The 72089-nt window shown below is 42.3% G+C and overlaps 1 protein-coding gene across 1 annotated transcript; it reads left to right on the forward strand.

Annotated features, from left to right (window-relative positions):
* The first annotated feature begins 11661 nt into the window (after positions 1–11661).
* Positions 11662–44105, forward strand: LOC121855362 (serine/threonine-protein kinase OSR1-like). The gene is given in 9 exon segments (XM_042350257.1): positions 11662–11688; positions 12155–12193; positions 12195–12245; positions 12247–12269; positions 22340–22505; positions 25927–26088; positions 42219–42282; positions 42285–42400; positions 42559–44105. Coding segments are annotated over 9 exon segments (708 nt in total). The 3' UTR covers positions 42619–44105.
* The last annotated feature ends 27984 nt before the right edge of the window (positions 44106–72089 follow it).

Raw genomic sequence — 72089 nt, forward strand, 5'->3', positions numbered from 1 at the left:
TAATAATAGTTAAAGAATATAATAATAATAATAATAATGATAATAATAATAATAATAATAATACAGTGGTCCTCGGTTAGTCAGGAACACAATTTGTTCTACAGAGTCGTTTGTTAACCTAATCCATTGTTTCAATGGGATTTTGGGTAATTGGTTCCAGTTTACAGAAAAGTACATACAAAGTAAAAACAGAAAGTACACTTACTTTGAGGTGTGGTAGAAGGTTCCTGATTGATGATGATGATGGGAACTAGAAGTGGGCAGGAGAGGAGAGAAGAGGATAGTGGGGATGGAGGAGAAGGAGAAGGAAGTGGGGTGGAGGAGAAATCACCTTCAGGGGACCCATGCTTGATGCAGTAATTTCACCAATAAAATTTTAAATTCCAAGTTGTAATTCAAGATTATTTTATTTAAATCAACACTGTACTGTGCTATATATTATCAATAATCAAATTTTTCTGAATGACCAATAATTTATTGTAAAAATGCAAAAATATTCAAGACACCAACAAAATCTGAATGTTCACTCCACTGTAAACAAAGCCAAACTGACGCCTGGTGTTGCTGCTGATGTTAATAAAAACCAGTTTCCTGTACTGCATATATTATTAATATGTTAACTCAATTAAAAATATATTTAATTTTATATAATTATAAGGAAAAGAGCACAACTTTCTGAGATAATTTCACTGAAACGAATGCATAATGACATTACTGAATTGGCAGATCTGGCCCATCAGCTGATCAGTTGATGTCACAAATAAACGGTTTGTTGTGAGATTTGTTAATCAAGTTTTGTTCAGTTTAATTTGAAGATCCTGCGAGGTGAATTATGTAAATTTTGTTAATTGAATCTGTTTCAAGTAATTGAGGGACCACCGTAGTAATAATAATAATAATAATAATAATAATAATAATAATAATAATAATAATAATATATCTAATAATGATAATAATATTATTGTCAATAATAATAATAATAATAATAATAATAATAATAATAATAATAATAATTAATAATAGTAATGATGATAATAATAATAATAATATAATATTAATAATAATAATAAATATATAATAATAATAATAATAATCTAATAATAATAACAAAAGTAATAATACTAGTATAATAATAATAATAATAATAATAATAATAATTGTAATAATAATAATAATAATAATTAATAATAATAATAATAATAGTGAATATTAATAATAATAATAATGTGACAATAATAATAATAATCAATAATAATAATAATAATAAATTAATAATAACAATAACAATTGTAATATTGTAAGTCCTGCTACGTCGGTTATGTTCCTGAAAACCCCACGCTATGCTAAAACAACGTTAAGTGGATCAATTCTTTCTCCATAAGAAATAGATAAAATAATGGAGTTACGCTCCTGAGCTTCCCTTGTCCCTGTGGAAATACTTTTTTACATATACAGAAAATAGTGTATGCATATACAGCTGCCAAGTACTGTGCAAAGCTTTATACTGAAGAACGCTCAACTATAAAACTTTCAGAGATACAAACATCATCACTGAGGGGGGGTTACCTGCCAGAACAGGTGTTTAATGTGGATGAGACTGGATTATTAGAAAAATTCCAGATTAAACAAACATTACCTAAGAGGAGACGAGTAGGTTTGGGTTTTATATATAGCGTAAAGCTATAATAATCTTATAATTTAATTTTTAACAATATGGTTGGTATTCACAAGAGTAAAGTTGACTTTAACAATTGGACTTACAAACAGTTTCTAGGGACATAACTCGTTCTTAGGCAGAGGAGCAGCTGTGTTAAGTTTGTATGCGGTGTACTCACCGATGGGGTGGAGGTGTCTGGTGGGTAGTGAAGTGAAGGAGGCGGATGGCAGAGCGGAGGAGGCGGGAGTAGATGGGAGAGAGGGTGGTGAGTCACTGAGACTTCTGTGGCTACCCTCCTCCTCCTGTCTGTCTGGCCTCCTGTGTTTGTTGCTCCTCCGTTGGTGCTGCCTCGCCGCCAGCTAAGATGCTGTGCTGCTTCTGCCGTCCGCAACTAAAAATGAATCCAGTGTTGACTGCTTGCGTTTCACCATCTTCTTAGATCTCAGTGTAACAAACCAAGACTGTCATCACTGCTAAGGAGTCTTTGAGCTAGCATTCTCTGTTTGGGTCATTCAGGAAGCATTTAGTAGTTTGTTGATCATGTCTAACGATTCTGCCATCCTCTTGGTAGTTAGCGTTCATGAGGCTCGCCGCTCGCCTTCAACAGGACTGAGTAGCGTTAACAGTTGCAGATCTTCGCAGAGCTCTTCTGTAAGGGATGCCAGGACGCCTCATTATCCTCTGATTCCAGCTCATCAAAGACTGCCTGTCCATTAAGCTGAGAATGTCCCTTATTTACAGCTGGGACTAAGTCCGTGAATCTCTGGTGAAACTGTTGACGACTCGGCCTACAGTTTACCCCACACACCATTCAGGCAACTTTCTAAACCTCTTCCTATGCCTGCTATTAATGTTGTCAATTGTCATGAAGGATGTGAAAGCCCACGCCAATATTCTTGGAATGTTGGTTTATTATTTCTGTTCGAATGAGCAGTTGGGTTATGGTACGTGAAATAATACGCTTTTGAATGCTGACGCTGGTCCATAGGTTAATCAGTGCTGTCATGTTGGCAGGCAGGAATACAACTTCTTACACTGTCATTATTTCAGATTGGGAGGATGAGCTTGCAGACATTGACGATTCAAAAAATTTTTGAAGTCAAGATTTTTTTGGCACAGTATTTCTTCATTGCAGGGACGACTTGAATAACGCTTAACCACTGGCAAAATATGTTGCCGTTATCCATGCCTTCTTGTTTGCCTTTGTAAACATACAGGTGATTTTAGAGTAACCTTTCAGGGCCCGGTTGGCAGCGAAGAAATCAGCATGGGCTTAGCTTGAAGTCGCTGCAGCGTCACGCCTGCTAATCGTCGTTGTTTGCCTTTAAAACCTTGCGCTTTTCCTCCTTGGAGATATAGGTCCTCTGGAGGCATCTTCAAAGATCAGTCTCATCCACATTGAAGACTTGCTGTGAATAGCCTTGCTGATGTTCCGCTTAATTCTGGAATTGTTTCGCAGCAACTTATCTGAACTGGCAGCTTCACCAGTCATTTTAAGGTTAGAAGTTATACGACGCTTAAATCGCTGAAACCAGCCTCTTCCTTCGATCTTCACCTTGCCTTTTATGTCATCAAACAAGGATCTGGCCTTATGCTGATAATCATAAGGCTCACAGGCTACTGCATTGATTCTGATCATCCATCCACATTGTCAGCATCTTTTTCCACTTTCTGTCACAGTGCTTAGTACATTTAGCTGCCTTAGTAGCACTCCAGAGAAGAACCACTTCCAGCACTAACCTTGATCTTGTCATGTTGGTTCTAGATAGTAATATTGTCAAGCACAGCTGCCAATGTCCACAGCACGCCTCTTTTCAACTCGGGTTAATATATCCAGTTTTGTAGCCAGTAATGGTCTTACATTTCGCTTTCTTCTGCTACATCTACATCAGTAGCACTTGATGGGGCGCCAGCTACTTTTGAATGGTTAGAATACAGTTTTAGAGCAAAAACACTTGGAGTACAACAATAATTTAATGATATTGAAAACAGAGACTGGCTTGTGTTGTTTGGGACACGGCAGACGTTTCAAGAGGGCAGCCCAGTTGAGAGAGAGAGCGCTGGCAGACAAGAGCGGGTGATGCCGAGATAGTAGTCCATGATGACGAAGCGCGAGTATTGGATCACCGGACGCTAAACAAATTTTTTGTCTCTAAAGTTCAGCTGATATAGTACTGAAATAACGTTGTTTATATACGTTATGAGGACTTACTGTAATAGTATAATAATAATAATAATAATAATAATAATAATAATAATAATAATACTGGCACCATCTTGAAGACCTATTCATCTAAGCTTCCATTTTGCAGAAAGAACGAAGTTATGCACATTGTCACCAATGAGAATGTTGAGACATACTACACCTCCTTGTGGTGAAAGAGAGCTGTGGCTGGTCCTTAAGCTGCTGGGTGGAGGCTCACTGCTGGACATCATCAAACACAGGTCAGTACTACACTCACAGGTCGTCACCACAGGGTACAGTACCACACAAGCACAGTACAGTACATACACACACAGGTCAGTACTACACCACACAGCACAGTACTACACCACACAGTGCAGTACTACACCACACAGGGTCACACACACCACAGGTCACCACACAGGTTAGTACCACACCACACAGGTCAGTACTACACCACACAGGTCAGTACTACACCACACAGGCCACACCACACAGGTCGCGCTACACACACAGGTCAGCATCATACCACACAGTACAGTACTACACCACACAGTACAGTACACACCACACAGGTCAGCACCACACCACAGAGTACTGCACCACACAGGTCACAGTTAGTACTCACACCACACAGGTCACACACAGTACCACACCACACACACAGGTCAGTACCACACCACACAGCACAGTACTACACCACACAGGTCACCACACACAGGTTAGTACCACACCACACAGGTCACCACCAGTCAGTACACACCACACAGTTCACCACACAGGTCAGTACTACACCACACAGGTTACAGGCCTTCACACACCACAGCACAGCACACACCACACAGGTCACCACACAGTACAGTACTACACCACACAAGTCAGCACACCACACAGGTCACCACACAGTACAAAATACACCACACAGGTCTGTGCAGTACTCACACCACACAGTACAGCACTCACACCACAGGTCACCACACAGTAGCATTTACACCACACAGGTTACCACACACGTCAGCACTACACCACACAGGTCACCACACAGTACAGTACTATACACACAGTCACAGTACTACACCACCTGCACAGTAATTACACCACACAGTACAGCACCACACCACAGTACTCACACCACACAGTACAGTACTCACACCAGCAGCATGTACTACACCACACACACACACAGTGTACACACCACACAGGTACAGTACTACACCACACAGGTCAGTACTACACCACACAGTCAGCACCACACCCAAGGTTCACAGCACTACACCACACAGTTCAGTCTCACACCACACAGGTCAACACAACAGGTTACAGCACCACACCACACAGCTCAGCACTACAACCAATAGGTTAGCCACAGGTCAGTACCACACCACACAGCTGCACCACACAGAGTACAGCACTACACCACACAGGTCAGCACCACACCACACAGTACAGCACCACACCACACAGTTCAGTACTACACCACACAGTACAGTACTACACCACACAGTACAGTATTACACACACAGCACAGTACTACACCACAGTGCAGCATTCACACCACAGTAAGCAGCACACAGGTCAGTACTACACCACACAGTACAGTCTGCACCACACAGGTCAGTACTACACCACACAGGTCGCCATACACAGGTCAGTACTACACCACACAGTACAGTCTCACACCACAGGTCAGTACCACACACACAGTACAGTACCACACCACACAGCAGTACCACAATCATCAGTGAGGTATACGCAAGCCATATTGTGCAGTAAGTACTGTTGCACACAGCTAAGTACTACACCACACAGGTCAGCATTCACACCACAGTACAGTACTACACCACACAGTGTTGCCACACAGGTCAGTACTACACCACACAAAGGCTACAGCACATAACCACACAGGTCAGTACTACACCACACAGCACAGTACTACACCACACAGTACAGTACTACACCACACAGGTCAGTACCACATTCATTCACAGCAGCAGTACCACACCACACAGCAGGCCAGTACTACACCACACAGTGCAGTACTACACACACAGTACAGTACTACACCACAGTCGTACCACACCACACAGTACAGTACCACACCACAGCACAGCACCACACCACACAGTACAGTACTACACCACACAGCATAGATTATCACCACTAAAGTACAGTACTACAATCACAGTACAGTACTACACCACACAGTACAGTCACCACACAGCAGTACACCACACAGTGCAGTACACACCTATCCAGCACAGTATCAGTTAATTGCCACAGTGTGTACACACACACAGTGCAGTACTACCACACAGTACAGTACACCACACAGTACAGTACTACACCACAGGTCAGTACTACACCACACAGTGCAGCACTACACCACAGTACAGTACTACACTACACACAGGTCAGTACTACACCACACAGTACAGTACTATACCACACAGTACAGTACTACACCACAACCCACACAGGTCAGTACTACACCACACAGGTCAGTACTACACCACACAGTACAGTACTACACCACACAGTACAGTACTCACACCACACAGGTCAGTACTACACCACACAGTACAGTACTACACCACACAGCATAGTACTCACACCACACAGTGCAGTACTACACCACACAGTACAGTACTACACCACACAGTACAGTACTACACCACACAGGTCAGTACTACACCACACAGTACAGTACTACACCACACAGTACAGTACCACACCACAGTGCAGTACTACACCACACAGTGCAGTACCACACCACACAGCACAGTACTCACACCACACAGTACAGTACTACAACCACACAGGTCAGTACTCACACCACACAGGTCAGTACTACACCACACAGGTCAGTACTACACCACACAGTACAGTACTCACACCACACAGTACAGTACTACACCACACAGTCACAGTACTACACCACACAGGTCAGTACTACACCACACAGTACAGTACCACACCACACAGTACAGTACTACACTACACAGGTCAGCACTACACCACACAGGTCAGTACTACACCACACAGTGCCAGTACTACACCACACAGTGCAGTACTACACCACACAGGTCAGTACTACACCACACAGGTCAGTACTCACACCACACAGCACAGTACCACACCACACAGGTCAGCACCACACCACACAGCACAGCACTGACCACACAGTGCAGTACTCACACCACACAGCACAGTACTCACACCACACAGCACAGCACCACACCACACAGGTCGCACTACACCACACAGCACAGTACTACACCACACAGTACAGCATCACACCACACAGCACAGTACCACACCACACAGTACAGTACTACACCACACAGGTCAGTACTACACCACACAGTACAGTACTACACTACACAGGTCAGTACTACACCACACAGTACAGCACTACACCACACAGGTCAGTACTACACCACACAGTACAGTACTACACTACACAGGTCACACACCACACAGTACAGCACTACACCACACAGTACAGTACCACACCACACAGCACAGTACTACACCACAGGTTGCCACACAGGTCAGTACTACACCACAGTACAGTACTACACCACACAGTACAGTACTACACCACAGGTCGCCACACAGGTCAGTACTACACCACACAGGTCAGTACTACACCACACAGTACAGTACTACACCACACAGGTCGCCACACAGGTCAGTACTACACCTCACAGTACAGTACTACACCACACAGTACAGTACTACACCACAGGTCGCCACACAGGTCAGTACTACACTCACAGTACAGTACTACACCACACAGTACAGTATCACCACACAGTGCAGTACTACACCACACAGTGCAGTACTACACCACACAGTACAGTACTACGCCACACAGGTCGCCACACAGTACAGTACTACACCACAGGTCGCCACACAGTACAGTACTACACCACACAGTACAGTACTACACCACACAGGTCAGTACTACATCCTCACAGGTCAGTACTACACCTCACAGTACAGTACTACACCACACAGTGCAGTACTACACCACACAGTGCAGTACTACACCACACGCAAGCCAGTACCACACCACACAGGTCAGTCCCACACCTCACCGTGCAGTACTACACACCACACAGTACAGCACTACACCACACAGTACAGTACTACACCCACAGGTCAGTACTACACCTCACAGCACAGTACTACACCACACAGGTCGCCACACAGGTCAGTACTACACCACACAGTACAGTACTACACCACACAGTACAGTACTACACCACACAGGTCGCCACAGGTCAGTACTACAGCCTCACAGTACAGTACACACCACACAGTGCAGTACTAACCACACAGTGCAGTACTACACCACACAGTACAGTACTACACCACACAGAACAGTACTACACCACACAGTACAGTACTGCACCAACACAGTGCAGTACTACACTCACCGCACAGTACTACACCACACAGTGCAGTACTACACCACACAGTACAGTACTACACCACACAGGTCAGTACTACACCTCACCGCACAGTACTACACCACACAGTACAGTACTACACCACACAGTACAGTACTCACACCACACAGTACAGTACTACACCACACAGGTCGCCACACAGGTCAGTACTACACCACAGTACAGTACTACACCACACAGTGCAGTACTGACACCACACAGTGCAGTACCACACCACACAGTACAGTACTATATCATTACAGTACAGTATCAGACCACACAGTGCAGTACGACCACACAGTGCAGTACTACACCTCACCGTACAGTACTACACCACACAGTACAGTACTACACCACACAGGTCAGTACTACACCCACCGCATGTGCAATTACACCACTCAGTACAGTACTACACCACACAGTACAGTACTACACCACACAGTACAGTACTACACCACACAGGTCGCCACACAGTGCAGTTTACACCACACACAGTACAGTACTACACCACACAGTACAGTACTACACCACACAGGTGCCGCACAGTGCAGTAATACACCACACAGTGCAGTACTACACCACACAGTACAGTACTACACCACACAGTACAGTACTACACCACACAGTACAGTACTACACCACACAGTACAGCACTACACCATCACAGTAATTACACCACACAGTACAGTACTACACCACACAGTGCAGTACTACACCTCACGTGATAGTACTACACCACACAGTACAGTACTACACCACACAGTGCAGTACTATTGACCACACAGTGCAGTACTACACCTCACTGCATAGTACTACACCACACAGTACAGTACTACACCACACAGGTCAGTACTACACCACACAGTACAGTACTACACCACACAGGTCATACTACACCACACAGTGCAGTACTACACCACACAGTGCAGTACCACACCACACAGTGCAGTACTACACACCACACAGGTCAGTACTACACCTCACAGTACAGTACTACACCTCACAGTACAGTACTACACCACACAATACAGTACTACACCACACAGTACCACACAGTGCAGTACTACACCACACAGTACAGTACTACACCACACAGGTCAGTACTATACCTCACTCGCATAGTACTACACCTCACAGTGGAGTACTACACCACACAGTACAGTACTACACCACACAGGTCAGTATTACACCACACAGCATAGTACACTACACCACAGTACAGTACTACACCACACAGTACAGTACTACACCACACATACAGTACTACACCACACAGGTCACCACACAGTGCAGTACTACACCACACAGTACAGTACTACACCACACAGGTCAGTACTACACCTCACCGCATACAGTACTACACCTCACAGTACAGTACTACACCACACAGTACAGTACTACACCACACAGGTCACCACACAGGTCAGTACTATACCACACAGTACAGTACTACACCACACAGGTTGCCACACAGGTCAGTACTACACCACACAGTACAGTACTACACCACACAGTACAGCACTACACCACACAGGTCAGTACTACACACCACACAGTACAGTACTACACCACAGTACAGTACTCACCACACAGTGCAGTACTACACCACAGTACACAGTACCTGCACCACACAGCAGAGCCTACACCACACAGTGCAGTACTACACCACACAGGTTGCCACACAGGTCAGTACTACACCACACAGTACCAGTACTACACCACACAGGTCAGTACTACACCACAAGGTCGCCACACAGGTCAGTACTACACCACACAGTACAGTACTACACCACACAGGTCAGTAATTACACCACAGTACAGTACTACACCACACAGTACAGTACTACACCACACAGGTCGCCACACACAGGTCAGTACTACACCACACAGTATAGTACTACACCACACAGTACAGTACTACACCACACAGTACAGTACTACACCACACAGGTTGCCACACAGGTCAGTACCTACACCACACAACAGCACTACACCACACAGGTCAGTACTACACCACACAGTACAGTACTACACCACACAGTACAGTACTACACCACACAGGTCAGTACTACACCACACGGTGCAGTACTACACCACACAGTACAGTACTACACCACACGCAGTACTACACCACACAGTACAGCACTACACCACACAGGTCAGTACTACACCACACAGTACAGTACTACACCACACAGTACAGTACTACACCACACAGTACAGTACTACACCACACAGTGCAGTACTACACCACACAGTACAGTACCTACACCACACAGTACAGCACTACACCACACAGTACAGCACTACACCACACAGGTCAGTACTACACCACACAGTACAGTACTACACCACACAGTGCACAGTACTACACCACACAGTGCAGTCATACACCACACAGTGCAGTACTACACCACACAGTACAGTACTACACCACACAGGTCAGTACTACACCTTACCTGCACAGTACTACACCACACAGTACAGTACTACACCACACAGGTCGCCACACAGGTCAGTACTACACCACACAGTACAGTACTACACCACACAGGTCGTACTACACCACACAGGTCGCCACACAGGTCAGTCTACACCACACAGTACAGTACTACACCACACAGTACAGTACTACACCACACAGTGCAGTACTACACCACACAGTGCAGCACTACCACACAGGTCAGTACTACACCACACAGGTCGCCACACAGGTCAGTACTCCACACCACACAGTACAGTACTACACCACACAGTACAGTACTACACCACACGGTCAGTACTACACCACACAGTACAGTACTACACCACACAGGTCAGTACCACACCACACAGGTCGCCACACAGGTCAGTACTACACCACACAGTACAGTACTACACCACACAGTACAGTACTACACCACACAGGTCACCACACAGGTCAGTACTACACCACACAGTACAGGGTCACTATAACACACTGTATAGTATTTGATATGAAGATACCTTCCTAAAAACGTTATTTACTACCTTTGAGTGTTATATGTTGACTCAGTTTGGCTACTTGTACACTTAGACAAATGATTAATGAATAAACCAGATATATACAGAAGCATAATACTTTACACTACAATATTACTTATTATGTGATGATAAATACACTACAATAGTTTTTATTATGATGATAAATCCACTACAGTAGTATTTATTAAGTGGTGATCAAATACAACTGTACTGTACTAATTACTAAGTGGGGAAGACAGACATTGTGGTAAGGTATCAGCTGTGTGCTCTTTTGTAAACAAATGACTCATGGTGTTCAGTTTGGGATTCTTTTTCAGGAAAGTTGATTCTTTTAGTATAATATTATATCAACCTGGCACCAAATGATCCTAAATTATATGAGAACTGTGGTGAAATTACTTAAAGAAGTGTTAAAGGAATTATGGAGAGGGGGAGGAGCCATGCTACCCTCCCTCCTCCCAGTAAACATACAATATGCTCCTACACTTATTTGTTCTTAGTTTTATCTTTATTCATAAGACAAATTGTGGTTACTTACATATAACACTTACAGTAAATAACAATCACCTCGGGACAACCAGACTTACATGTCTGATTTTCAACCCAGAGAGTTCTGTTTCATAATATTTTTTGTTGATGTAATATTCTTTTAATAACCTTGTTATACACTTAATGACCTTAGTTGTTGAAGTACAGTAATAACATAACTGATTGTCTGTAAGCAGTGTTATCTCCAACCTCATGTACAATATTTGTTTTTTAACTGGGTCTGCCCCAATTAGACTGATTTATCAAGTTTATACTGTATATATATCCAGTACTGTACAGGGTATAGTTGAATTTTGATGTTTTCAGAATGAAACATCAGACTGTAAGCACGGTGTGTTTGATTTAAGCAGTGATCGCTACAGCACTACGCGAGGTACTGAAGGGCCTTGAATACTTCCCACAATAATGGTCAGATACACAGGTAACTTAACCACTTATTAAGTACACTGTTGTACAGTTAAACCTCTGGACAGTATGTGACAGACATTCCATCACACCCTGTATATGAAAACTTCTGTTACTGCATATGATACAGGTTGTACTTCTCTAGTCCGCAACCTCGACCTGACCGTGCTGACCATGGAATTCACCTTTCTCCTGGATAGATAGTGACTTGTGCTTATGCCTGGAAGCACTAGCACCACTTTCTGGGCCATGGTCTCTTTGAAGACATATTGAAGGGTTAAATGTCGTATAGTAGCTTCTCAACTCGCAAGTTTTAATTTAACGTTTTTTATTGGAACACAAAAAAATAAATAAATAAAATTTTGACGGCGAAACTTGAATTTCGACGGGTTTGAACGCCCGCCAATGTGCAGACGACGGTATAATAGTGTAAATAGCGCCATTTCTCTTATGTACAAAAGATTCATTATTGTTTATTACTGAATGCTCTTTTTATTGAATTAATGTTTATGTGTGCAAAATGAGCAAAAATTCATTAATAATACGAATATTAAAACACACGAGGAAATGACAAAGCATTGTTGATTACAAAACCAGTGACTGACTGGTTCTACATATAAACTGAAGAAAATAAGACCTTGGTTGTTGCTGTAGTAAAATTAATATGGTTGTTTTAAGTAATGTTATTTAATATTAATAAATGGAACAATAGAAGTAGCTAATCGATAATGGTAAAGGAAAAAGAGATCGATATGTAAATGTGCATGCGCACACGTGAAAACATATCGCCATTATTTTACATAAGAATATGAAAGCAACACTTTATTTACTGTTCATATATATTTTAATTAATGTTTCTGAATTTGTTTTATTGAATTAATGTACGTGTGCAAAATTAATACAATTTATTAATAATATATGGAATATTAGAGGACGAGACGGGCTGCCGGCATTTTGTTTATGTTAAAGCTTTAAACCAGCGACTGATTGGTTCTACATATACAGTAAAACTGAAGAAAATAAGACCCTGAGTTTAGCTGTAGTAAAATTAATGTAAAAATGAATATGGTTGCTTGAAGTACCTGTAAGTTATTTCATGTTAATAAATGGAACAATATAAGTGGCTAACCATTAATGGTAAAAAAAAAGTGAGACTGCTCAGATATGTAAGTGCGACATGTGAAAATATATCGCTATTTTCTATATAAGAATATGAAAGCAACACTTATTTACTGCTCATATATATTGAAGGGTTAAATGTTGTATTCTGTATAGACAAGCAGAGAGAGAGAGAGTGCAGCCAACTGCCGGATGTAAACAAACCCACTTCGCGCTTTTTTTTTTAAGGGATTATCCCACCGGCATAGGTCAATGACCCACATTGGGGCCTGAGGGGTAAAATTTACTCCTGTAATAATAATAATAATTCAGATAAGTAAAAAAAAATAAATAAAAAAAAAATAAAATAAAATAAAATTAAATAAAATGCTGCCTATCTACCTATTGACAAACCAAAATCATTCCGACCACGGAGTTTCTCGGACCACAGAATGCCGGACTAGAGAGTACAACCTGTATCTCCATTAGTCGAACAGTTGGTGCTGAGCACTTCTGGGAATGAGAGATTTCCGGTAACAAGACGACTCTCTTGAACCTGGAAAACGTCCCCATCACCAGAATTTCTGAATTTTTCGTACCGGAAAATTTTTCAGAATTTCCGAAAATGCGCCTGATTTTCATCTTTCAAACCCGTAAAAAATCTTCCCATCCCCTAATTTTCTGCATATGAGAAAATTTTCTGGATTTTCCAGAAAATGAGCTGCTCGAAAATCATTCCCAAAACCTAACCTAACCTAACTTAACTCCAACTGACCACATAATATGTATGTGGTTTGTATGGGGTAGTAGGCAGCTAACAAACAGGGAGGTACTACCACCTGGGAAGATATTGGAAGCATAATGTGTTGTCTAGTGGTACACCCTGCTGCCATATGTGACCAAGTCCCAAGTTGCTGTATATGACTTTCTTCTTACCATTTACACGCAATTGCAGGGTCTAAATTGTTTCCTTGACAACACAACATATATAACCTTTCACTCTTTGGATCTGTTTTATTCTTTTCTATTCTTTTATTCTCTTATGATATCAGTTGACAAACATGTTGAAGCGGGCCTTCTAGGATGGGTCCCACTGGTCGGGAAGGTTGTGGACCCCAGGGCCACCTGATCATCAAGTTACTGGGGCCTCAACTGACGCTACCATGTTGCTGGAGGATCGGCTTTTCACACTTTAATTTTTTTCCAACATTCGCGCTTGAGATCCAATTTTTCTTCTGTGGAGCACCATCTATTAACCCCTTCCCGACCTCTTACTGCTATCTGAACTTCAACTGACCAAAGCAGCTTCACCCAAACCTTTTAAAGTCTCCAACTACAACCTTTATACATCTTCTCCCATCCTAAGGGAGGTGTATACGCCTACTGCAACACACTTATAGCTCGACTCACGGATCTTGAATCGTCCTTATGATGTCATCTGGCTCAAAATATCTCTACCAACTATGACTATTTTTCTTTTGTTTCCTTTTACTATTCTCCCAACTCTACAATTGTTTGGAATTCTTTGACTATCTCACTTCTTGCCACGAGTCACTGTAATCCACACACCCCCAACACCGAGATCCTCTACCTACATGTGTTCCTGATCAACACAATCAACTTACTAACATTCTTGATCTCTGTTTTACCTCTAACCCTCTCACACTGTTCATACTCTAATTCCTGCCCTCTAGGTCTTCTGATCACAACTTTACTTATTAAACAAACTAGGCACAACCACCTCCCCACCCACCTCTAAATGCCAACTATCGGAAGGCAGCTGGTAATCCTTAGAGAATCTTCTCCAACTTTCCCTTGGTTTGAATGTTGATTTTGCACTGGATGCCTCAGTATGTGCTGACAGCATTGCTGGGGTTATAGGGTGGTATAGAGTGCATTTATCCCATCTTCTATCAAACTTTCACAATACAATCATGGTTTAATCGCTTCCTGCTTTCTTGCATGCAGGAGAGAGATAAGACATATCAAGCTATGAAACTATCCTTCCTATTACCCACTCATCTTTCATTACTACTAGGAATCATTGTAAGGCTATTCTTCAAGGGCAAAGCATAATGTTATAAAATGAAAGACCGCTGTCCTGACTAACTCTTCCTCTAGTAAATCCTTCTGGTCCTTAACCAAAATCATCTGTAATAACTTCTGCACTCCCACTTTTCCTCCTCTTCCGACCTTATAACTCTATAGCCAACTCTCCCCTGATAAAGCCAATCTCTTTTGGCACCTTTATTCTCATCTAACTCCACCTTAGACAATTCCAACCTCTATCCCTCCTACTCCTCCTACTGAACCTATGCACTTTCCTTAATCTCCACTCCAGGTTGCTGGTGTGTTATCCAGGTTGTATGTGAGTAAGGCGATGGACTGGATGGAATACCCCTCGTGTTCTGAGGGGAGTGTGCTGAAGTTCTGGCCCTGTGCTGCTCTCTTAAGCCTTTGCCTGAAAATCCAAACCTTTTCCTTCTTCTTGAAGCATGCCTTGGTTCAGCCCATCCTGAAGAAGGGTGACCATTCCAATCCTCTAACTATCGCCTCCATTGCCCTAACTTCATTCCTCTAAGATTTTCGAAACTATTAAACTCATTTTCCCACCTGAATGCTATTCTTTTGTCGGATCACCAGTATGGCTTTCGCCAGGCGAGATCGTGACTGGTGATCTGCTCTCCACTGCACCCATCTTGGTAATCCTCTTTAGGGTTATTATAGTAGTGTGGATATATCGCAGATAGGGTCCAACGACGCTTGTATACCAGATCTCAATATATAATTACATGTAATCAATGGGGAAATAGTTAGGTTCTGGAGGCAAAACTTGACTTAATGAAGTTCATTTTCTACTAAGTAAAGCACCAATGAGACACTAGACTTGGGAACAACAGACTATTTCAATATCATCAAGGAACACCAGATCTCGCAGCAGACGCACACTGCCACCCCTACTTGACAATCCCACACCTACATAAACTAACACCAAAAAATATTAGTTAATTATTAAATCTTTCCATTGCTTTCCATTTTTCACTTCACTAAGTCACTAGAAACCCATTTACACTCACCTTAGAAGTCGAATCTGCAGCAGAGTCGGCTGCTGCCACCACTCAGCGGGCGAAGGCACGCGGAGTGAGCAGTCACGGTGTTCTCCGTGAGCAACAATGATTTGTTTTTCATGGCGTACATTTGAAATATTTTTCTGCCCGATTTCCTCGCGGAAATCATTTTTTTTTCGCTTATACGATATAGAAATTTTTGATAATTTTGTAGCTACGATATAATTTTTATATATACTGTATAAAGTCACTATATATCTCCACCTACTGTATGGGAAAATCCTTCGTCGGGCTCCTCGATATTCCAAAGCATTTGGCAGGTTGTGGCACAAGTCTTTGCTTTCTAATCTTCCTTCTTATGGTTTCTTTTCTCCAGTTTCTAATTTCTAGCTTCCTTGAGAACCGATCCATGGCAGTTGTTGCTGAGGATTGATCTCTTGCCTTCAACCAATAGTGGTGTCCTATTAGGTTCTGTTCTTTTCACTTACTCTTCCTTCTTTTATCAATGATTTACTTCACACAACAACTAATTCTATCCATTCTACGTCTTGATGATTCTACTCTCTTCACTTTTCTTTCACATTTTTCCTGTCCTCCCAATTCTCAAACTAGATCTGTTTTTTTAGAGCTGATATCAATTTCATCAATGAGGATCTGCGCAGCATCTCTGAATGGGGAGGTAGAAACTTGGTTAAATTCAATAGTTATAAAATTCAGTATTTATCAATTACACTTTCTAAATTAAGATGATTTCCACCAAATTTCTAATATGTCATGGAAGCCACACTCCTAAAACATTGCTAAGTTGCCTCCTAAAGCTGAATGCTACAGATATCAGAGTTATTTCTTACTCCTGAGCAGTTGCTTCAAGTTTAAGGGATTCATTTGTCTTAATCTTGGGAAATGTTTCATATCTGGGTGACTTTCTTCTGTTCTCCAAATGTATAGGGTAGAATCGTGAGGCATTCTGTCTGTATTAACTCTCTTTTGAGTTGATAATTTTTCTTTTAACGGGCAATGTTCGTGATTTGGCATCTTAGTGACTGTTTTATTGGGGTCATGGGCTTGTAGCACACGCCTTGTTCGTTAAAATTTACACCGCTGTGGATACATCTAGAATAACCCGCTATAGTATTCCCTTCTTCTCGTATACAACCAAACTGTGGAATGTTCTTGCCTTCTTTCAGTTTCGTATACATATACAATCTGTCTCACTTTAAAGTTGGTTTTCCGCATCTTTGTGGTGTAGATTAACATAGTTATATTTTTTTTCTATTTTACCTTTTTGTTCTTTTTTTCGCCCAGGTCCTGCCAGGTTGTTGACCTGCCTGTGGGCAATTCCATAAAAAAGAGATGTTGCAGTAATACTAGTGTTGACAGTAATAAGGCTGTGTTTAGAGTACAGGCTTGCTTACAGTACAAAGGTTGTGTTACAGACATGGCTGTGTTGGCACAAAGGACAAGGATAGTACTAAGGCTGTGTTGCAGTAAAAAGGCTGTGTGACAGTACTAAGGTTGTGTCGATAGTAATAAAGGTTGTTTTGACAGTGCAAAGGCTGTGGTTACAGTACTAAGGTTGTGTTGGTACAAAGGCTGTGTTGGACAGTACTAAGGCTGTGTTGACAGTACAGAGGCCAAAGGACAGGCATTAAGGCCAGTTACAGCACAAAGGCTAAAGTTGGCAGTACTATATTAAAGCACAAATCACATAGTAGTGTTGACAGCATTAAGGCTGTGTTGTTAAAGTACTATTAGCCAAAGGCAGTACTATTGTGTTATTGTATCAAGCCGTGCTGACAGTACCAAGGCTGTCGACAGCACTAAGACTGTGTTGACAGTGTTTGTGCTGGGGTTTGATATCAGATGATCTCAATGGTTAACACTGCCCGAATGAGTGAATGCCATACTGATGAAGTTAAAGAGAGATATTGCCAATTTACCATGGTCAAATTTGATACAGTCGAGTTTGATAGTTGAACTGTCCCAGTCAGTCTCTGGGGTCGGCACTTTGTGATTATCTAGCGCAGGTTGCCATGCTGCCAGGTTATTATGTTCAGTTATCTTTCATTTGCAGGGTTTCGTTTAATGGAAATAACATGCAGATTTTCAGTTATATTGATGTCTAGGGTAGTTACAGAATTGTTTGAAGGGACAGACTATTTTAGACATTGTTAATAGCTTGTAAATTAGCTGGATATAATTAGAGAGATATTCAGCCTGGGAGCGGAGTTCTCACAACACGCCCTTCTTTGGTACGTGTGTCTGGCTGTGAACTAGTGAACTGTTGAAATCAGAACCAGCTACCTCTGTCTTCGGGCTAGGGGAAGCACTTCATCACGCTGGCAACACTACACTGCTGCGTCTACTCTCGCCACGGAGGTCTTGGGGACATATTTGTGGGTTGTAAATCCTGAGTTCAGAAACCACAAATGTCAGTCCACCCAGAGTGTACAGAACAAAATGCCATGTTAAGCTGCATAGTCCCAAGAGAATGTATATAATGAATATATGTCCTTGCCCATATTTATATAATACTAATTGATAAGGGCCAGAAACAACAGTACTAAGCAGCATACAGTACTAATGCTGTGTTGACAGTACTAATGCTGTGTTGGTATACTAAGGCTAAAGGACAGTACTAAGGCTGTGTTGATAGTACTAATGTGCTGTGTTGGCAGTACTAAGGCTGTGTTGACAGTACTATATTGTGTTAGACAGTACTTCCAGATAAAGATGTACAGCACTATGATGTTGTCATTTAGGATTTGTTGGCAGAAGAGTAGTGCCCTGACTTATTTAGCGGGGTTAGGGAATCAAACCAGGTCGTAGTCCGACAATGAAGTCCGATTATTTGGGAAACCGATTGGTCAAGTCCGATTGGTCGAAGTCCAAATAGACAAAAAGAATTAAAAAAAAAATTCCACGAAATACAGTATTAGGTGGGGGTATAAAGTAGTAACGTAATCTAATTGGTTCGTAGAACCTTGTTCTTATATAGTATCGTTATAGTGATTAACTGCCCCAAATACAAACTAATTAACACTGGAAAAATATAATTATAAATTGTAAAAGTATAGAGATGCATCTAACCTCATGAAATAAAGAATATTAATACTTGTAAGAAGAAAAAACAATAATTAGCAAAAAAAAAAAATTAAATAATGTTCGTTGTAGGAGTTGTTCGTTATAGCATTCTTCAATTTTAGGTAAAAACCGCTCGTTATAGGAATATTCGTAGGGATCTGTGCTGGAAGCATACCCCACTGTACAGTAAAGTTGTTAAAGTAATAACTAATGGGGAATGGATACAGTACAGTAAAGTAATAATAATATGAATGGATACAGTGACTGACACTTACCTTAATGTAGTCAGTTGAATGCACAGGCCCCCATAATTTTCATTACAGGATACATGGAGACTTATATTAATGATAGCTGGTTGAGGAGGAGAAAGGTGGGTCATTAATGTCGCCAGATAGGTTTATGTATCAGAAACTGCTGGTTGAAGGTATGATCATCTTGAGAGTGAAGAGGCACTAGCGGAGGAGACAGCACTGGGGGGATCTTCTTAAGAGTTGATGTCCAATTTAGACTGTAATAGTTTGCTTTTTTTTCTTTTCATTATAAATGCAGTGTCGTATATCTTTTGGGATCATTCTGTCTATTTCAGTATAATGCTGGTAATTTTGGATCCACATCAAACATTTGCATTCTTTTATATTGTAGCAAATGTCTCTGCCATTTGTTTCTACTGAAAATTTTTGTGGCAGGTTCTTCATTTTGTCTCTTCTTCCTTGCAATTTTCAGCATTAGTTCAATAAGATCCTCACATGAGTTCTTTCTGGATTTCTTCAATCCAACTGTCCAACATCTTCATTATCAATCTAACCCAGCGTTACCTAACCCACTATCTTGTTACTAATATCCAAAATATTTTATTTTCATTAAACTTTGGAACTGTTTACATATCTTTTTCAGGATTTTTCTTCCAGTATTCCATTCATGCAATTGTTTAACCTGATCCCATGCTGTTCAATGTTCTTTATATATGAGCAAAACGTTGTAATTTCTTCCAAAACTCTGAGTGCTTCTACCAGAGTAAAATGTTTGATGCGGGTCGATTTGAACAATGATTAAAGGCGCAATACCACCTTGATCCATGGGTTGGATGACAGGAGGTAGTGTTAGGGGAATGTACACTACTTAAACATCAGGTGCATGCTGTCCAGGTGGTGTGTTCCGAGCATTTCCAAAATCAGAAAATTTTGAATGGAATCCGTATGGCAGACAATACTTCTTGTGCTCGTGAATGAAACAAGTCGAACTAATCCTCAAACAGTGTTTAAGGTCATCCAGCTTATTACTGTGTAGAAAACACTGGCAGTGTGTGCTTGAGGATATGTTTAAAAGCCCTGTGTTTCTGGAATGATGGATTATGAAAGGCTTTAGTTTGGAAACCAAATATCTTCCCGCAATGTATGTGTAATTTGTCCTGGAATGCCTTGAATCCTGCATTGTTTTTCATTTTGTGGATGTATGTCCGCTTTCAGCATGCGCCCACAATAATCCAGTCTCATCCACATTGAATATTTGCTCAGGCAAATATTCCCTTCCACAATCATCATATCTAACCTCCTTAAAAGCTTTGGCAGCAATTCAACATCGGCACTGCCTTTTCCACTCACCTTAACATTGTGTAGACTGGTAGCATTTAAATCTATCAAACCACCCATGACTTCCTAAAGGTTTGATCACATTCATCTCCTGCCTGCTCTTTTTCTGTGCTTTTGGGAACAGGCTTTGTTTTAGCCTGTATGGTTAGAAGGCTTAAGGCCACACGCTTGTATCTGGTCTTCATCCATATCACTAATAATTTTTCCATATCGTGGAAGAGGACCTTGTCTTCTCTTTTGATATTATATGGTTCTTTATAGGCAAGTTTTCTTTTACTACTTCACTTAACACGCTTCCTTGTCCTTCAGAATAGTAGAGTTATATTTGTGTATGAGAAACTTAGGTCGGGTGAGATTGTTGCTAGTTTTCATTCTGCTGTATTGGTATTTTCATTTTCATCTGAGAAGTATTGCTCTTTCTTTTCTTGAGCACCACCAGCACTTGTTCTTGCTTTTCCAGTTATTATAAAGTCAATTAACACGAGATTAAAAGTTCACAGTGATCAGTATAGGATGTTATAGCCAAACACTATGAGTGTACCACATGGCGATGCATTCAAGGCTTATCGCCTGTTCGACGGAAACGTTTTCGGTATAGAAATGCGCGCCATGAAGTTTTTGGTCACGTATGATGAAAGTGATGTCCTGGTCGAAGGTCAGAGCAGGTCGGGGCACTGGCGTTGACATAAGTGAAATAAGTCGTAGGGGACACCTGTACTAGGATGTGCTGTAGGATATGTTGGTACTCAGGATGTGTTGTTCAGTACTGTGATGTGTTGGAGACTCAGGATGTGCTGTCAGTAATTAGGGGATGTGCTGCTTATGATGTTGGCAGTACTTAGATGCGTGGTGGCGCATATAAGAGGTGTGTTGGGGCACTTATGATATGTGTTGTAATTATGATTGTGTGATGTTGCATTTTAGGATTGCTGTGCACTAGGATATGTTGTCAGTACTCAGGATGTGTTGGCAGTACTTAGGATGTGTTGGCAGTACTTAGGATGTGTTGGCAGTACTTCAAATGTGTTGGCAGTACTTAGGATGTGTTGGTAGCACATAAGATGTGTTGGCAGTACTTAGGATATGTTGTCAGTACTCAGGATATGTTGTCAGTACTGAGGATGTGTTGGCTGTACTTAGGATGTGTTGGCAGTACTTAGGATGTGTTGGCAGTACTTAGGATTGCTATATGCTGTACTCTAGTTTGAGTACAGTGGATAAGATTTAAATATTTGGTCATGTTTCAGAGACATCAAGGCTGGCAACATACTGCTAGGTGAGGACGGTGTGGTCCAGATCGCTGACTTTGGTGTAAGTGCCTGGCTTTCTACTGGAGGTGATCTTTCCCGTCAGAAGTCCCGACACACTTTTGTTGGCACACCATGTTGGATGGCACCAGAAGTTATGGAGCAGGTGAGTGATGCTGCCTCTATAACAGTGTATAATGCCTCTATAACAGTGTATAATGCCTCTATAATAGTGTATAATGCCTCTATAACACAGTGTATAATGCCTCTATAACACAGTGTATAATGCCTCTATAACACAGTACAGGGTGTCCATAATGGTGGGAAATGTTGGTCAAAGTTATGTCCTGTGCCGTTGAACCACCAAAGGTGACTGGTGTAACCTTGGAGGTAGTCTACATAGGTGCCAGATCACACCTGCGTTGCCAAATGTGTGTCTTGTATATTTAGTGTTCATACGCAAGCTTAAATTATTTTATTGTAATTTTTTAGTTTATATGCAAATTTGCGTATGAACACCGTAAAGTGATAATTTAGATCATATGCAAATTTTCATATGAAAACCCCAAGAGTTTTAAGTATTGAACTGTACTCCAGTTGTGATTGGTTACTCACCTTATTTATGTTAGTTGGCTTCTTTAGGCTCCAGTTATCATTGGATAGACGGAACAATGGCAGTCATAACCATACAGTGCTGCTTAATCTAACATAAGCACTGCTATGTACAAACTTATCCTCCACCAAGACTGAATAGAAAAGAATAGGACAGGGATAATGTACAGTAAAGGGTAAGAGATGTAAGCAGTAAGAGATATGGTTTTGGTAAGCGATGTGCTAACCTAATTTTTACGATCGTTAGATTTTAGTTATGCAGTACAGAAGGGTCAGGATATATCGCGAGATAGGGTCGATGGATGTTAACTATACAGTGGTCCCTCGGTTAACGAATACAATTCGTTCCAGTTCCAGAAGGTCGTTCGTTAACCGAAAATTGTGTTAACCGAAACCATTGTTTCAATGGGATTTTGGGTAATTGGTTCCAGCTCACCGAAAATTACATACAAACTAAAAATAAATGCAGTAAAGTACACTTACTTTGAGGTGTGCATGTAGAAAGCTCCTGGTTGATGATGATGATGATGGGAATTGGAATGGGGGTGGAGGAGAAGGGAGAAGAGAAGGCATTGGGGTGGAAGAGAAGTCACCCCATGCTTCATGTCGCCATTTCACCATAAAATTTTAGTTCACTTGGTGTTATTCAAGATTATTTTCTTTAAATCAACACTGCACTGCATTATATATTGTCAATATGTAAAATAAACTTAAGAATGACCAATAATTGTACTGTAAAAACGTAAAAATAGTTTATGTTCAAGAGAATCTCAAGCAAGATGCTTCCTCCACTGAGCAGGGACACACACTGACGCCATTTCGGGTTAGTCAAGTGGCTGTTTGGCACGCTAAAAACTAGTTCCCTGTACTTCAATTATGTTAAATAATTGTTAAAATGACTAAAAACTTTATTATAAGACTTGGAAAATTATTGAATAGTACAACCTTCTTGGTATTTACTCAAATGGTAAAGAATTTAAGCCCTAAAACCGATTACTGTATTGGCGGACTAATACTACAGCTGGTGAACAGGCGAAAACATGTTCGGGAAATTCGTAAGGAATTCGTTAACCAAAATTTTTTCGTTAACCGAAGTGAAGAATCTTATGGAAGGTAATTCGTTAACCGAGGCGTTCGTTAACTGAGGGATCACTGTTCAATTTAAATTATGTATATACTGTTAAGAGTTACAACTCTGTTTTGACAACTTTAATTGGTCTCTAATACCTATTTATGAAGAAGTGGAACTATTTGTAAACGGAACCTGTTTGTTGTAAGTTTATTTTTTGCCATTACCTCCAATTTGTGGTATTAATCTGTGAATATGGAAAAGAAGAATATCTCTCCAAGCTCTGGTGATCACATTCGTGATGATCGTAAAAAAGCTATGAAGTTAGTTCTATGTTATCAACCTCAAAATCATCTTCCCATCAAGTTATATTCATATTTTTCATGGAGTGTTACATTTACTGTATGATTTCATTATTAGATATGAATGTAACATTTATTTGGTTTGGGTGCTATCTCTTTTGTTAGGCTAATCACAAATTTTTTTCGATTTTGAGTAATTGCACTCAACCCATTTTCTCCATAAAGCCCTGTTATTTCTATTACGGTAATTTCTTTGTACATAATGTTTTACAAGAACACAACTATATAGCAGAACTGATTAGAAAATGGGTTAGGTTCTGATACAACTGTGACATTACTATGATAACTGTGACCTTACTATGAAAAACTGTGACCTTACTATGATAATCAGACCTACTATGATAACTGTGACATTACTATGTAACCGTGGACTTACTATGTCAATTTCTGTGACTACTTAACTGTGACTTCATTATAACTGTGACCTTATTTATGATAACTGTGACTTATTTATGATAACTGTGACATTACTAGGTAACTGTGACCCACTATGAGACTGGTGAGACAACATACAATTGCAACTCTTACTATAAGACCTTCATTTATGATAATCTGTGACATTGCTATGATACCTGTGACCTACTATGATAACTGTGACCTTTATGATAATCTGAATATGATAACTGTGACATTACTAAAGAATTGCAACTAATGTTATAACTGTGACCTTTACGATAATTATTACTATGACACGAGCCATATGATAACTGTGACTCATTATGATAATCAGTGACATTGCTATGATACCTGTGACCTTTATGATATCTGACTTAATATGATAACTGTGACCTTACTATGATGGAGACACATTGTTTATGTAATCTGTAACTTACAATACATGAAACTCAGACTCTTACTATTTAATTTGACAATGCATTACCTGTGACTACTATGACAACTGTGACCTATGATGTCAGTTCCTTAATGATAATAATGTGAGCATTGGATTGATTCTTGATTACTATGAATCCTTACACAACTGTGACCTACCATACTGACCTTATATGATAACTGTGACCTTACTATAGATACTCAATATTATAACCTTTTCAGATATCAAATAATAATTTTCTGTAATAATTTTAATAAGATTTTGGTTCTTCAGTATTACTGAAGCAGGTTAGTGACAATTAAATAGAGGTATTAAATCAAAGTTATAGCATTTCTTCCTTACATTTGTCAGGTTATGAATACAGTTATTTTTCCTTAAGAAAATAAAATTTCTTCTCTTACAGGTGGAGTGTTATGGTTAAAAGTTATAGCATTTCTTTCTTACAGGTCAAGTAATTAAACAGTACATTTCCTCCTTGTTATCAGGTTATAGGTTAGAAATTAAAACGGCATCTCTTCACAGGTAAGAAGAATTAAAGAATCTCACAGGTGTCAGGTTATGAATTAAAGCAGGCATCTCTTCCTTACAGGTGTCAGGTTATGAATTAAAGCAGGCATCTCTTCCTTACAGGTGTCAGGTTATGAATTATAGCAGGCATTTCTTCCTTACAGGTGTCAGGTTATGAATTAAAGCAGGCATTTCTTCCTTACAGGTGTCAGGTTATGATTTTAAGGCAGACATCTGGTCATTCGGCATCACAGCGATAGAGATGGTGACAGGAACTGCTCCATACCACAAATACCCTCCAATGAAGGTCCTGATGTTGACCCTACAGAATGATCCACCCACCCTGGAGACGGGGGCAGAAGAGAAGGTACTATATGTCTCTGATGCAACAACAGTAAATTGATTCTTCTTCTCTATAAACTCACTAAATATATTTGAAACAATGAGAACATAAATGGGGTCAACTGTAGAGTAACCATCTAAATGTTAACCTAACCTAACCACACACACACACCACTTTGCTGTCACTCGGAATCGAGTATGACGATCATCCAGGTATGATAAATGATATGAGTTATTAAGAATGTTACCTAGGTTGGTGAGTTTGAGGTGACTAAAGAGGCCGATACGGGACCTGCAGCGTCATTCATGTGGAGGGGGCTACATCTAGTGTGGGAGGGGCGACAGCAGCGTCTTTCCAGCATTGGCGCTTGTCTGCCTCATTATGCAGTAGGGCTTACTCGAAAGTATTGATACCAAGCGTTATGGTGTGGAGTAATCGTCTCTCAGGTGAGGGGGTCGATTTGGCACTTTTTCAGGTTTGTCTTAAGACTATCCTTATACCTTTTCACTTGCCTGCCAGCGTTACGTTTACTGTTCGTTAGGTGACTGTAAAGTAGCTGCTTAGGCAGTCTACTGTCGTCCATGCGGGTAACATGGCCAGTCCAGCGTAGTTGTTCATGGATTTTGGTAGCCTCGATGCTCCTACAGTTGGTGTCGGCAAGAATGCTGGCATTTGTTCTCTTATCTTCCCAGCGAACTCGGAGGATGGAACGTAGACTACAATGGTAAAAGTTTTCAAGTGCCTTGAGGTGCCTCACTGCCATATAGCAGAGTGGGCAGGACCACTGCTCGATATACGAGCAACTTTGTAGATAATTTCAGCTCCCTACAGCTGAAGACACTTGTACAGAGTCTGCCAATGGCTTGAGATGCACATCTAATCTGATATTGAATCTCTTCATAAATGTCTGCGGTGGTGGACAGGTGGGAACCGAGATATTGTAAGTGGGTAACATTAGAGAGGGTAGTACTGTTATGCTGGACGGATGGTGGAGGTGTTGTCTGAACCAGGGGCAGGTTAAAAGAGAATCTGAGTCTTACGTACATTCACCTCAAGGCCGAAGTGTGCATACGCATCTGCGTAGGTGTTTAGGACCTCCTGTAGGTCGTGTTCAGTGTGAGCAGTGTGAAGTCGTCTGCATACTGAAGTTCAGTAACGGAAGCTGCCAGCACCTTTGTTCTTGCCTGGCGTCGTCTGAAGTTGAAAAGACCCTTCATCCGGTACTCGATATTCACCCCGCCGGCTAAAATGGCACAGGCATGAGAAAGGAAGGCAGCCAAGAAAATGGAAACGAGAGTTGGTGCCAGTACACACCCTTGTTTAACCCCTGTTTGGATGGGAAAGAATTCAAACTGGGTGCCATTGTGCAGGACACTGCCGTTCATGACATCGTGGAGTTGCCTCACAATGGCGATGAATTTTGGTGGACAGCCAAAACAACTGAGGGCCCACCAGAGGGCTTCCCTGTTGACCGAGTCGAAGGCCTTGGTTAGGTCACGACGCTGTTCTGTGAACTTTTCCTGTATCTTGTGGAACTCAGCAAAAACTGACTTTCTAGCCCCAGTGTTGGATGAGAAACAGCCACTGTAATATATCTATAACAAAGGGATGGGACAATGAGACACTAGCTAAGGCCTGGAGAGTACTGTGAGAATCACTCAAAATTGTAAAATCACTACAGGTTGTACCTCTAGTCCGGCAACCTCAGGACCTGACCGGTGCCGGACCATGGAAATTAACGGACCATGGAAATTCATCCTTTTCCTGGATAGATAGTGACTTGTGCTTACGCTTGGAAGCACTAGCACCACTTTCTCTGCTTAATGGTCTCTTTGAAGACATATTGAAGGGTTAAATGTCGTATAGTAGCTTCTCAAATTTCGCGAGTTTTTATTTCAACGTATTTTATTGGAACACACAAAAAAACAATTACAAATTTTTACGGCGGAAACTCGAATTTCGACGGGTTTGAACGGCTCACCAACGTTCAGACGTGCACAATCGTGTAAACAGCGTCATTTCTCTTATGTACAAAGGATTCATTATTGTTTATTACTGAATGTCTTTTTGATTGAATTAATGTTTATGTGTGCAAAATGAGCAATACAATTCATTAATAATACATAGAATATTAAAACACACGAGGAGATGAGACGGCTTTGTTTTCGTTGTTTACGAAACCAGTGACTGACTGGTTCTACATATAAAAATGAAGAAAATAAGACCCTGGTTGTAGCTGTAGTAAAATTAATATGGTTGTTTTAAGTAATGTTATTTAATGTTAATAAATTGAACAATAGAAGTAGCTAACGATAATGGTAAAGAAAAAAAGAGAGATCGCATATGTAAGTGCGCACATGTGAAAACATATCGTCATTACTCTACATAAGAATATGAAAGCAACACTTATTTACCGTTCATATGTATTTTAATTAATGTTTCTGATTTTTTTTTATTGAATTAATGTTTGTGTGTGCAAAATGAACAATACAATTCGTTAATAATACGTGGAATATTAAAACACATGAGGAGACGAGACGGCTGCCGGCATTGTTTTCGTTAATGCTTACAAAACCAGTGACTGATTGGTTCTACATATAAAACCGAAGAAAATAAGACCCTGATTGTAGCTGTAGTAAAATTAATGTAAAAAAATTAATATGGTTGTTTGAAGTACCTGTTATGTTATTTAATGTTAATAAATGGAACAATATAAGTAGCTAACCATTAATGGTAAAAAAAAAGTGAGACTGCTCGTATGTAAGTGCGCACATGTGAAAATATATCGTCATTACTCTACATAAGAATATGAAAGCAACACTTATTTACTGCTCATATATATTGAAGGGTTAAATGTTGTACTCTGTATAGACAAGCAGAGAGAGAGAGAGAGAGCAGCTGAACTGCCGGATGTAAACAAACCTTAATTTCCCGCGGCTTTTTTCTTTTTTTAAGGGGATTAGCCCACCCGGGCATAGGTCACTGACCCACATTGGGGCCTGAGGGGGAGAAAATTTAATACTCCTGTAATAATAATAATAGTTCAGATAAAAAAAGAAAAGAAAAAAAAGCTGCCTATCTACCTATTGGACAAACTAAAATCGTTCCTGACCACGGGAGTTTCCGGACCGCAGAATGCCGGACTAGAAAGGTACAACCTGTATAAGGTTGAGAAAAATAATTTTGAGGACAAGTAAAATACCTGAAAGCTGTCCTGTAAAAATAGATGCCATAGTGGGGAGACTAACGTTACAACAGAAGTTGGGAAAGACTACCCCAAACCCCACCCCTGTATCCAACTTACAGCCATCGCTGTATACAGGAATAGTCCCTCTGAGAGGAAGCATGACATAAGAATAGAGAATGAACCACACATTAGTCAGCCAGCCAACATGGGCTATTGTTTCATTTGATGACATCTTTATTACAATTAAACAAACCAGCTAGACATATTCTACATACCGTATTTGCCGGCATATAAGACGCACCACCGCATAAGACGACTTTTGTACAAGGATATTTTGTGGATTTTTATTTATTTTTTGTAAGTTTCATCATAGAATTATTGAAAGTTATTTTAAAGTGGTTTTGTAGGGAAAAACATGTGATTTTGTGCATGTAAATGCAATATATACTGGAATCAAGTACAGTACTTAGCTAGGCACCTCCGCCTCCGTGCTCGGCCTCCCATCCATAATACGGGCGCGATAGACGCAGGGTAATTTAGTACAGTGAGTTCTGCTATAACGCGTGTTTTGATAACGTGAATTTGCTCTAACGCGATTTATGAATTAGGAACGATATTTGTATAACGCGAACGCTTGTTTGCTATAACGCGATTTTTTGCTTACTCTTTCTCCAATTTTGTGGTATTAACTGTGAATATGGTAAAGAAGAATATCTCCAAGAAGCGTTCTGGTGATAGAATTCCCGGTGATGATCGTAAAAGAAAGGATATAACACTTGAAGAGAAGCTCGATTTTATCAACCTCAAAATCACCCTTCTCCCCCATCAAGTTACATTCATATTTTTTCAAGGTAAAGTGTTACATTTACTGTATGATTTCATTATTAGATATGAATGTAACATTTATTTAGACTGTGCTATCCTTTGTGTTAGGCTAACTACTAAATGTTTTCGATTTCGAGTAATCTGCACCTAACCCTATTTTCTCCATAAGCCCTGTTATTTCTATTACGCGATTTTCTATAACACGATATTTTACAAGAACACAATTATCGCGTTATAGCAGAACTACCTGTACATTTAAAAAAAAATGCATCTTGTACGCCTGCAAGTACGGTGTATAGGGCACCGGGGTGGATGTCAATTTATTTGTTGACATAGTTGTGTTCAAAATAACAAAACAAAATGGTGGTCACACTGGACCATATCACGGCAAAATATTTGCTTTATTCTCTCTTTCACAACAACGATTACATAATTTATGTAGAATTCTGTAGGTTTTCTTGGTTTGTGATGATAATGAAATATCTGGTGTTATTCTGTAAATCATAAATCATAACCTTGGCCAAATAGATTGGAATGTCCTTACGGGTAACTCAGTATCAGAGAATTTCCTCAAAACGATCCAGGACTGTTTCCTAAGTCAACATATAACCGAACCCACCCGGGGTAATAATATATACTCGATTTAGTTCTGTCGAACAGAGAAAACCTCATTAGCAATGTCGAGGTAGGGAACGAACTTGCAAACAGCGATCACAAAGAAATTAGATTCCAGTTAGATTTTCAGGTCAGACGTAAAGGGAATCCCATTAAAGTCCCAGATTTCAGAAGGGCAGACATTGATAGTTTATAGAGGCAGCTGCGAGAAGGGGTGTCGCGCTTGGATGTGAACCTGACAGATGACACCGACCTGATAACGAGATCTGAGATTGCCGAGTTCCACGACAATTTAAATAATGAGTTACTTAATGCACAAAGGCAGAACATACCATACAAAAAACTCAGATCAGACAACAATGACCCTAAATGGATAAATATGTATTTAAAGAACATCATTGGCCAAAGGAAGGCTTTAGGTAGAAGGATAAATCGTGGCGAAATTTACCTCCGGGAGTATTATAAGGTATTGGCCGGTAGGGTTAAGACCGAGATAAGAAAAGCGAAGAGGAATTATGAACTGAAGATAGCAGGGGAGGCAAAGACAAACCCCAAAGGATTCTACCAAATGTATCAAACTAAAACACGAGATAAGATTGGACCAATACGTTCAGATACCGGCGAGCTAACTGATAACGACGGAGAAATGAGCAATAATCTGAATAAATATTTTTCAACAGTTTTCACCACCGAAAATTTAAACATGATACCCGAGGCACCGACTCTGTTCAGAGATAGTGAAGAAAACAAATTAAGCGGGATAGTAGTGACTAGTAACGATGTTAATAAGCCTAATAAGTCACCAGGTCCCGATGAGATTTTTGCCAGAGTATTAATGTAAGGAAGAGCTTAGTATGCCCTTAGCAAAGTTGTTTAATATGTCATTAAAAACAAGTGTAGTACAGTCGACCCTCGTTAATTCGGACTAATAGGGGGGGAAGGGTGTCCGTTTTAGCCGATTGTCCGAATTAATCGATTTAGAGGTTAATATTGCATTATATTTCAAAGTCATTGTTTTCATCACGATTTTATCCCACTTTCCACTGTAATACGTACGTAATTTCAGCAAAAATATTACATTTCCGTGAATGTATTATATCAAGCACAGTATGAATAGAATATCATTGTAATATAACAGTATTTTAACCGAAAACTAGTAAAAAAACGAATGACATCTCAAGAACATCGGAAGCTTAGGTAAAGTCTTTTATTTTCGTCATGTATTTTATCCTATTTTACATTGAAATACATCACGTTTCAGCAAAACTACTATTTATTTCCGAGAATGTATTCATTCAGGCGCAGTTTAGGTAAAATATACGTGTGATGTAACAGTTTTTTAACTGAAAACGATTCGAAAAACACGTACCCTCTAGCCCTGTTCAAGGAGAGGATTGGGAGAAGCTGTTTGGTGCTGCAGACGATGACAAGGAAAATGATTTGGATGGATTTTAATGAAAATATTCAGAAATATGGTATCGTAATATTTATTCAAGTCAATTAGGATAGAATATTATTGTAATACAACAGTTTTTTAACTGAAAACCAATCGAAAAGCGATTACGGTAACATCTTTTGAACGAAAGAAAGCGAAAGTCATTGTTTTCGTCACGATTTTTTCCCACTTTCCACTGTAATACGTACGTCATTTCAGCAAAATATTACATTTCCATGAATGCATTATATCAAGCACAGTATGAATAGAATACCATTGTAATATAACAGTATTTTAACCAAAAACTATTAAAAAAACGAGTAACTTCTCTTGAACATCGGAAGGTTAGGTAAAATCTTTTGTTTTCGTCATGTATTTGATCCTATTTTACATTAAAATACCTCACGTTTCAGCAAAACTACTATTTATTTCCGAGAATATATTCATTCAGGCACAGTTAAGGTAAAATATACGTGTGATGTAACAGTTTTTTAACTGAAAACGATTCGAAAAACACGTGTACCGTCTAGCTGATACTCAACAGCTGGTGGTGCGTGATGCGTCATGCGTCGTTGTAAACAATAGGAAGTTTAAGCAGATTACCGGGTATTGTATTAAGTGTGAAATATCGAAAAGGTTTTTATTACCGGTATTTTTTGTAGATCAATGAGAACTGTGATACCGTATGTGATATGATAAGTTAGCCTGTGCTAAGAACTTCAACATAGACCACTGAAAACACTTTATAAGGTAATTTAGCCTTTTGTAAGTTGGTGAGCTTCATTTGCTGAAGGAACTGTACAACTTTTCATTACTAATTGGGACATATTTTATGTTTCCATTGTTTACTGGCAGTAAATGGTAAATATTTTTCATGTCTGAAGTTAAAAGTTGCATCCCCCCCCCACACTAGTGGTGGAGATGTTACATTTAACCAAAAAGACGCTGGTGTTTTGTCCCAGCAGTGGGTGGACCAGCATTTTAGCTTAAGGTCCGCGTAGGTAATATTCCTACAAATCTTAAAAAAAAAAAAAAAAGTTCAGATTTTGTCCGAATTATCCGAAATCCGGATTAAAGAGGTCCGAATTAACAAGGGTCGACTGTACCTGAATCCTGGAGGATAGCGAATGTAATACCGATTTTCAAGAAGGGGGATAGATCACTATCCTCTAACTACCACCCAATCAGTCTAACATCAATAGTAGGTAAATTACTAGAATCAATTCTTTCAAACTCTATTCGAAACCACCTGGAGAAGCACAAGTTGATCAATGATTCCCAACATGGCTTCAAGAGCGGGCATTCATGTCTAACTAATCTATTAACATTCTTTTCTTCAGTTTTCGAATCGGTGGACGAGGGGCACAATTATGATGTGGTATATCTCGACTTTAGCAGAGCCTTCGACAGAGTCCCCCACGAAAGACAAATTAGAAAGGTAGAAGTGCATGGCATCAAGGGTAATATCCTTAAATGGATTAGGGCGTGGTTACGGGACAGGAAACAGCGAGTGAGCATAAACGGCACTAAATCGCATTGGAGCAACGTCACTAGTAGAGTTCCCCAAGGCTGAGTACTTGGACCATTATTATTTATTATATACATAAACGACATACATATCAGCATAGACAGCAACATAAGTAAATTTGCAGATGACACTAAAATAGGACGTGTAATTAAATATGACGAGGACTCTGCAAAACTACAGGAAGATCTAAACAAATTTTTCGAATGGTCGGAAAAATGGCAGATGAAATTCAATGTGGACAAATGTAAAGTACTCAGTATAGGAGATGTAAACAGGGAATCCAGTTACCAGATGAACAACGATGCCATTGTGGAATCCGACTGCGAGAGAGATTTAGGAGTAATGATAAGTAGGAAGTTTAAGCCAAGTAAACAATGTGTTTTTGCTCGTAACAAGGCTAATAAAGTACTTGGGTTCATACAAAGGAGTGCTAGTTACAAGACTAGCGAGGTCATCTTAAAATTATATCTAGCGCTTGTGAGACCTCACTTGGATTACGCAGTTCAGTTCTGGTCACCGTATTACAGAATGGATATAGAATCCTTGGAAAGAATCCAGAGGAGAATGACAAGACTAATCCCGGGTATTAGGAACCTTGAATACAGAGACAGGTTATAGCATCTTAATTTGCATTCCCTCGAGAGACGTAGAGTGAGGGGCGACATGATAGAGGTGTATAAATGGAAGTCAGGGTTAAACAAAGGGGACATTACAAAGGTACTCAAACTATCCAACCAGGAGCGAACTCGTAACAATGGTTTTAAATTAGAAAAATTTAGATTTCGGCGTGAAATAGGTAAACACTGGTTTGGAAACAGAGTAGTGGATGAATGGAACAAGTTACCAAATATCATCATTAACTCTAATATGCTGGATAGCTTCAAACATAGGTTGGATGCTCATATGAGCAATAGGGGTTAGGTGTAAGTGGGACTGCCCAGTATGGGCCAATAGGCCCACTGCAGTTTCCTCCATTCTTATGTTCTTATCTTATAATTATGTGGAAATATCTTGGTCTCGTTCAGCACATATCAGTATCCATCTGGACTTCAGAAATGACAATTTGCCAAATACAATTTATATTAGTGCTCAGTCTAAGGTATGATATTATCCATTGGACTAGATGTGTTATGTTCAATATTATGTCATTGGGATTACCAGGAGAGACAACATGTGATAGGTTTGGTGTCACATGAGGAGGAAGATCTGTCATGTCAGAAGATACAAAAAATCTGGAATTACAGTCTTTGACAGATCGCTGACCAGATCTACTGACAGCAGTCTTGTGTAATTAACCAACTGACCAAACATGTGAAAACTCGCTTAATTGAGAAATGGTGCCATTCTTTCACCCAATTACAAAATGCAACTCTAAAACATTTGTAAAAAATTTATTAAAGATAACAGGCACCTTTTACAGACACCAATTAATTCTCGAGAAAGTGGATGCATGGTAGAGATGTCACATATTTTCAAGCATGAACTGTTAGCTTTACCACTGTCTCTTGCAAGCACTGACAAGACATTGAATTCCAACAAGAAAGATGATCTGCTTGGCATCCTTAGTGCCGAAACACAGGTAGAGGCAATACCAGTGTCATGCCATGTAGCCAACCCAATTATTGGGTGCCTGTGTACTTAGTGATGGGCATGCACTGATTCACAGGTTAAGTAACCCACCAACTGCAAGTCATTTGCCAATAATGCAAACACTTTTGCTAAGGCTATTTTTGCACACTTCAGTTGAGGTGCTACCAGAGTAGATGTCACCGTTGACAGGTAACTTGGCTCCAGTCCCATTAAAAGCCAAATGAGAGTAAAACCAAGTCAGAAGACCAAGAGACCAGTTCATAAGGTCATTTAGTCAGGGGAAGGTTCCTTTACCACAGGTATGGGCACAGTTCATATCTTGGCCTGAGAACAAAACTGATCTTGCTGCATTCCTGCCCAATGACCCAATGAGATGACTCCCGGAGGTAAGCAGTGGATATGAAATGGTTGTAGGTGGAGGCTTTGTCTCTCCTGAAGAAGCTTCATCCACAGTCTGTCATGTGATCATGAAGAAGCGGCTACCCGCATAATTCTCCGTGGACTCGAGGCTACAAGGGCAGAATATCAGTACATAATGGTATTTTGCAGAGATACAGACGTCTTCCTCCTCCTTCTCCACTTCTTTCGAGAGACTAATGTGTGGATGATCAGTGGAACTGCCCATGATCGGTGTTGCTATCATTGCATGAGATAGCTAAGAAGTTGTCAAACACTGTAAATGATAGCTTGTTGGGTTTCCATGCGCTGACTGGAGGATGTGGAAGAGTTCGTCTGCTGTATTTACTCTGCTCCTGACTGTAAGGTTGGTGATAACGGAAAACTCAACTTATTCGGGAAAGGGAAAAAGGAGATAAAAAATCTCCCACCCATGAAGGATGCTCTCACTTTACATTGCGCAAGAGCAAATTGCCAGGCAAAGTTGTGGCTGACAACTGTAACAACTTTATAAATGCTAGACCTCCATCATCAACAGGGGAATGGAAGGAAACTGAAAATGGGCTCCAAGTCGTATGGATGACACTGCTGGCCATACTAACTGTGTGTAGAGATAGTAGCTTGTGGCTGCATGAAGAAATGCAAAACTGCCACCTGCAAATGTTTCAAGTCTCAACAGATATGTATCCCAGCATGTGAGTGTGATGCTGTGGGTTGCTGCAGTCCCACTGGAAATTATTAATCTCAGAAGTAATGGCAGCTTAGATACTAGAAATAATTTGAGTATTATAACTTGAACTTCAGGGAGAATCCATTAAGCGGCACTCAGGAGCCGCATGGGGCATATCTGAACAGGAGGAAGAAGAAGAATACTTACAACCTCCCTTACCCTGAAGCTGAAAGGTCATGGGGGGGTTGGATGCTGAGTGTAGTGTGGGGACATAGTCTCGTCAACTACACAAGTGTTGGTTACAGACTGTGGAAGGTGGTGGAGTTCAACCAACACTGGTCCTGGAGATACTGTTGTTGAAGATCAAGGGGTGGCTCATCAGCATCAACTAGTAGACATGGGTTTGGTGAAGACCTGAAGGCTCTGGTCACAAGAGGCACCCCAGCATGATGAATAGAGTTCAGTGTATTGAGTCTAGCTTCAGTGGCTGAGGAGTACACCTCACACCTATTACCTAGTTTGGGTCTAACTAACATTTTGTAAAGGTGTAGCAGAGTTCCTCAGTCAGTACCCCTATATGTGTGCCCCAAGACTCAATAACTTAAGAGCATGATGGCAAGACTCTTTGAGGTAACTAATATGTGGCTGCCACGGAAGCTGTTGTCTAAGATAATGCCCAGGAAACTTGTTGGCCTGCCTAAACAAGGTGTTGGTGATAGTGAGGTTGCGTGCGGCATTCTTGCTAAGGAGTAGGCCGTTGGGATTACACTTGCCCATTCCATTTCTCTTATGATTCCCTGCTATATGTCAGCATATCTGCAAACTCTGGCATTGAAGTCACTAAGGAGCACAACCTTATCTTCTCTGGTGATAGAGGTTAGCACTTTGTCAAAGTCGGCATAAAAGGCCTCCTTGATGTCATCCTCTGCATCCAGTGTTGGGGCGTATACATTGATGAAAAAGGCATGATGTGAGTGATTCAGTGGGATTCAGAGTGCCTTGAGGCCCTTATTGACACCGACAAGGATTTCACAGTTAACCTGTGTAGGATGGATTGGCAAATGGCAAAGCCAACTCCACAAATGCAGTTTCTCTCCACAGCAGGATTACCCTTCCAGAAGAAGGTGTAGCCTGACCCCCGTTCTATGAGTTGACCCTCGTCTGGGAGCCGGGATTCACTGATGGCTGCTATGTCGATGTTATACCTAGCCAGCTCTTTTGCCACAAGGGCAGTTCCTCTTTCAGGATGCGCATTTGTGCCAGTATCCAGAAGGGTCCTGACATTCCATGCAGCGACCATAAGAGGTTGTATATTGTACAGTGGTCCCTCGGTTAACGAGCGCCTCGGTTAACGAGATTTCGGTTAACGAGTTACCTTCCATAAGATTCTTAACTTCGGTTAACGAGCAATCCCTCGATTAACAAGTTTCTTACGAGCCGACCTCCACATGTATTAGCTTGCATTTGGCGGTCCACCAGCTGTAGTATTACAGTAGTCAGCCAATACAGTAATCGGTTCTAGGGCTTAAATTCCTTACCCTTTTAGTAAATATCAAGAAGTTTATACTATTCAATAATTTTAAAAGTTTAATATTAAATTTTTTAGTCATTTTAACAATTATTGAACATAATTGAAGGTAGGGTCACTAGTTTGTGGCACGCCATCCAGCCTGCCAACACAGCATACAGGCGTCAGTCTTTGTGTCTTTTCAGTGGAGGTAACATCTTGCTTGAGACTCTCTTCAACTAAATGCTTTTTTTCTGTGTTTACAAACAAATTATTGGTCATTTTGAAATTTATTTTGCATATTGACAATATATAATGCAGTGCAGTGTTGATTTAAAGAAAATAATCTTGAATTACACCAAGAGAACTAAAATTTTATGGGTGAAATGGCACATTGGGGTGACTTCTCTTCCACCCCAATGCCTTCTCGTCTCCCTTCTCCTCCACCCCCATTCTAATTCCCATCATCATCATCATCATCCAGGAGCCTTCTACATACACACCTCAAAGTAAGTGTACTTTTCTACCTTTTTTGTTGAATTTAGGCAATTTTCGGTGAGCTGGAACCAATTACCCAAAAACCCATTGAAACAATGGTTTCGGTTAACGAGTTTTTCGGCTAACGAGTAACCTTCTAGAACGGATTGTGCTCGTTAACCGAGGTAACCACTGTAGTTTTTTTTAGTTTTGATCTGTGAATTTGATTGTGTTTTCAACTGCATAAGGATGACCTTACTGGGTGCGGTTTCCCAGTTAGGTTGGTTCTTTAGGCAGGCTATGTATAGGGCACCTTTTCTAGCCCCCTCCCCATGTTGGGTGAGCAGAGTGGCTCCTGGAAAGGGCTGCTCAGTTGCACAGACAGGACAGGATTGCATTGCTGCTTAGATCCCAGTGTATAAATGACCATGTTATCTATGCTGCCCATGTGCAGTCATATTTGCCTGTCCCCATCGGCACTTATCTGTTGCCATTGGACTTTGAGTGTTGATGGGATTTAATGATGATGAAAAGTAGTGTATGATGAGTTGGATGATGGCTGCGCGTGAGTTGATTTATGTGGTGAGGAAGGAGCGCAGGTTGCAGCTACACATCTTGGCTCTCCCTTTTCCTGAGCCACTTGTGTAAGTGTTGCAATGACTGGGGAAAGGGAGAGTTGTAATGTACTGCCGATAGCCCAGTTTGTTGGGTTTCGCCTTAGTAGCCTGTCCATCAGGCATTGCCTTCGTCCGCCGGTGTAGTGTTTGGGTTCCCATGGTGGTCACCTCTTCCGCCTATACCGCCGTTAGGGTCTTGATGGAGCTCTGTAAGCATGTCTGCCTGTTGCAGGGCTCCACCTCAAATTTTTCGTTCTGTGTTTACTCCCGTAGCCTTATACCTACCAAGGTTAACCCACAAGGCAGTGGGGCAGTACTGGGTAAGTGCCAGCGCGTGTCCACATGCCTGTGGGCCTATGTGTCGCCCTTCTGGGGCTCACTGCTGCTCCAAGATCCCCTGCTGGTCTTGCCTGGGCCCACGAGGCACCCAGTTACCGTGTGTTGCCACAAGGAGGCACAGCAGGAGTCTTGATGGTGGAGAGGCTGTGTACTGACAGGAGAAGACTTATGCAAGTTGCTTCCCTGCTCACCACGAGGGCTAGCCAGTGGTGGCAGCTGAAAGCGAGAGGGAGCAAACAATGCTTGCACCTTAACACTAACATAATGCTGCCACACTAGATGCATTACACCACCCTGTGTGTGAACACACACACACACACACATACATATGTATGTAATGGTGTATTGATGTATGTTATGGTGTGTGTTGATGTATGTTATGGTGTGTGTGTTGATGTATGTTATGGTGTGTGTTGATGTATGTTATGGTGTGTGTGGATGTGTTTTATGGTGTGTGTTGATGTATGTTATGGTGTGTGTGGATGTATGTTATGGTGTGTGTTGATGTATGTTATGGTGTGTGTTGATGTATGTTATGGTGTGTGTTGATGTATGTTATGGTGTGTGTGGATGTGTTTTATGGTGTGTGTTGATGTATGTTATGGTGTGTGTTGATGTATGTTATGGTGTGTGTTGATGTATGTTATGGTGTGTGTTGATGTATGTTATGGTGTGTGTTGATGTATGTTATGGTGTGTGTTGATGTATGTTATGGTGTGTGTGGATGTATTTTATGGTGTGTGTTGATGTATGTTATGGTGTGTGTTGATGTATGTTATGGTGTGTGTTGATGTATGTTATGGTGTGTGTGTTGATGTATGTTATGGTGTGTGTTGATGTATGTTATGGTGTGTGTTGATGTATGTTATGGTGTGTGTGGATGTATGTTATGGTGTGTGTTGATGTATGTTATGGTGTGTGTTGATGTATTTATGGTGTGTGTTGATGTATGTTATGGTGTGTGTGATGTTATGGTATGTTATGGTGTGTGTTGATGTATGTTATGGTGTGTGTTGATGTATGTTATGGTGTGTGTGTTGATGTATGTTATGGTGTGTGTTGGTGTATGTTATGGTGTGTGTGGATGTGTTTTATGGTGTGTGTTGATGTATGTTATGGTGTGTGTTGATGTATGTTATGGTGTGTGGATGTGTTTTATGGTGTGTGTTGATGTATGTTATGGTGTGTGTTGATGTATGTTATGGTGTGTTGGTGTATGTTATGGTGTGTGTGGATGTATGTTATGGTGTGTGTTGATGTATGTTATGGTGTGTGTGGATGTATGTTATGGTGTGTGTTGATGTATGTTATGGTGTGTGTTGATGTATGTTATGGTGTGTGTTGATGTATGTTATGGTGTGTGTTGATGTATGTTATGGTGTGTGTTGATGTATGTTATGGTGTGTGTTGATGTATGTTATGGTGTGTGTGGATGTATTTTATGGTGTGTGTTGATGTATGTTATGGTGTGTGTTGATGTATTTTATGGTGTGTGTTGATGTATGTTATGGTGTGTGTTGATGTATGTTATGGTGTGTGTTGATGTATGTTATGGTGTGTGTTGATGTATGTGTTGGTGTGTGTTGATGTATGTGGGAAGTCATGGTGTGTGCTGATGCATGTTGCGGGTGTAAAGCCGCTGGATGTATGTTGGTGGTGTGTGTTGATGTATGTTGGTGCAGGTATGATGTATGTTAGCGTGGTGTGCGGGTTGAGGGCTGTTATGGTGTGTTGATGTATGTTATGGTGTGTGTTGACGTATGTTATGGGTGTGTGTTGATGTAGCATACTAAGTGGTGTGTGTTGTTGCATGTTATGGTGTGTGCTTTACGCGCTATGGCGTGTGCGTTAACGTATGTTATGGTGCGTGTGTTGATGTACGTTGGCGGTGCGTTGATGTGGCTGTTATGGTGCGTTGATGTATGTTATGGTGTGTGTTGATGTGTATGTTATGGTGTGTGTGCTGATGTATGTTATGGTGTGTGTTGATGTACGTTATGTGGTGCGTTGACGTATGCTGGCGGGTGTGTGTTTATCGCATGTTATGGTGCGGTGTTGATGCCGTTATGGTGTGTGCTGATGTACGTTGCGGCGTGTGCTGCTGATGCATGTTATGCGTGTGTTGACGTACGTTATGGTGTATTGATGCATGTTATGGTGTGTGTTGATGTATGTTATGCGTGTGTTGATGCGTCATGGTGCGCTGATGTATGTTATGGTGCAAGGTTGATGTATGTTATGGTGTGTGCTGATGTATGTTGCGGTGTTGATGCATGTTATGGTGTGCGACCGCATGTTGCGGTGTGTGTTGACGTACGTTATGGTGTGTGTTGATGCATGTTATGGTGTGGTTGATGCATGTTATGGTGCGGTTGATGTACGTTATGGCGTGTGGGCTTGACGTATGTTGCGGTGTAATGATGTATGTTGGTGGTGTGTGCTTGATGTATGCTGGTGGTGTGTTGTTGCATGTTGGCGGCGTGCTGATGTATGTTGGCGGTGTGCGTTGACGTACGTTATGGTGCGGTTGACGCATGTTTTTATGGTGTATTGACGTTACGGTGCGGTGTTGAATGGGTTGTTGGTGGTGTGTTGATGTATGCCGCGGTGTGGTGTTGTTGCATGTTATGGTGTGTGTGTTGACGTATGTTATGGTGTGTGTGTGGATGTATGTTATGGTGTGGTGTGTGTTGATGTATGTTATGGTGTGTGTTGATGTATGTTATGGTAAAGGATGTATGTTATGGTGTGTGTTGGTTGTATGTTATGTGTGTGTGCTGATGTATGTTATGCAGGTAAAGCTGGATGTATGTTATGGCGTGTGTTGATGTATGTTATGGCGTGTATTGGATGTATGTTATGGTGTGTGTTGATGTATGTTATGGTGTGTGGGATGTATTTTATCGTGTGTGTGGATGTGTTTTATGGTGTGTGTTGATATATTTTATGGTGTGTTGATGTCTTGCAGGACCAGTACAAGAGCTATGGCAAGACCATAAGAAAGATGGTGACAGACTGCCTACAGAAGGACCCTGCCCCACCGCCTCAGAACTCCTCAAACATCCATTTTTCAGAAAAGCCAAAGACAAGAAGTACTTGCAGTCTGTTCTACTGCAAGGAGGGCCATCCATAGAGGAAAGAGTGGCCAAGGTAAGTCATGTGTTCTAGTTGTGGGGTACTACAGTATAGTACAGTCATAAGGACACAGTGTGGTAGGTGATGTGTTTTCTTGTGAGCCTTTTTTAATCCTTGACATAATTATTTCATCACCTGCATGTTGTTTTTATACTTTGTTTTTCTGCTTCCAGGATGAACCCTTCTTAAGACGGAGGGTGAGTTTAGATTCCCATCAGATGATTAATATTTAATCATTCATAATTAAGATGGACCCTTTCCTCGGAACCACCCTTAGATTTCCTCCTTCGGCAGGTGAAACCGTGACTGACGTATGATATAAAATTCAATTTTGTGTTGCGTTTTCTTTCTAAAAATATATTTTCTTCTGTTCTGGGTAAATTTTAGCAGAACTGTACCTTTAGTATTCTAAATTTATTTGATGCATCTTTTCTTTACTTTTTATTTGGAAAATTATTAATTTATTCTTTACTTTTACGTCAATCTTTTGTTTTTCTGCCTACATTGTGCACCTTCCCCCTTACCCAGAACTGCACTGTAGCAGGCCCTGCCTACAGTGTGGTCCAGGCCACTTCCCTTCATCTCCTTTATAACTCTTTTTTTTTTCACTTCACTAACACTTCCCTGACAGGTATAGCCATCTGGTGTATCATATTGGTTTTGTACTGTGCTCATGATTCTTCCCAGCAGGTACTGTGTTGTCAGCATCAGTCATATTGGATGTGATGTGGTAAGGTATTGTGTATTTCGTCACATGATGTCATTTGCTCAAGAAATTTGAAAACAATAGAAAAATCACCAAATTCCATTGAATTATGAAGCCAGTGAGTGTACATGATCACTAAAGGAATCTTATTTATTTATTTTAGGGAAAATTGATAAAGGGAAATATTAGACTGCATACTGAATGTAACAGAATGTTTGTAAGTTGAAAAGATGAGAGTTAGACCCACCATATGATATGAAGGTTGGATCATGTGGTGGCTTACTGAAGCGTGATTGAAAGGGATAAGTTTGTGTGCGTGTTCATCCTTAACATTAAATTTACGTCTAAGACAATTAATCGTGTGCTTCTGGTGTTCATCCAAAAGAAGAAATAGTTTGGTTAGTTCAGAAGCAAATGTTAAATATTGGTGAAAATATACAGTGAAACCTCTATTTAACGGACTTTATGGAGAGAAAATTATGTTATGTCGAGGGTCTGATAGATATGGAACTTCCACTTAATGAACTACAGTATATAGAGATGAAACGTCCATTTTATTGAGGCTCTGTTTGATGAAACTCTCATCTACCGGATTATAGGGAAGAAGTCCATTATATGGAGGTATAACTGTATTGTCTTCTCTCTGTGATTACTCACTTGATATTAAGTTAGTAGAGGTGAAGGTAGACTGTTACATGCATCCCGGGTTATGGAAGGGTTCCGTTCCTGAAAATATTTCCGCATCGCAAAATTCCATAACGCGGGACCAATTTTCCCATTGACTTTTATTATATAAGTTGAGATGCGTTCCCAAGGAAATTTTTTTCTGCCCAAAAAGGTAATACAAGCACCTATCAGTAAGAATGAAAATAACAGTTTCAAACACATACAATGATGTATCATAACAATAAATGTACACACTGGAATAAAACTCACCAGAAATAATGTTGAATGCTGCAGGAGGTGGTGAGGTGAAGTGGTGCAATCAGAGTTACTGGGAGTTACTGCTGCAGGAGGTGGTGAGGTGAGGTGGTGCGATCAGAGTTACTGGGAGTTACTGCTGCAGGAGGTGGTGAGGTGAGGTGGTGCAATCAGAGTTACTGGGAGTTACTGCTGCAGGAGGTGGTGAGGTGAGGTGGTGCAATCAGAGTTACTGGGAGTTAACATAAGAATGGAAACTGCAGCGGGCTCCCATACTGGGCAGTCCTGCTACACCTAACCCTTTATTGCTCATATGAGCATCCAACCTATGTTTGAAGCAATTCAAAGATATTCTGCGTTATCGATGATATTTGTAACTTGTTCCATTCATCCACTACTCTGTTTCCAAACCAGTGTTTACCTATTTCACGCCTAAATCTAAATTTGTCCACTTAAACCATTGTTACGAAGTTCGCCTCCTGCTGGATAATTTGGAGTACCTTGTACTGTGTCCCCTTGTTTAAAGGCCCCTCAGTTCTTCACTACATAGCACATTCTCTATCAGGTCGCCTCGCTTACCGCTCGTGCTTCTCAGGAGTGCAAATTAAGATGCATCAACCTGTCTCTATACTCAAGGTTCCTAATGCCCGATTAGTCTTGTTGCCTCTGGTTCTTTCCAAGGATTTATATCCATTCTGTAACACGGTGACCAGAACTGAATCATGTAATCCAGGTGTGGTCTCAATGTTACAAGATACAGTTTAGGATGACCTCGCTAGTCTTGTAACTGTCAATTTTAAGCGGAAACTCAAGTACTTTATTAGCCTTTGTTAGCTTAAAACACATTGTTTACTTGGCTGGTTCCACTTATCATTACTCCTAAATCTCTCGCAGTCGGATTTCTATGGCATCGTTGTTCATCTGGTATCTGGTTTTCCTGTTTACATTTCCTATACTGAGTACTTTACATTTGTCGATGTTGAATTTCATCTGCCATTTTCACCTTCACTTAAAAATTTGTTTAGGATCCTCCTGTGGTTTTCTGCTTCTAGTCCTCGTCAGATTTGGATACCATCGCCCATTTTAGTATCAGCAAATCCTTACTTATGTTGCTGTCTATGCCGATATTCATGTCGCTTATGCACATATAAATAAACAATAATGGTTCAAGTACTGAGCCTTTGGGAACTCCACTTGTGACGTTGTCTAATGGGACTTAGTGCCGCATCGCTCACTCGCTGTTTCCTCATTGTCCCGTAACCACGCCTAATCCATTGGCGAAGTCACTTTGATATGAGCTTCATACCTTTCTAATTATTCGGGGGACTCTGTCGGTTGTCATAAAGTCGTAGATATACCACATCATAATTGTGCCCTCGTCCACCGATTCAAAACTGATGAAAAGAATGTTAATAGATTAAGCAGGGCAAGAACGCCCCGCTTATAGGCCATGCTGGGGAATCATTGATCAATCGGTGCTTTCCAGGTGATTTTCAACAGAGTTTGAAATGATTGCTTCCAGTAATTTGCCTACTATTGATGTTAGACTGATTGGCGTAGCGGTTAGATAGCACCCATCCCCCTTCTGAAAATCGGTATTACATTCGCTATCCTCCAGGATTCTGTACTACACCTTGCCTTTTGGCGTGGTTACGTTTAATAACTTTGTTAAGGGTATACTAAGCTTCCTTACATTCCTTACTACTCTTGGCAAATATCTCATCGACCAGGTGACTTATTAGGCTTTAGTTTGTTCATTTACATTAACATCAAGTATTGAATACTACTATCTCACTTAATTTGTTTTCACTATCTCTGAATAGAGTCGCAGCTCGGTATCATGCTGAATTTTCGCAGGAAAAACTGTTGAAAAATATTTATTCAATTATTGCCTCATTTCTCCGCTGTTATCAGTGATTTCGCCGGAGATTGACCCTGACAGTTCAATCTTTTCGGTTTTTAGTTTATTACATTTGGTAGAACTGGGGTTTGTCTCTTTCGCTTCCTTGCTATCCTTACCTCTATTATTCCTCTTGCTTTCTATCTCGGTTTTAACCTCTACCGCCAATACCCTATAATAGTCCCCGAGGTGAATTTCGCCACGATTTATCCTTCTACTTATAGCCTCTCGGGCCAATGATGTTCTTTTAAATAATTATTTATCCAGTTGAATATTGTTGTCTGATCTGAGTTTTTTGTACAGGCGTTCTGCTCGAGTATTACAACTCACTATTGAATTCGTCGCGGAACCTGCAATCCCCAGATCCTCGCTATCAGGTCGGTGTCATCTGTCAGGTCACGCTGCCGACACCCCCTCTCTCAGCTAGCTTTCCCCTTTTTAAACCGTCAAAAGTTTGCCCTTCTGAAATCTGGCATTTTAGTGAATTTTCCTCGCCTGCCCTGGAAAATCTAACTGAATCGAATTTCTTTTTGTGATCGCTGTTTGCAAGTTCGTTTCTACCTCGACATTTAAGGCCGAGTGTTTTTCTGTTTGACAAAACAAATCCAATATATTATTGGCCCTGCAGGGTTCGGTTATATGTTGGACTTAGGGAAACAGTCCTGGATCGCCTGGGAGAAACTTTGATTCTCTGAGTTACCCGTAGTCGGGTCCAATCTATTTGGCCAAGGTTAAAGTCGGCCACTATAGCAGACTTTGTTGTGTATGGAAGCCCCAAGCATTTCATCCCAGATACGTCACGACTATCAAGATTGTGGGCCCATATTACCCTGTGATTAATTTTTTCCCGACTGGCCGCTTAATTTTATCCAAAATTGTTTCTATTCTCTCAGTTTTATTTCTTTATTTATTTTCACACTTCAGATTATCCCAACATAGACACTACTCCGCCTCCTTTTCCTGGTCTGCTCTATCGGCATGGAACAGTTTGTAACCCGTAATTTGGTATTCAACTGGTAATTCACGGGGTCTAGGTTGCTGATCCATGTTTCAGTGAATGCAATTTACCTATTTTCAGGTACATACCAAGGCCTTAATATCATCCATTTTGTTTTCATACTTCTACTGTTCGCGAGGCATGGGCACAGTTAGTCGTGGTTCTGAGTCTCCTCACTGCTTAGTTTTAAACCCCTGTCTAATTTAGTTTGTCATCATTCCCAACACTATTTCCTGTAATTTTCGGCTTTGTTTACCCGCCTCCCACTGCAGTCTCCTCCACCCCGCGTCTATATGTTCTCTTAGCAGTTTAAAGACTGGATATCTTTTGAACTGCCCTCTATTTGCCTCTAGCCAGGGTTGCTACTCCATCCCTAGACAGGTGCACCCCATCCCTAGCATATAAGGTTCTGCTGCAGGAGGTGGTGAGGTGAGGTGGTGCGATCAAGTTACTGGGGGTTACTGCTGCAGGAGGTGGTGAGGTGAGGTGGTGAATCAGAGTTACTGAGAGTTACTGTTGCAGGAGGTGGAGGTGAGGTGAGGTGGTGTGATCAGAGTTACTGGGAGTTACTGCTGCAGGAGGTGGTGAGGTGAGGTGGTGCGATCAGAGTTACTGAGAGTTACTGCTGCAGGAGGTGGTGAGGTGAGGGTGAGGTGAGATGGTGTGATCAGAGTTACTGGGAGTTACTGCTGCAGGAGGTGGTGAGGTGAGGTGGTGCGATCAGAGTTACAGAGTTACTGCTGCAGGAGGTGGTGGTGGTGGTGCAATCAGAGTTACTGGGAGTTACTGCTGCAGGAGGTGGTGAGGTGAGGTGGTGCAATCAGAGTTACTGGAGCTACTGCTGCAGGGGTGATGAGGTGAGGTGAGGTGAGGTGGTGCAATCAGAGTTACTGGGAGTTACTGCTGCAGGAGGTGGTGAGGTGAGGTGGTGGTGGTGTGATCAGAGTTACTGGGAGCTACTGCTGCAGGAGGTGGTGAGGTGAGGTGGTGCAATCAGAGTTACTGGGAGCTACTGCTGCAGGAGGTGGTGAGGTGAGGTGGTGCAGTCAGGGTTACTGGGAGCTACTGCTGCAGGAGGTGGTGAGGTGAGGTGGTGCAATCAGAGTTACTGGGAGTTACTGCTGGGAGGTGGTGAGGTGAGGGTGGTGCGATCAGAGTTACTGGGAGCTACTGCTGCAGGAGGTGGTGAGGTGAGGTGGTGCAATCAGAGTTACTGGGGCTACTGCTGCAGGAGGTGGTGAGGTGAGGTGGTGCAATCAGAGTTACTGGGAGCTACTGCTGCAGGAGGTGGTGGGGTGAGGTTGCAATCAGAGTTACTGGGAGTTACTGCTGCAGGAGGTGGTGTGATCAGAGTTACTGGGAGTTACTGCTGCAGGGTGGTGAGGTGGTGTGACCAGAGTTACTGGGAGTTACTGCTGCAGGAGGTGGTGAGGTGGTGTGACCAGAGTTACTGGGAGTTACCTCCTTAATACATCATGTTTATTGTTCAGTATAATTCCTTTATGGAATCTTTTAGCGCTACATTACTGCTTTCTCGAGTTTCCGAGATTAAAAATCAGGTGCGTTTTCTCGGAAAATTCTGAGAAAGTTCGAATCTCTCCATTCTGGGTCTGGGAATAAATTTTCAGTGAGTTCTGAGGGAGTACATTATGCTCCAACCCATCCCCACCTGTCAGGTGTGTGGGTGGCCAACTGCTTGGATCACCTAGTTCATATTCTGCTGCCATTGTAGAAGGTTGTTCCTCGCTAGCTGCTGTTTTTGTGTACAATTTGTGTTGTGCAGTGCTGTACATTATTGTACCAGAACAAAATTAGTCAAGAATACAGTGTTAAAGCAGTGTTAAGAATGTAAAAAGTGATTACAGTTATGTATACTGTACAGGGGTCCCTGACTTACAAACACCCGCTGATACAAACGACATCTCATCAGGTCAAGTATTTTGAGAATCAGACATTGGTACAACTGGTTCGTAGTATTAACATCGGAACTAGTTTGCCTGGCGGAGTGGCAGGTCGGGAGTGATGCATCACCCAGCCTTGAGGGAGCGTCAGTACACCTTATCCTTACCTCAGTAATGTGTGTGATCAAGTGTAAACTGTTGTTTTTTGCTTATTAACTCTATTGTTCTGCCCTCATCATGGCTCCCAAATGTAACCCTGATACAAGTGATAGTAGTGCATCCAAGAAAAGGTAAACAATTACAATGACAGTGAAAGTTGATGTAATTAAACGTTCTGAAAAAGGTGAAACACCTCCAACCATTGGTAGAGCGTTGGGCTTCAGTCGGTCAACGGTCGAAACAATTTTAAAAGACAAGCACAGAATTCTTGAACATATATAAGGATCTACACCAATGCACTCAACTGTGATAACAAAACAAACATCTACATCATCATCACCTTCTTCAGTTTCGTCCCAATAAAGCCTCTGTCACTCCTACAATTGCCCATCTCTGTATGCAAGCCAGCCCAAGGTTTCAGTAAATGTTAAACTTTAATTTTTTACTTTGCTTTACTGTATTTTGTCATTTAATTTCTTCTTTTCTCGTTAATTAAGTGATTCTAGATGTATAAAAGGACTTACGCTATGATATAGTGTGTTCTGACTTGTGTACATTTGTGATTTAAGAATGTCCTCAGGAACAGAACTCATTCGTAACCCGGGAACCCCCTGTACTTTACATTCACTAAGTGGGAAACACTGGAGCACCTTAGCTTTAATCTTTATTCAAGACATCTTCAGGCCATGAGGCTCAGTAATCCCCCACCACGACAATGGGTGACTTGATATTGACTCAGGTCAGGTCAGTAACATGACCCACTAATTCTCCGCTCAACCTCCATCACAAGTGTTAGGACGTGATTACAGTTATTTATTACAGTCAGCTGAGTGAACAGTGTCTGCCTACTCTAAGCTCAAGTCGACAGCATCTGCTGCTGAGTACAGTATATACAGTATAGTAGTATGCATTATTTTGTTTACAGTATTAACAATATATTTTACATGTACAGTACAGTGGTGTTACCATAATTGAATACAGTGATATCCCTGTTAGCTGGAACAATTGGTGCAGAGCACTTCTGGGGAATTTTTTCAAGTTAATGGGAAAGTTTTTTAGAGTCTAAACTACACATCTCGACTTGACTTTACATTGTGCATGTCATCTCGCATGGAGAAACACTCTTCCGTTACATCTAGACCGCGACACGAGCAAAAATATTTATGGCTTGTGAAAAACTGTAATAAGTTTTATTCAATTATATCTGTTCTTATTGTGTTAAGAGAAATGAATTTGATGCCATTAGACAAGGGAAAACACTGAAAGACCCAGAACAAATTTCAATACAGGAGTATTTGTTATTTTAACATTATTCAACTTGAACACATGACTCAAATAAAATAGTAGAAGTATAACTGAATAAAAAAATGGGAACACTGTGTAAAATACATAAATTCAAAATGTGAGTGAATATGCTACCCGTTTCAATATTACGCCCATCCTCACATTTGATCAGCCATTATGGCTCAAGACACTTATGATACAAAAAGAGTCATTCTGAAAATGTCATTAGATCTATTGTGTTGCACCTTGGAGGCTTCCATACCCAAATGAACTACCTTGGATGTATTGGTCACATAATGTCAGGGCCTGGGCTTCAGGAGTTGTTAGAAACTCTATGCCAGTAGTGCTGTGCCACATATCCTCAGTGGTAAGGCAATTGCCAGGGCTGTCCGTGGGCATCTTCTTGTCAGTGCTGCTATCCTCATGCTACTTGTATCAAAGTTCTTTAAAACTGTGTTACCAAACAAAGCAAAGGTTATAGATGCACCAATCAGTCTCTGTAGATGATGATTTGAGAAGCAGTTCACCTGAGCAAAAGCAAGCTCCTTCATACATGCTAAAAAAGCCCAGAAACTTTATGAGGACTTGATGGCTGGAATAATCACATGGAACATGTAAAGAAATCAGCCACATTGGAACAGATACAGCATCAGCTTGGTATGGCCAAAGAAGATTTGAAAAAAATCACGGACCTCCACAGGAAATTGGATACTGCATCTGAATGTGATGAGAAAGATGTTGCCATTTACAGCAACTTCTGGTCATAACCATTTCACCAGATCACCTTCTTTTATATCGGTAGAAAATGGATCATCTAGAGGAAGAGCATCCAGAAGTCTATCAACATTTCCTACAAGGATTCCATGTGGTCAGAAGATCAGATAGGTTCTTGGCTGGGTTATCTCCTGACCTTGTCATAGAACAAGTATTGACGCGAAGCCTGAAGTCCACAACGTCCGGTATGGTTGCTTTCAAGCAGCGTCTCATCTGAAGTAAACTTAGCAATGCAAGAGATGTCTGGAGTCACCTATGAAACTAGTGAGCAACACATGGACACATCAAACACCAGAATGACAAGGGATGTGTCAGATAATCACATGATTGTTAGCTTCTTGACTTCAAGGAATCCCTTCACAGATAATCATGAACTGTACAGTTTGGTTACTGGGTGGTAGCAGATGAGTCCGTTAATGCTGATCAAGCATCAGATGTCGGTATAAAAGTGAATCCTTTCAGCAGCAAGAATGCTGTAAAAATCAAAGATGATGATGATATCATCATTGATCCCCAGCTCTTGTTCCAGAGACTTGTTACTGTAGACTCACAAAATGGCAATCTAGCCGAATCATTTGAATATGAACTCTGCAGTTATCCACCTGCACTCTTTGAGAACAGGATAACTTCAAGACCCGTAACAAAGTCTGCATTGGCTGATGCTCTGTGGAAGATGATGCCACCTGATATGACTACTCCATCAAGTGATGTCCAGTATGTACTGGATGGCGGTGCATTGCTCCAAAGATTAAGGTGGAGCCAGGGAGTGACATATGATGATCTCTGTCAAGCCCACACAAAATCTGTCTCATCTCATTATGGCAGAGCCATAGTTGTATTTGACGGATATCCTGAGGGACCATCAACTAAAGATGTGACTCGCCTAAGACGAGGCATGAAGTATGTTATTTTTGTTTTTTTTTTTACAGTTAGTCCACTCTGGCACGGTCATCGACCTAGAACTGGTGGGGATAAGAATAGAAAATAAAAATAGAAAAAAAGTTATATTAATCTACACGAAGATGCGGAAAACCAGCGTTTTAAAGTGAGACAGATTGTATAGAGTATGGAAACAGAAAGGCAAGAGCATTCCACAGTTTGGCTGTGTGAGGAAAGAAGGATATACTATGGGTTATTCTAGTGTGACCGACATCCACAGAAATGGTGGGCACATGAGCAAGACGAGTGTTAAGGCACGGCCTTGCGGTGTACAAATCCACGAGCGTTAAAGTACCTGTAAAAGAAGTGAAGCAACATTGTGGCGAAAGAAAGGGAAGAAGACTATCAACTAAGGAGGAGTTAATAAAATGCCATTGATTCCACCCTATCAAACAGTTGGACAGAAGAAGAGCCACCCAGATATGAGAGCAATACTCCAAGTTAGGATGAATGAATCCATTATATACTTGAAGCAACTGCTCAGGAGTGAAGTAGCTACAGCATCTGTACAGCATTCCCAGCTTCGAGGCAGATTTAGCTATGTTGTGGATGTATGGCTTCCATGACATATTAGAGGAAATGGTGAGGCCTAGCATATCTGTTTTAGAATTTGGCAAAATGATTGCATCCCGAAATGTGATTGGTGGGAGACCATCTAATTTGGAAAGTGTAAATGGTAAATACTGAGTGTAATGACTTGGAGTACTTCAGGTAGACAAGCAAATACCAGACCTTCCATAAAAGGTTTATTAACAGAGAGACTCCAAAAAGCTGCTGCCTGGCTGCAGGCTGAGGCAGTACTAACTGCTGTGGCTCAAACACTGCCATACAACAGTTTGTATGAACCCAACTCATAGCTTTTGAAACCCCGAATAAAAACTTAACATGAAACATAATAACACTGAGTTTTGTTACTATTGAATTTAACCAAGTTTCTACCTCCCCATTCAGAGATGCTGCATAGATCCTCATTGATAGAAGTAATGATATCGGCTCTAGAAACAGATCTGGTTTGAGAGTTAGGAGGAATGGAAAAATGTGAAGAAGAGTGAAGAGTGGAATCATCAGCGTAAGAATGGATAGAATTAGTTGTATTGTTAAGTATATCATTGATAAAAGATCCTCAACAACAACTGCCATGGATCGGTTCTCAAGGAAGCTACAGATTAGAAAACAAAGTGGGGGGAGAACCATAAGAGGGAAGTTTAGAAAGCAAAGACTTGTGCCATACCCTGTCAAATGCTTTGGAGATGTCGAGGGCCATTGACGAAAGTTTCCCCATAATCCCGAAGAGAGGATGACTGAAGATGGGTGCAGTAAGAGAAGATCATTAGTAGATCTCCGGCAAAAGCTATACTGTGATCCGACAAAAGAGAATGGCATTCAAGGTGATGGAGAAAATGGAGTTCAAGATAGTTTCAAAAATTTTAGAGAGGGATGGAGTTAGGGCAATGGAGCAATAGTTAGAGGGATTAGAATGGTCACCCTTCTTATGGCTGAACCAAGGCATGCTTCCATGAAGAAGGAAAAGTTTTGGTTTTGAGGCAAAGGCTTAAGAGGCCAACAAGCACAGGGGCCATAGCTTCAGCACACTCCCTCAGAACACAAGGGGGTATTCCGTCCGGTCCATGCGCCTTACTCACATCCAACTTGGATAACACACCAGCAACCCTACAAGTGGAGATTATGGGAAAGTGCATAGGTTCAGTAGGAGGAGTAGGAGTAGGAGGGATAGAGTTGGAATCGTCTAAGGTGGAGTTAGAGGAGAATAAGGTGCCAAAGAGATTGGCTTTATCAGGGGGAGAGTTGGCTGTAGAGTTATCTGGTCGGAAGAGAAGGAGTGCAGAGGTTATTACAGATGTTTTTGGTTAAGGACCAGAAGGATCTACTAGAGGAAGAATTAGTCAGGACAGCGGTCTTTCTTTTTATAAAATTCCGCTTGGCCCTACGAAGAAAAGCCTTACAATGATTCCTAGAAGTAATGAAAGATGAGTGGGTAATAGAGAGATAGTTTCATAGCTTGATATGCCCTATCTCTCTCCCTGCATGCAAGAGAACAGGAGCGATCAAACCATGATTGTAAAGTGAAAGTTTTGATAGAAGATGGGATAAATGCACTCATACCACCATGTATAACCCCAGCAATGCTGTCAGCACATACTGAGGCATCCTGTGGAAAAACAACATTCATACCGAGGAAAGTCGGAGAAGAATTCTTGCAAGGATTGCCAGCTTGCCTTCCGATAGTGCCATAGTTGGCATTTAGAGGGGGGTGGGGGAGGTGGTCGTGCCCAGGTTGATTTAATCGAAATAAGATTGTGATCAGAAGACCCTAAGGGGGCAGAAATTTGGTATGAATAGTGCAGGGTTAGAGATAAAACAAAGATCAAGGATGTTAGTAAGTTGATTGTGTCGATCAGGAACACATGTAGGTAGAGGATCTCGGTGTTGGGGTGTGTGGATTGCAACGATTCGTGGCAAGAAGTGAGATTGTCAAAGAATTTCAAATAGTTGGTAGAGTTGGGAGAACAGTAAAGGAAACAAAGAAATATAGTCATAGTTGGTAGAGATATTTTGAGCCAGAAATATATGGATGGATGTTGGTGCTTGTGCAAAAGTATCTGGTTCCATGGTGTTCCAAGTGAAGAAAGAGGATTCCCTCTACAATGTAGTCAATAAACAGAACTTCATCTACCTGCTAGCTGATCATTTGACTCAATCAGGTTGTTGTGTTACACATGACAGAGCTGATGCTGACTTGGCTTATCGTCAAAAATGCAATTGCGACTGCTCAAGACTCCTACTAAGCCTCCAATGGTGGTTACTGATGACACAGATATTCTAATTGTGTTGTGCTGTCATATGACATCAGAAACTCCAATCTTATATTTTTTACCTGAACCTCATCGAGGCAGCAAAAGAGCCCCAAGATGCTGGAATTTGGAAGTAATACGAACAATGCTTGGTTCAGAAGTGTGTGATAACATTTTGTTTGTGCATGGTATTCTAGTGTGTGACACCATTCTAATTTGTATGGTGGGCAAGAAGATAGGTCTCAAGTTAATTCACACAAATAAGGTATTCCTGGAGCAAGCACAGGTGTTCACTAAACGTGACAGTACACAGGCAGATATTAATAAAGCTGGGGAAAGTGTATTAGTTCAAATCTACAAATGTCTCCAAGGTTACTTATTGAATTTTCTTAGGTTAGAATAATTCTACCAAAGGGTAGGCAGTAGTACATCATTTGTGCAACCTGAAGGGCTCCCACCCTCATCAGCTGCTGCAACTTATCTCAGTTTGCATGTATATTTGCAAGTTCAGGAGTGCATGGGCAAACCCCGTTATTCCTAGCCTCGGTATTCATAACCCCGTTTATCCGCAATCAATTTATTGTTACCCATTTCCACTATTCGCAATGGTTGCCCCGTTTATTCGCAAATTTCATTTGAGCAAAAATTTTGAACCGTGTGCCTCAGTCTCACACGTGGTGGCGTGTTTTTTGTGTGATCTCGCAATGCCTAAGCGACCAGTTACTAAAATTCCCAGCAATGTTGCTAAGAGATCACGTATGCAGTTATGGACATGAAATTGATATCGTGAAAAGACATAGACACGGAGAAGGAACATCAGTGATTGGGCGTGGGCGGCTTGGCTCCTCTATGGTGCATTCTATAGTTAAAAGTGCCGACAAGATCAAGGAGATGGCTGGGTCTGCAACACCACTGGCGGCTACGAAGGTGGCGAGGCTCTGTGCTGAGATGGAGTATGGAGGCGGATGTTGAGCATGTGGATTGTGACCAGACCCAGCATGTAAAACACAGTGAGGAGGTGGTGGCTGACGACCCTGGCAGTGAGGTGGCTGACCCTGGCAGTGAGAGGTGGGTGGCTGACACCTGGCAGTGAGGAGAGTGGGGTGGCTGTGACTGGCAGTGAGGGTGGGTGGTTGGTGTGGTGGGGAGAGTGAGGTGGCTGACGACCCTGGCAGTGGGGAGGTGAGGTGGTGCGGCCTGTGGCAGTGAAGAGAGTGAGGTGGCTGGCGGCCCCAGCCCCTCACCCTCTCCCCTAATGCCCTTCAGCAAGCAAGCAACACAGCACATCAGAGATAAATTAACAGTCTCGTTTAGAACTTACTTCACACCTCACATAAACATTCAGACACTCACACATGTAAAGTACCCCTGTATACTGTACTTTAAACATATCGCCTAATAAACTCAAAGTGTTTGTTATTGATGTTTATTTAATATAATGCCCTTGTTTCTTTTTTTTTTATGTTCTATATGTATTGAGTAAAACAAGTGTTAAAATCTGATGGCGTGACCACCCGTATCCCTCTATTTACATTATTTCTTATGGGAGAAATTGATCCGCTATTCACAATTCGATATTACGCATTCGAGTTTCATGCCCGTAACCTGCGATAAGTTAGGGCAACCGCCCCCCTTTTTACGGGATTAGCCCACCCGGGCTAATTGGGGATGGTACAGATAAGGTGACAAGTTTCTTCCATTTCTCACAGACAGATCACCAGGTCCCACATATTTGCTTGAAGTAGTCAGATGTAACTTCAAAGCTGGGTGTAATACTAGACAGTGTACATGCTGCAAGAATGGACTCCATTGCTCCACAGGCTGTGACCACTACAGAGGTGTTTGTACTGACATGTCACAGTCAGATGATGGGGATGTTGATGAATGAATAATCAACTCCTGAGATTTTCTCACCTACCTCTGGTATACACATAATTATTAATTTTTATATCCTGGCGCTAATTATCATGTTATGGTACATTATTATGCTCTATGCAGTTCATAGTTTTCCATAGTGAGGGATTTTGATACAGTATTTGTTAAGCAAATGACTGATAAGTTTCTTGAATATTTGCAGTTTGCTTTTGGGTGAACAATACATACATATATAGTCTACATGTCAATTTGGTTCAGTTTTGTATTAATACTGAATTATACATTTATATTATAAAATAAAATTTTGCTTTATGTCCTTTTATGACATTTTCAAACAGTCCAGAAACACAGTGTTACTCAAGTACAGGGCGTCCTCGCTTCACGCTCGGGTTATGTTCCTGAAAATGCTAAGTTATCTCAACAACGTTAAGCGTATCAATTTTCCCCATAAGAAATAGATAAAATATGGGAGTTACGTTCCCCAGCCTTCCTTTGCCCAATAAAAAAATTACATATACAGAAAATCATTGCCATTTATATAGAAAATAGTACATAGAACTACAGTACTAAGTTTGTATTGGTACTCACCGATGGGCGGAGGTGGTAGAGCGAGTGTGTGGTGGGTAGTGAAGCAGAGGAGGCGGGTGGTGGGAGGGAGAATATGGCGGGAGCGGAGGAGGAGGGTGGGAGTGGAGGAGGAGGGTGGTGAGTCACTGAGACTCTGTTACTACCTCCTCCTCCTGCTCTGACTGGGGTTCCTCCGCCTCTGCTTGCTCCTCCTCCGCTGTTGTTTGCTCCTCCTCGGCTGCCAGCTGTTGTGAAGATGCTGCTGCTTCTGCCGTCCCGAAAAAATGAATCCAGTGTTGACTGCTTGGTGCTACTCATCATCTTCTCCTTATAGATCTCAGTGTAACAACCAAGACTGTCATCACTGCTGTTGAGTCTTTGAGCTACGTTCTCTGTTTGGGTGGGTCATCTAGAAGCATTTGTATTGCTTGCTGGATCATGTTCAACGATTCTGCCATCCTCTTGGTAGTTAGCATTTGCTGAGGCTCGTTGTCTTCGTCTTCAACAGGACTGAGTGCTGTTAACAGTTGCAGATCTTCGTTGGTGAGCTCTTCTGTATGGGATGCCAGGACGTCCTCAATATCCTCTGATTCCAGCTCATCAAAGCCTGCCTGTCTAGCCAAGCTGAGAATGTCCCTATTTACAACTGGGACTAAGTCCGTGAATCCCGTAAAACTGTTGGCCTTTTCAGACCACAGTTTACCCCACACACCATTCAGGCAACTTTCTGAAACCTCTACCCATGCCTTGCCAATGTTGTCAATTACATGAAGGATGTTGAACCCACGTCAATATTCTCGGAATGTTGGGTTATTATCTCTGTCTGTAGCCTTGAGCAGCTGGGCCATGGTACGGCGTAAATAATACGCCTTGAATGCGCCGATGACGCCTTGGTCCATAGGCTGTATCAGTTCTGTCGTGTTGGCAGGCAGGAATACAACTCTTACACTATCATGCAAGTTGTCGAGATTGGGAGGATGAGCTGGAGCATTGTCAATGATCAGAAGAATTTTGAAGTCATAAATTTTCCTTGGCACAGTATTTCTTCTTTGCAGGGACGGCGTACACGTTTAACCACTGGCAAAATATGGCGCCGTTATCCATGCCTTCTTGTTTGCCTTGTAAATGACAGGAAGGTGATCCTTAGAGTAACCTTTCTGAGCCCGTGGATTGGCAGCGCGAGAAATAGCATAGGCTTCAGCTTGAAGTCACCGGCAGAGTTCATGCCAAGCAGCAGCCAACGGTCTTTTGCCTCTTTAAAACCTGGCGCTTTTTCTCCTTGGAGATATAGGTACTCTGAGGCATCCTCTTCCAAAAGAGACCAGTCTCATCCACATTGAAGACTTGCTTTGGTGAGTACCCTCCTTGCTGGATGATCCGTTTGAATTCTGGCGGGAATGTCTCGGCAGCAACTGTATCTGAACTGGCAGCTTCACCAGTCATCTTTATGTTGTGGAAGTTATACCGACGCTTAAATAGTTGAAACCAGCCTCTTCCTTCGATCCTTCACCCTCTTCTGCCTTTATGTCATCAAACAGAGATCTGGCCTTATGCTGGATAACCATAAGGCTCACAGGGGCATTGCGTTGATTCTGATCCTCCATCCACATAGCCAGCATCTTTTCCACCTTTTCTATCATAGTGCTTCTAGTACAAGTCGTCTTAGTAGCACTCAGAGAAGAACCACTTCCAACACTAACCTTAATCTTGTCAGCGTTGGTCCGGATAGTGCGCACAGTTGTGGGGATTAGACTAAGCACAGCGGCTATGTCCACAGCATGTTCCCCTTTTTCAAATCTGGTTAATATATCCAGTAGCCAGGGTAATGGTCTTACATTGCCTCTTCATTAAACTAGCATCAGTAGCACTTGATGGGCGCTTGGAAGCCATTTTGAATGGTTAGAGTACAGTTTTAGAGCAAAAACACTTGAGCACACCTAATGATGTTGAAGTCGTAACAGAGACTGGCTTGGTGTTGCTTGGGGACGCTAGACGTTCTGCGAGTGAGGGCAGCGCACCGAGCTGAGAGAGCATAGCTGCCAGACAAGAGCGGGTGATGCGCCGTAGACAGTAGTCCGTGATGACGCAAAACGACGTAGTATTGAATCACCGGGACGTTAAACGAATTTTTTGTCCCTAAAGTTCAGCGAAGTAGTACCGAAACAACATAAAGCAGGATGATGTGAAGCAAGGACTTACTGTATCATAATTAATTATCCAATTGTAATAAAGTATCTTGTTATGGCAGCAATTTTAGAATAATGCAGAGTTTGTAATGTTCCCATACTTGGATTTAATTATACCTTTCATATGTTATTTCAGACATATTTCTGAGTTAAATAATACTGGTTTCATTATTATTGCAATTTGTTGAGGGTTGACCCTCATTTTTCCCTAATTTCCTAGACTACATTGCATATATGGAGATGCATTCCTAATAACCTAATTTTTTGCTTATGAGATACTGTATACAGTATTTATATGAAGGGTACAAGTATTTATAAACACAGACTAATACAGTAACATATCTTTATTAATTAACAAATAAACAATATAATTTACATTATTGTATCATGAATGATAGTCGTAGTATAATAGAATGGGTGAGAGAGGCAGCGAGACGTAGTGGTGGGAGGGAGGGGCGACCTTTTTGGTGAGGAATTGACCGCATTGGCCAGTTTTTCTCCCAAAGGGTCGCGTCTGTCACCTGTTACATGGAGAGGGAGAGTGCTCAAGTGCATTACATCTGGCAAAGTGAATATTCATGTGTGACTGTTGATCACATGACAATTTTCATTTACTTAACACTCTTGGGTTAAGGTAGGCACATTCCCACGAGACACTTGGGGTCTGGCCGGTTCACTAACCTCACCGCACTTGACTGCGTCATAACAAGCTAACTGTTTGAGATAAAAAGGTGGGGTTTGTTGCATTATCATTGTAAATAAATTACCTACAAACAGTTTTTATATGAGTGATCTTGCTGAAATAATTACTGTACAGTAAAGCCTCGAATAACAACGGTAATGTGTCCTCCAATATTGCAGTGTAAGGTGAATCATTGTATCGTGAATCATTAATTACCATTAAAATAAAGCAATAATAATGAGGTGCGTTCCCCAGTGTAACTTTTTCACATCTTGTACAGTATATGGCTTTTTCCCTCTTTTCCCCAAAACAATAAAATGAATGAAAAATGTAAACTATGTTGTTTAAATAATGTTTATGAATGTACCTTATACGCCATTGTTGTTGTCAGTGTTTACACCCATAATGTCAGTTATCCATCTGAAACTGAAGAAAATGAGACCCTGGTTGTTGCTATACTAAAATTAATTAAAAAAATAGAATATGTATGTTTTAAGTAATGTTATATAATGTACAGTAGAAATAACCACTGATGGTAAATTAAAAAAGTGTGTACGTACACTCAGGTGAAAACATAGCGTCATTTCTCTACATAAGAACATGATAGCAACACTTATTACTATTCATATATGTTTTAAATAATACTTACTAATATAAAACAAAAATTCTACTCTCCAATTGTGATAAAGTCTAAAACATAAGGACAGCCAATGATGTTGCGTGAGTTTTTATTCAGGTCATCAGGTTCAACACTGGCTGAAGCTTTCCATAAAGATGTCATAGCTGTTGCTTGATGTTAAATTTGATGGCGTAGCTGAAGTTGATGGTGTAGCTGTACCTGGTATTATTTTTATATATTCCTCACATTTACTGGTACTGTATATATTATTTTAAGAGAACTGTGGCTACAGGAGGAAAATACTCCCTGCTGAAATGGGGGGTGCATCTTACATGGCCGTGTGTCTCACATGACCGCGTGTCTTATGTGGCCGTGTGTCTTATATGGCCGCGTGTCTTATGTGGCCGTGCATCTTATGTGGCTGTGTGTCTTATGTGGCCGTGTGTCTTATGTGGCCGTGTGTCTTACGTGGCCGTGTGTCTTACATGGCCGTGTGTCTTACATGGCCGTTTGTCTTGCATGGCCGTGTGTCTTGCATGGCCGTGTGTCTTAAATGGCCGTGTGTCTTACATGGCCGTTTGTCTTACATGGCCGTGTGTCTTGCATGGCCGTTTGTCTTACATGGCCGTGTGTCTTATGTGTGGTTGTGTGTCTTATGTGCGCATGTCTTATAGGCGGCGGGTCTTATATTCGTTTGGTTCTCATGGCCGTGTGTGTCTTGTGTCGGCCGTTTGTCTTATATGGCCGTGTGTCTACATGGCCGTGTGTCTTACATGGCCGTGTGGTCTTATATGGCCGTGTGTCTTACATGGCCGTGTGCTATTGCCGTTTGTCTTTATGGCCGTGTGTCTTATGGCCGTGTGTCTTATATGGCTGTGTGGTTCATATGGCCGTTTGTCTTACATGGCTGTTTGTCTTATATGGCTGTTTGTCTTATATGGCCGTTTGTCTTACATGGCCGTGTGTGTCTTACATGGCCGTTTGTCTTACATGGCGTTTGTCTTACATGGCCGTTTGTTTACATGGCCGTTTGTCTTACATGGCCGTAGTGTCTTATATGGCCGTGTGTCTTACATGGCCGTGTGTCTTATTGGCCGTTTGTCTTATATGGCCGTTTGTCTTATATGGCTGTTGTCTTTGTATGGCCGTGTGTCTTACATGGCCGTGTGTCTTACATGGCCGTGTGTCTTATATGGCTGTGTGTCTTATATTTTGAGTGTCTTATATTTTGTTGTTTGTCTTATATGGCCGTTTGTTTATATGGTCGTGTGTTCTTATATGGTCGTTTGTCTTATATACGTGTGTCTTACATGGCTGAGTGTCTTACATGGCTGAGTGTCTTATATGGCCGTGTGTCTTATATGGCCGAGTGTCTTACATGCCGTTTGTCTTATATGGCCGTTTGTCTTACATGGCCGTTTGTCTTACATGGCCGTGTGTTCTTATATGGCCGTTTGTTCATATGGCCGTGTGTCTTTATGGTCGTGTGGTTCATATGGCGTTTGTCTTATATGGCTGTTTGTTCATATGGGTTTGTCTTATGGTTTTGGCTGGTGTCTTATATGGCGTGTGTCTTATATGGTGTGTTTGGGTCTTATATGGCCGTTTGTCTTATATGGTTGTTTGTCTTTGGTCGTGGGTCTTATGGCTGTTTGTCTTATATGGCTGTTTGTCTTACATGGCCGTGTGTGTCTTACATGGCCGTTTGTCTTATGGCCGTTTGTCTTATATGGCCGTTATTTTATATGGTCAGTGTCTTACATGGCCGTGTCTTATATGGCCGTGTGTCTTACATGGCCGTGTGTCTTACATGGTCGAGTGTCTTATATGGCCGTGTGTCTTGTTAGGGTGTGTTTCATATGCGAAAGGTTCATATGGCCGTTTGTCCATATGGCCGTTTGTCTTATATGGCTGTGTCTTATGGCGTTTGTCTTATGGCTGTGTGTTTTATATGGCCGTAGGTCTTATGCGGTTGTTGTCTTACATGGCCGTTTGTCTTATAGGCTGTGTGTCTTTACGGTCGTGTTCTTTCGAGTGTCTTACATGGCCGTGTGTCTGCATGGCCGTGTGTCTTACATGGCCGAGTGTCTTATATATTGCTTGTCTTACATGGCCGTTTGTCTTACTATGGCCGTGTGTCTTACATGGCCGTTTGTCTTACATGGCCGTGTGTCTTATATGGTCGTGTGTCTTACATGGCCGTTTGTCTTATAGGCCGTTTGTCTTACATGGCCGTTTGTCTTATATGGCCGTGTGTCTTATATGGTTGTGTGTCTTATATGGCCGTTTGTCTTATATGGCCGTTTGTCTTACATGGCCGTAGGTCTTATGGCCGTTGCATCTTATATGGCCGTGTGTCTTATATGGCCGTTTGTCTTATTATGTTTGTCTTACATGGCCGGTTGTTCCGCATATGGCCGTGTGTCTTACATGGCTGCAGGTTTATGGTCAGTGTCTTATATACTGGTTCTATGGCCGTTTGTCTTATATGGCCGTTTGTCTTATTGGCCGTTTGTCTTACATGGTCGTGTGTCTTACATGGCCGTGTGTCTTACATGGCCGTTGTCTGGCCGTGTCTTAATGGACAGGTCTTATATGGCCGAGTGTCTTACATGGGTCGTTTGTCTTACATGGCTGTGTGTCTTACATGGCTGTTTGTCTTATAGGCCGTTTGTCTTACATGGCCGTTTGTCTATGGCTGAGTGTTTCATGGCCGTTTGTCTTATGTGTGTGTCTTGGCCGTTTTACGAGCGTGTGTCTTGGCCGTTTGTTCATAGCCGTTTGTCTTGCAGCGTTTGTCTTACTGGCCGAGTGTACATGGCCGTGTGTCTTATAGCCGTTTGTCTTACGCCGTGATTGTCTTCGCATGTGTTGTGTCTTACATGGCCGTTTGTCTTCTTGGCCGTTTGTCTTACATGGCCGTGTGTCTTATCAGCCGTGTGTCTTACTGGCCGTTTGTCTTCCTTGGCCGTGTGTCTTACATGGCCGTGTGTTATGGCCGTGTGTCTTACATGGCCGTTTGTCTTCCTTAGCCCGTGTGTCTTACATGGCCGTTTGTCTTACATGGTGTTGTCTTATGGCCGTTTGTCTTACATGGCCGTGTGTCTTACATGGCCGTGTGTCTTACATAGCCGTTTGTCTTCATGGCCGTGTGTCTTACTTTGAGTGTCTTCATGGCCGTGTGTCTTATATGCGTTTTGTCTTACATGGCCGGTTTGTCTTACATAGCCGTTTGTCTTACATGGCCGTGTGTCTTACGTGGTTGTTTTTGGTTGTCTTTATGGCCGTTTGTCTTATGGACGTGTGTCTTACATGGCCGTTTGTCTTAATGGCCGTGTGTCTTACATGGCCGTGTGTTATGCGTTTGTCTTACATGGCCGTGTGTCTTATAGCCGTTTGTCTTACATGGCCGTTTGTCTTCTTAGCTTTGTCTTACTGGCCGTGTGTCTTATGGCATTTGTCTTACAGCCGTGTGTCTTCCACATGGCCGTGTCTTACATGGCCGTTTGTCTTCTATGGCCGTTTGTCTTACATGGCGTTTTGCTTGCGTGTGTCTTACATGGCCGTTTGTCTTATATGTGGTGTCTTACATGGCCGTGTCTTATGGCCGTTTGTCTTACATATTGCGTGTGTCTTACATGGCGTGTGTTTACACGTGTGTCTTACATGGCCGTTTGTCTTCATGGCCGTGTACTGTGTCGCCGTTTGTCTTGGGTTTACATAGCCGTTTGTCTTACATGGCCGTGTGTCTTATAGCGTTTGTCTTACATGGCCAGTGTCTTACATGGCCGTGTGTCTTATAGCCGTTTGTCTTACATGGCCGTTTGTCTTACATATGCGTGTGTCTTACATGGCCGTGTGTCTTAGCCGTTTGTCTTACATGGCCGAGTGTCTTCATGGCCGTGTGTGTTCATGGCCGAGTGTCTTGCATGGCCGAGTGTCTTACATGGCCGAGTGTCTTACATGGCCAGGTATGATGGGAGTGTCTTACATGGCCGTGTGTCTTACATGGCCGTGTGTCTTACATGGCCGTGTGTCTTACGGCCGTGTGTCTTATGTGATGTGTCTTAATGGCCGTTTGTCTTGGCCGTTGTCACATGGCCGTGTGTCTTATAGCCGTTTGTCTTACATGGCCGTGTGTCTTCATGTGCGGTGTGTCTTACATGGCCGTTTGTCTTACATGGCCGTGTGTCTTACATGGCCGTGTGTCTTATGGCCGTGTGTGTCTTACGGCGTTTGTCTTACATGGCCGTTTGTGCATGGCCGTGTGTCTTATGGCCGTGTGTCTTACATGGCCGTTTGTCTTCATGGCCGTTTGTCTTACGCGGCCGTTTGTCTTATGGCCGTGTGTCTTACATGGCCGTTTGTCTTCATGTGAGTGTCTTACATGGCCGTGTGTCTTACATGGCCGTGTGTCTTACTTGGCCGTGTGTCCATAGCCGTTTGTCTTACATGGCGTTTGTCTTATAGCCGTTTGTCTTACATGGCCGTTTGTCTTGCCTTGATGTGCCTTACATGGCCGTTTGTCTTCCTTAGCCGTGTGTCTTACATGGCCGTGTGTCTTATAGCCGTTTGTCTTACCTTGGCCGTGTGTCTTCATAGCCGTTGTACACTTGTAGCGTTTTGTCTTATGGCCGTGTGTCTTACATGTGTGTCTTCACATAGCCGTGTGTCTTGCATGGCCGTTTGTCTTACATGGTCGTGTGTCTTACATGGCCGTTTGTCTTACCATGCCGTTTGTCTTGGCCGTGTGTCTTATGGCCGTGTGTCTTACATGGTGTGTCTTCCCTTGGCGTGTGTCTTACACTGGCCGTGTGTCTTCATAGCCGTTTGTCTTACGCATGGCCGTGTGTTTTCATGGCCGAGTGTCTTACATGGCCGTGTGCCAGTGTCTTAGGGCCGTGTGTCTTACATGGCCGTGTGTCTTACATGGCCGGGTCTGCCGTGTGTCTTACATGGCCGTGTGTCTTACATGAGCCGTTTGTCTTACATGGCGTTTGTCTTAGCCTGTGTCTTACATGGCCGTGTGTCTTCATGGCCGTGTGTCTTACATGGCCGTTTGTCTTATAGCCGTTTGTCTTACGTGGCCGTTTGTCTTATGGCGTGTGTCTTACATGGCCGTGTGTCTTATAGCCGTTTGTCTTCGAGCCGTTTGTCTTACATGGCCGAGTGTCTTATGGCCGAGTGTCTTACATGGCCGAGTGTCTTCGCCGGAGTGTCTTACATGGCCGAGTGTCTTCCACATGGCCAGTGTCTTCGGCGTGTCTTACGCCAGCCGTTTGTCTTACCGTGTGTCTTATATGGCCGTGTGTCTTACATGGCGAGGTGTCTTATGGCCGAGTGTGTACATGGCCGGTGTGTCTTATAGCCGTTTGTCTTACATGGCCGTGTCTTCATGGCCGTGTGTCTTAATGGCGTGTGTCCATAGCCGTTTGTCTTACATGGCCGTTTGTCTTGTAGCGTTTGTCTTACTTGGCCGTGTGTCTTACTGGCCGTGTGTCTTACATGGCCGTGTGTCTTCCACATGGCCGTGTGTTCTTACATGGCCGTTTGTCTTCCATAGCCGTTTGTCTTATGGCCGTGTGTCTTACATAGCCGTTTTGTGTCTTATGGCCGTTTGTCTTACTGGCCGTGTGTCTTACATGGGCGTTTGTCTTCATAATGGTTTGTCTTACATGGCCGTGTGTCTTGTAGCCGTTTGTCTTACATGGCCGTTTGTCTTACATGGCCGTGTGTGTCTTACATGGCCGTTTTGTCTTACATGGCCGAGTGTCTTACATGGCCGTGTGTCTCTACAGCCGTGTGTCTTACGCCGTGTGTCTTCATGGCCGTGTGTGTCTTACGAGCGGCCGTTTGTCTTACATGGCCGGTTGTCTTACATGGCCGTTTGTCTTATGGCCGTTTGTCTTACATGGCCGTTTGTCTTAATGGCCGTTTGTCTTACATGGCCGTTTGTCTTCATGGCCGTTTGTCTTACATGGCCGTGTGTCTTTATGGCCGTGTGTCTTACATGGCCGAGTGTCTTCATGGCCGTGTGTCTTACATGGCCGAGTGTCTTACGGCCGTGTGTCTTACATGGCCGTTTGTCTTCATGGCCGTGTGTCTTACATGGCCGTGTGTATTGCGGTTGTCTTACATGGCCGTTTGTATTACATGGCCGTTTGTCTTACATGGCGTGTGTCTTATGGCCGTTTGTCTTACATGGCCGTGTGTCTTACATGGCCGTGTCTTACATGGCCGTGTGTCTTACATGGCCGTGTGTCTTACATGGCCGTGTCTTCATAGCCGTTTGTCTTACATGGCCGTTTGTCTTCATGGCCGTGTGTCTTACATGGCCGGGTGTCTTATATGGCCGTTTGTCTTACATGGCGTGTCTTACATGGCCGTGTGTTCTTACTGGCCGTTTGTCTTACATGGCCGTGTGTCTTGCATGGCCGTTTGTCTTACATGGCCGTTTGTCTTACATGGCCGTGTGTCTTACATGTGCGTGTGTCTTACATGGCCGTGTGTCTTCATGGCCGTTTGTCTTCGCATGCGTTTGTCTTACATGGCCGAGAGTGTCTTACATGGCGTTTGTCTTATGGCCGTGTGTCTTACATGGCGTGTGTCTTCCGCCAGCCGTTTGTCTTACATGGCCGTTTCTTCTCCGTTTGTCTTACATGGCCGTTTGTCTTACATGGCCGTGTGTCTTATATTGTGTGTACATGGCCGTTTGTCTTCATGGCCGTGTGTCTTACAGCCGTTTGTCTTACCTGGCCGTGTGTCTTACATGGCGTGTGTCTTCCCTGGCCGTTGTGTGTCTTACATGGCCGTGTGTCTTCATGGCCGTGTCTTACATGGCCGTGTGTCTACATATGGCGTGTGTCTTACATGGCCGAGTGTGTAATGGTGTGTCACCATGGCGGTTGTCTTCCCATGGCCGTTTGTCTTACATGGCCGTGTGTCTTATGTACGTGTGTCTTACATGGCCGTGTGTCTTCCCTTAGCCGTGTGTCTTCGCAGCGTGTGTCTTCCCTTAATGTGTGTCTTACGTGGCCGTTTGTCTTCATGCCGTGTGTCTTATAGCCGTGTGTCTTCCCTTGGCCGTGTGTCTTACATGGCCGTGTGTCTTATAGCCGTTTGTCGCAGCGTGTGTCTTATGGCCGTTGTACATGGCCGTGTGTCTTAATGGCCGTGTGTCTTACATGGCCGTTTGTGTATGGCGTGTGTCTTTGGCCGTTTGTGTACATAGCCGTTTGTCTTACATGGCCGGTTGTCTTCATGGCCGAGTGTCTTACGTGGCCGTGTGTGTGTATGGCCGTTTGTCTTACATGGCCGTTTCGTAGCGTTTGTCTTACATAGCCGTTTGTCTTCATGGCCGTGTGTCTTACGTGGCCGTGTGTCTTACATGGCCGTGTGTCTTACGCAGTTGTCTTACATGGCCAGTGTCTTCATGGCCATATGGCTTACTGCCATGTGTCTTACGTGTGTCTTCATGGCTGTATGCTTACATGGCCGGTGTCTTTCATGGCCGTGTGTCTTACATGGCCGTGTGTCTTACCTTGGCCGTGTGTCTTACATGGCCAGAGTGTCTTATGTGTGTGTCTTGTGTGTGTCTTCATGGCCGTGTGTCTTACACTTGTGAGTGTCTTCTTGTGAGTGTGCTTATGGCCGTGTGTCTTACATAGCCGTGTGTCTTACATGGCCGTGTGTCTTACATGGCCGTTTGTCTTACATGGCCGTTTTGTGTCTTTAGCCGTGTGTCTTACATGGCCGTGTGTCTTATGGCGTGTGTCTTATATGGCCGTTTGTCTTCTGGCTGAGTTTCTTACATATTGCATTTTGTCTTAATGGCCGTTTGTCTTACATGGCGTTTGTCTTATAGCCGTGTGTCTTACGTGTGTCTTCATAGCCGTGTGTCTTACTGGCCGTTTGTCTTCTACATATTGTGTGTCTTCCGTGGGGTGTGTCTTACATGGCCGTGTGTCTTCTCAAATGTGTTTACATGGCCGTGTGTCTTCTATAACGTGTGTCTTACATGGCCGTTTATATACATGTGCGTTTGTCTTGCATGTTGTATGTCCGTGGATCTTACATGGCCGTGTGTCTCATGTCTTATGCGCAGCCGTTTATCTTCCATAGCCGTTTGTCTTACATGGCCGTTTGTCTTTAGCAGCCGTTTGTGTCTTACATGGCCGTTTGTCTTACATAGCCGTGTGTCTTGCGGCTGTTATCTTCATAGCCGTGTGTCCGTGGCCGTGTGTCTTAGCGTATGCAGCCGTTTTGTGGCCGTGTGTCTTATGGCCGTGTGTCTTACATAGCCGTTTGTCTTATAGCCGTTTGTCTTACATGGCCGGTTGTCTTGTCTGGCCGTGTGTCTTGCGTTTGTCTTATATGTGTCTTGGCGGTTGTCTTACATGGCGTGTCTTACATATGCGTGTGTCTTGCTTGGCCGTGTGTCTTATATGGCCGTGTGTCTTATGTCCGTGTGTCTTACATGGCCGTGTGTCTTATAGCCGTGTGTCTTACATGGCCGTGTGTCTTCTATAGCCGTGTGTCTTACATGGCCGTGTATAGCCGTGTGTCTTACATGGCCGTGTGTCTTCATGGCCGTGTGTCTTATATGGCCGTGTGTCTTACATGGCCGTGTGTACATGGCCGTGTGTCTTCACATGGCCGTGTGTCTTACATGGCCGTGTGTGCATGGCCGTTTGTCTTACATGGCCGTGTGTCTTCAATGGCCGTGTGTCTTACGTGGCCGGTGTCTTGTATGGCGAGTGTCTTACTTGGCGAGTGTCTTCTTGGCCGAGTGTCTTCCATGGCCGTTTGTCTTATATGCGTTTGTCTTCATGGCGTGTGTCTTACATGGCCGTGTGTCTTACATGGCCGAGTGTCTTCATGGCCGAGTGTCTTACATGGCCGAGAGTGTCTTATGGCCGTTTGTCTTATATGGCCGTTTGTCTTACATGGCCGGTTGTCTTATATGGCCGGTTGTCTTGTATAGCCGTGTGTGTCTTACATGGCGTGTTTACATATGTGTCTTACATGGCCGGTTGTCTTGATGGCCGTGTGTCTTACATGGCCGTGTGTCTATGGCCGTGTGTCTTACATGGCCGTTTGTCTTTGGCCGTGTGTACATGGCCGTGTGTCTTATATGGCCGTGTCTTAGCATGGCCGTGTGTCTTATGGCCGAGTGTCTTATATGGCCGTGTGTCTTGTATAGCCGTGTGTCTTATATAGCCAAGTTCATATAGATAGCCACGTGTGTCTTATATGGCCAGTGTCTTATATGTGAAGTGTCTTATATGGCCGATGTGTCTTAATATGTGATGTCTTATATAGCCAGAGTGTCTTATACTGTGAAATTATGTATATGGCCAGAGTGTCTTGTATAGCCGTATGTCTTATATGGCCGTGTGTCTTATATAGCCGAGTGTCTTATGTAACCGTGTGTCTTGTATAGCCGTGTGTCTTGTATGTGAGAGTGTCTTGTATAGCCGTGTGTCTTGTATGGCCGTGTGTCTTGTATGGCCATGTGTGTGTATAGCCGTGTGTCTTAAGCAGCCGTGTCTTGTGGCCGTGTGTGTTTTATAGCCGTGTGTCTTGTATAGCCGTGTGTCTTATTGTATAGCCGTGTATGTATATGGCCGAAGTGTCTTGTGTGATCTTGTATAGCCGAAATTGTCTTGTATGTACAAAGTGTCTTGTATAGCCGTATAGTGTCTTAGTTAGCCGTGTGTCTTATATGGCCAATGTCTTATATGGCCGTGTATATTGTATGGCATTCTGTATATGGCCAAGTGTCTTATATGGCCGTGTGTCTTATATACGTGTGTCTTGTATGTGTGAGTGTCTTATATGGCCGTGTGTCTTGTATGGCCGTGTGTCTTGTATAGCCGTGTGTCTTATATGGCCATTAGTATCCTTGTATATTTTATGCCGTGTGTCTTGTATAGCCAGAGTGTCTTGTATGGCAGTGTGTATATATTAATGTGTCTTGTATAGCCGTGTGTCTTGTATGTGAGTGTCTTGTATAGCCGTGTGTCTATATGGCCAAAGTGTCTTATATATGCATGTGTCTTGTATAGCCGTAGTGTCTTATATGGCCGAAGTGTCTTATATGGCCGAATTGTCTTGTATAGCCGAAGTGTCTTGTATAGCCGTGTGTCTTGTATGGCGAAGTGTCTTATGTAGCCGTGTGTCTTTATGGCCGTATGTCTTGTAACATTACGTGTGTCTTGTATAGCCGTGTCTTGTATGGCCGTGTGTCTTATGGCCGAGTGTCTTGTATGTAGCCGATGTCTTGTATAGCCGTGTGTATGTCAGAGTGTCTTGTAGCCGTGTGTCTTGTATGGCAGAGTGTCTTGTATATTGATGTCTTGTATGGCCGAGTGTCTTGTATAGCCGAAGTGTCTTAGATGGCCGTGTGTCTTATATCCAGCCGTGTGTCTTGTATAGCCGTGTGTCTTGTATGTGTGTGTCTTGTAGCCGAGTGTCTTGTATATGATGTCTTGTATGGCCGTGTGTCTTATATAAGTAGTCTTGTATGGCCGTGTGTCTTGTATGGCCGTGTGTCTTATATAGCCAGGTGTCTTGTATGGCCGTGTGTCTTGTATGGCCGTGTGTCTTGTATGGCCGTGTGTCTTGTATGGCCGAGTGTCTTGTATGGCCGTGTGTCTTATATGGCCGTGTGTCTTTGTATGGCCAGTATGTCTTATGGCCGTGTGTCTTCTTATGGCCGTGTGTCTTGTATAGCCGGAGTGTCTTGTATAGCCGAAGTGTCTTGTATGGCCGTGTGCTTATATGTGCGTGTGTCTTGGATAGCCGTGTGTCTTGTATGGCCGTGTGTCTTATATGGCCGAGTGTCTTGTATAGCCGTGTGTCTTATATGTGCGTGTGTCTTGTATGTGCGTGTGTCTTGTATGGCCGTGTGTCTTGTATGGCCGTGTGTCTTGTATGGCCGTGTGTGTTGTATGGCCGAGGTCTTATGTGCAGTGTCTTGTATGGCCGTGTGTCTTGTTGGCCGTGTGTCTTATATGGCCGTGTCTCTTGTATGGCCGTGTGTCTTGTATGGCCGTGTGTCTTATGTGGCGAGTGTCTTTATGTAGCCGTGTGTCTTGTATGGCCGTGTGTCTTGTAGCCGTGTGTCTTGTATAGCCGTGTTGTCTTATATGGCCGTGTGTCTTGTTTATAGCCGTGTGTCTTGTATAGCGTGTGTCTTGTATGGCCAGTAGTGTCTTGTATGGCCGTGTGTCTTGTATGGCCGTGTGTCTTATATGGCCGGAAGTGTCTTCTTATAGCCATGTGTCTTAAATGGCGTATGTCTTGTAGCTCGTGTGTGTATATGGCTGTGTGTCTTATATGGCCGTGTTTATATGGCCGTGTGTCTTATATGGCCGTGT

This window comes from Homarus americanus, unplaced genomic scaffold (assembly GCF_018991925.1).
Source record: "Homarus americanus isolate GMGI-L3 unplaced genomic scaffold, GMGI_Hamer_2.0 scaffold19355, whole genome shotgun sequence".
Lineage (NCBI taxonomy): Eukaryota > Metazoa > Arthropoda > Malacostraca > Decapoda > Nephropidae > Homarus > Homarus americanus.